Raw genomic sequence first — 61,081 nt, 5'->3', positions numbered from 1 at the left:
CCCCAATTGCTAAATAAATGGCATGGTCATGACAAATAACTTGTGCTAAATGGAATATAAAATAATAAAAATCCATTTATTCAAGACGACATGGCAAAATTACTCCATAATGGTCAAAACAGTCGACTTTACCTTTACTGTCACACCTGCCGAACGATATTTTATGACACCTAAATCGGACATATGTCATTTCCCTTCCCCGGCTTCGGAGAATGTAAACAGACCAGAAGGAGTGACAGCTAGCCGACATGCTAACCCGAACCGAGGGATGTTTCAAAGTCTTCGAAGTGGAAAATCACACATAACTAGCCTGGATTATTTGACATGACGACCCGGTTGTCGAGTTTCTTTGCGGATCGGCAAACCGCCCGGCGGAGAGCAATTTACAGTTCGTTCCCTGGAGGAGGGTGGCTGGAATTGTTGTGTAGCTAACGTGCTAACAGCTAACTGCTAATGAGCGTGAGGATAGCTTTTCACATGCCTATCAATGATCAAACGTAAGTAGTCCTTTATTTAAAGGAATTTTATAGTGTTTACTTTGTAATCACTGTATTCGTATTTGACATAATACAAAACAAGATGTTTACTCACTTCCTTGTAAGTCCAATGGTCCCACAGTAAATATCCACGGTGAATGGGAACCTTTTGAAACTCCACAAAGGCGCATACGCCTCTCCCGCATACAGAATGATTTTTCTGCAGCCGTTTGGCTGGCGTGATGCAAAAAATAAAAGTATTAATCCGCAAAATCAGCTGAATCCTTAGTCCTCATACACAACAGTACACTGTAGCGTGAAGAGGACGTCTTCTACCGTACACGTCACAGCGCCCTCCTCCTCAATGCGAGACCGAAGCCGGAAGTCACTCATTTTCCTGGCGCGGGATTCAAAAAACTAAATAAATATAGCGATCGCTTCCACACACACCCAAGCGGTCCATATCATTCAGGAGCATAAAATACCGCGTGTATTATGAAATAAACATGCTTTTTCGTGTCACAAGCACTTTAAAATGTATTATTACAGGGCATCGTTTCCGGTATCCTCCTGGTGACGACATTACAGTATATCAGTAGCCGTGTCCTTAAGTCTTTCTGATAGTTTTCCCCTGACCTTTTTAACTGCAATAATATAATGAAAACCTGAAATTATGGCTTTTAGTTTTGCCCACCCCAAGATTTTAAGTAGCCGCATCTGGCCACCCCTATGAAAAATTTCTGGAGGCGCCACTGATCAACATGTTTTGCCCCCTTGCTACAAAAGTCAACTCCGCCTATGCTTACAACACAAGATGGTATAACGTCGCTCAACTCTAGGTGGCAGTAATGCGTCAGTATGCGTCCAAATAGGCGGAAATGAGAAAAGAAGAAGATTCGCGCTCCTCATGAATGAAAAGTCATTATTGACGATGGAGGCTTAAGAACAACTTTCGCTCACCTTTGAAGTCGCTTTTGGGTCGATTTCATGCTCTCGGACGCTCTTCGTCGATTAGACTCGTATTCTGTTTAGTTTGTTCGCAACTCGCCAGGCTGAAGGAGCAATAACGTTGCTGTTAGCTTGGGAAGCTACCCGTGACTTCCTTGATTTCACTATCCAAACAAGAACATTTCAGCAAATATGTTCGACAGTTTAAGTCAGATACCGGTGGAAAACCAGATATTTTATGCGGTTTTGGGCTTTTCGTGGACGATGTATCTATGGGAGGCCTACCTTGCATATAGACAGGTAAGTTCCTTGTTATTCACTAAGCAAAATCTTAACGTTCTTTGTTCAAAATTTTTAAAAAACCTATTTAACCTTAAAGTCACCCCAGACATTTAACTTACTGACATTGACAGCTATGGACTTCAAATCAATTGTAAGTGTGATTTCTAGAATTGAAATAAGATTGCCATTGACGGTGATAGACGTCAGATGGCACCTAAAGTATTAGCGTGTCCATTACTAACACTAAATGTTTTAAAGTCGATGATAAAAGTCATTTCCATGACTGTTATTGTCAGTCAAAATGGATTGGACGTCTGTCACCGTCAATGGCAGCTTATGTTCATTACATAACATAAAAGCCTTTACTACAATAAAATGTTGTTTCCTTTGAGTGTGAAGTAACATGCTAAAGTAACTGTGATCAAAGTAAAAACGGCACATTTGGAATGGAAGTTCATGAGTTAAACATCCAAACCAGGTGTCAGTGGTAGGTAGCACCTTAAAGTTACAAATACATTTAATATTAAAAAAAAAAAAAGATCTGTGGAATGAAATGTGTTAAAGCATATGTTAGCAACGAAATCAATTTTTTAACCATCGAAAGAATGAAACAACCTTTCCGTTGGAGCCAAGATCATTTTCAAATGGTAAAAATCTAGTTCTTTGTTTTTCATTGGGGCGAAAAACTGACTCAAACATAAATCCTTTTACCCAATAAAATCCTGTAACATTAATTATACAGATATCCCCATCCATATTTTAAGAAATGACATTCCGATAGTCATTTCTATGATCCGAATCAATTGTTGTCATCCAAGACCTTAGCTTGATTTTGAGAGAAATCATTCAATTATCAGATAAGATCCTTCAAAACCCAGAAGTAGCCTCTTTATAATTTAATAACCCTTAATGCATATATTCCTTATTGAATGTCAACTAATCTCAACAACAGGCTTGAAATGATCAGCGATATAATCACACCTTTATTTGCAATATCAACCACGCCAGTATTTGGAATGCAGCTCACCTTATCTCACCTTGTCAATAAGTCAACAACAAGTTGACAACCATCACTGAGTACGTACCAAATTATGTGATTTTAAAAATTCTATTATTATTTTTCATTTTTTTCCGCTCCATTTGAATACAAACGAATACTTTGTCAAAGTATCTGAAAATTTCCTACCCACTGTCGATGAATTGAGTTTCAAAGAGCAAAAACTTCATAGCTGTCAAGTTGTTTCACCCAAATTGAAATTCAAACCAACCAAAACCGGTTTTACTTTCAGCATATACTGTAAATGAAAGTATTGCTGCAGTTTTATCAAAGTGGTGTTAATTACAGTTACTGTATATGAAATACTACCTGAACCTTTTGGAATTTCTCACATTTTTGCATAAAATCACTAAATTTGATCTGATATTTGTCAAAATCACACAGACGAAAAAACAGTGAAAACAAACCACCCAAACATTTTTAGGTTTTTATATTTTAATGATGATAGTATGCAAACAATGACTGATGGGGGAAAATTAGTAAGTGAACCATCACGTTTAATCTTTTGTGACTCCCTTAGGCAGCAATAACTTCCACCAGACGCTTCCGGTACCCGCAGATTAGTCTGGCACATCAATCAGGACTAGTCTTGGCCCACTTCTCTACAAAACTGCTATAGTTAAGTCAGATTCATGGGATCTCTGGCATGAATTGCTGTTTTTAGGTCATGCCACACATCTCAATGGGGTTCAAGTCTGGACTTTGACTTGGCTACTCAAGAACGTGTATTTTGTTTTTCCAAAACCAATCTAAAGTTGATTTACTTCTGTGTTTTGGATCATTGTCTTGTGGCCGCATCCATCCTCTTTTTAGCTTGAACTGTCTGACAGAAGGCCTCAGGTTTTCCTGTAAAATGTCCTGATAAACTTTTGAATTCATTCTTCCATTATTGATTGCAAGTTGTCCAGGCCCTGAGGCAGTAAAACAGCCCCAAATCGTGATGCTCCATCCACCATGCTTCACGGTGGGGATGAGGTGTGGATGTTGTTGAGCTGTTCCATTTTTCCTCCACACATAACATTGTATTTTAAATATTTTGCCAAAACTTGTGTGGAGTGTCCAAGTGGCTTTTTGCGAACATTAAACAAGCAACAATGTCTATTTTTTTTAGACAGCAGTGGCTTTCTCCGTGGAGTCCTCCCATTAACATCATTCTTGGCCATAGTTTTACATATAGTAGATGTGTGCACAAAGATATTGGACTGTGCTAGTGATTTCTGTAAGTCTTTAGCAGACACTATGGTTTTTTTTTACCTCTCTGAGTATTCTGCGCTGAACTCTTGGCGTCATCTTTGGTGGACGGCCAATCCTAGGGAGAGAAGCAACAGTGCCAAACTCTTTCCATTTGTTGACAACTTCTCTGACTGTCGACTGAGGAACATCCAGGCTTTTAGAGATGGTTTTGTATCCTTTCCCAGCTTTATACAAATCAACAACTTCAGAGAGCCCTTTTGACCGAGCAATGATGCATATCAGACAATGCTTCTCATCAAGACATTTCTTACCAGGTGTGTGTTTTATAGTGGGCAGGGTAGCTTTAAACCACTCGTCAGTGATTGGGCACACACCTGACTTAAATTGTTTGGTAAAAATTGGTTTCAATTGCTCTAAATTGACCTTAGGCAGAGGGTTCACTCACTTATTTTCCCTCTTCTGTCATTGTTAGCATGCCATCCTCATTAAAATATGAAAACCTATAAATTTTTGGTTGTTTAAGTTTAAGCAGACACCGTTTTTACATCTGTGTGATTTTGACAAAGATCACATTTGATGGTAATTTTATGCAGAAATGTGAGAAATTCCAAAAGGTTCAGATTTTTTTTTTCATACCACTGTACAATTACATGTATTCATTGACATTTTAACACACATATATATATTAGGGCTGTCAAACGATTAAAATTTTTAATCGAGTTAATTACGGCTTAAAAATTAATTAATCGTAATTAATCGCAATTAATCGCAATTCAAACCATCTATAAAATATGCCATATTTTTCTGTAAATTATTGTTGGAATGGAAAGATAAGACAAGATGGATATATACATTCAACATACGGTACATAAGGACTGTATTTGTTTATTATAAAAATTAATCAACAAGATGGCATTAACATTATTAACATTCTGTTAAAGTGATCTATGGATAGAAAGACTTGTAGTTCTTAAAAGATGAATATTAGTACAAGTTATAGAAATGTTATATTAAAACGCCTCTTAATGTTTTCGTTTTAATAAAATTTGTAAAATTTTCAATCCAAAAAAAAAACTAGTAGCCCTATTCTGTCCTCAATGTGTGTGAGTACACAAATTGACAGACAGCGAACATAAGTTCCAAAAAGAAATCAGACGGTGGTGGCAAAGTTGCATGGGCTTTACTGAAGTCATCTCTTTTTGACAGGAGCACGTTTCTTGTATTTTTGTAAAACTGAAAATAACAAGGCAATGTGTCAATAACTTGCATAAATCACAAAATAACATAAAATGTACACACACGTGTCCATTTGAGCAGTAGCACTAGCCAATTAGCTCACAGGCATCTAACAATGTAACTGCATTTCACCATATATGTGAACAAATTCAAATACACATCATCAATAACTATCTAATGCTCATGAATATAAACAAAGGAGGAATATAACTCACAAGCGATGCATGTATTAGACACAAACAGTGTGATGGGGCTATGAGAACTGCCACTGAATACTGGATGCGGACGTTAGCTGGTCTGAATAGCACTGTCTATTAGTGTGAGTTCGCGTCGACATATAATCACGTCAGAAAAGCGCGCCGAAACCCAAATAATCAGCTGCACTGAATCGCCAGCAGAGGGCGACATTACGCCAGATAATATATGCAAGTCACACCCAAGCGCCAGCAGAGGGCGGAAAAACTCCATAAAACAATTAACAAGTTGGCCTTTCACTGTACTGACATTTAAATCTGTGTGAGCGGGCCTAGTGCGTTAATTGCGTCAAATATTTTAACGTGATTAATTAAAAAAATTAATTAACGCCCGTTAATGCGATAATTTTGACAGCCCTAATATATATATATATTTTTTTACGGTTTGATTATGTCTGTCATCCCTGCAGCGGAGGATATACAGATCAACGACAAATGTGCCACAAGAGCTCGGAAAGATAATCGATTCAGAAACATTTGAAAAATCCCGACTCTATCAGCTGGATAAAAGTAACTTCAGCTTTTGGTCTGGTCTGTATTCAGAAACGGAAGGAACGGTAAGATGCCGATGAGTCATTGTGTTTATTATTAATAGAGTATTTATTATGAAGTAATTGGTATTTTTGGTGTTCTTCTAAACAAAGCTGGTCTTGCTCCTTGGTGGGATTCCTTATCTGTGGGACATCGCTGGCGAAGAGATAAAGTACTTTGGATTCGGGCCGGAGTACGAGATCACGCAGTCTCTTGTGTTTTTGACTCTCGCCACCCTGTTCACCGCTTTGACTGGCCTTCCCTGGAGTTTGTACAACACGTTTGTCATTGAGGAGAAGCATGGCTTCAACCAGCAGGTAAGCCTTCGAATATTTGGTCAAATTCCGAATCAAACGGTTGTCAGGACTGTATTAATGGTTTGATTCTCTCTTTAGACGCTGGGGTTCTTCATCATAGATGCCTTGAAGAAGTTTGCCGTGACTCAGTGTATCCTGCTGCCCGTAACCTCGCTGCTACTCTACATCATCAAAATTGGAGGGGACTATTTCTTCATCTACGCCTGGCTCTTCACCCTGGCTGTTTCCCTGGTGAGTTGTGGGCTTTTACAACAACACCGTTGGGGCTCACTTTCTATTACTTCTTAAATGCACAGTCGCGTGCATTTTACTTTCTTCAGCATCATACTAAGTTCAGGGAGTCCTCGAGTTGAGAAATGAGTTCAGTTCCTAGGCTGGTGATGTCACCTGAATTTCCGTACCAGTCGGATTTCACTGTTAAAGTCGACATTTACGTCAAAATACTTATTACAGGGTACCCGCGGGCTATTAAAAGTATTAAAAAATCATTGAATTTAGTTTTCCATTATGTTAGGTCTAAACTTACTTGTATCTAGCAAAATAATAAAGACCTAGAGGAGGACGAAGACAAGGATCAGAACGGAGACAGAGATAAGGTTTTACGCTGACGGCCGTCAGGAGGAAGGTTGATGCGGTGCTGGTGGCTCACAACAAGCTTCTCTGCCCTCCCCCTGAGGAGCGCAGCCTTTTATTGCACACACGTGAGTTTCGTTTAGCTGCTAAGGTATTCTTTACTGAGAACAGAAACCAGAATGAAACATTATGGTAACGTTTACTGAAAACAGAAACCTTACTCTTTTCATCGTGTAAACACTAAAGCACAGGCGAATAAACTGTTACATGAGAAAACATAATCATAACACCTAGTTTTAAACACACATAATTGCTTTAATTATTGTAAATACTGTTATTGTGAATACTGTTAATACTGTTATTGTGCAAAAGCATTAAAGCACATCTCACACATTAGTAAAGGTATTAAAAGTATTAAATTAGCTGTCGTAAGTCTGGAATTTTTTCACCGTGGTTTTAATTTTGAAGAACATCTCAGTGCAACCTAAATTATATCCGTGACGAAGTTTTTTTTTTTTAATCCATAACGAAGATGACGCGTAGAATTTTTACGATGCACTGCACTACAAATCATAATGCACCTCGTGCCTGCGCGCTGTTAGCATCATTAGCATCAACATCACAACAGCAGGCAATCGCACAGTACTGTGTGCTAACGTAAGGAACTGCTCAGATACCTTAGTTGTCATGTTCGAGGAAAGCCTCAACAAGACAATCAAGTCCAAACAGTTGGACCAGCATGTGAGGTATTGGATCGGCATCCAGATACTTTGGGTCGCAGTTTATGGGTCATGCAAAGGCAGTGGACCTGCTTAACATTTCAAAGTAAGTTGCCAATTTCTCCAATTAAAATGTGTTAGATGCAATAATGTATTTCTGCACGGTTTGCCTTTCGAATGAATTTGAATTTCGTAGTTTTAACTCAAGAGTTAGCCATGATCAATGGAGTATTGGCAGGTGCACTAGCCTTAGCATGGATAAACCAGAGTCGTAGATTCATATCACCCTCAGATACACAACACAGTTGACACTATTATTGGAACGAGTGCGGGGTAACGTTGAATAACATGGCATGGTGATAGGCAAATCATAAGGTAGGTGATAGTAAAACACCTCCTGGTATATTTAAATGTTTGTCTTGATTGAATAAGAGTATGGATTTTCTCTATCGATTAAAAGAAATGTCTTCAATAGCTAACAAAGGATTAACATGTGTATTGTATACTTCTTGTAATGTGATTAGAAAAAAACAATTACCAAGGGAAATGGTCATGTGTAGCTTTATTTTGTGGTAATTAATGGTAAACTACTGCCATTTAGTTGCTGTTTTTTAAACTTTCACTGCCAATTGCAAGCAAGCACTTTACAGTTAAGGTGGCCAACTTGACAATCATCTACCTACCACCTTCACTAGGTCCTCTTAAAAGGGAAACCTGTTGTATTGCAAATGTAATTTCTGAAGTTGCTTTACCATAATAGTGTAAAATCCATTTTATCCTGGAAAAAACAAATCTGAAAGACCTTATATTTAAATGTTTTAATTGTATCTTCAATAAATGTGCATTCTCTTGTCAAACACACTTAGTAATTGAGGTTAAATTTGATGTTCAGTGCTTTATTTTTTTAATATGATTCAATATTATCTAAATAATGGGTGCGAGAAAAGTATTAATTTTCAGTTGAAATGGCATTAATAAAGGTCTTAAAGGTCTTGAATTTAGATTTATCAATCCTGGGGGGACCCTGTATTATAAAACAGTGTTGTTTTCAGCAGCCCTTCTAATTTTCGTCGTAGTTACTGAAATATATAAAAAAAAAAATTTCCAACAATTTCCAATAAACATTGACATAAGAGCACGTCTTGTAACTGTACAAGAATACTAACTTGGAGATGGTAATCCACATTTAGCGGAAATACTGTTATTTCGTATGTTTAAAAAAGTCCCAAGAGTTTAAGAGAATGCTTGCCAACCATGCTTTATGCTAATGCTAACTTGACTGCTATAAAGTGCTGCAAAGATCAATCCATTAACTCAAGTAATTTGATGAGAAAAAAAGCTTCGAATCCAACTTTGCTGCTTCGAATATTTGTTTCAGTGCTGCAACGATTAATCGATTAACTCGAGTATACGATTAGAAAAAAAAAGATTTGAATTAAATTTTGCTGCTTCGAGTATTCGTTTAATTAAAATGGTGTTGTAATGGTTTATTTTGAAAGTGTTTGCATTTAGTTTATACTTATTGATTTGGGGGGATACACTGCCCTCTTGTCTGCCTCATTTCACATGGCTGAATCCAGCTGCTCCATGTTAAGACCAACATAAGCCAAGTTTTTGTTTGAGCTAATGTTTTTTTTTAATACATTCGTAAATTTCGTAATTTAGATTATTGGTATATTTAGGCTTTTTTTTTTTTTTGAGGGAATATGTGTCTGAACCATTTGTTAAGAGCTTTGTAAAAAAAAAAAAAAAAAAAAAGCGTTAGCATTTTATAGCATTTAAGCTAGCGGACTTTTGCTATATACTAACTAACTAACTAGTTCATCGATTAATCGACTACTAAAATATTCCATAGCTGCAGCCCTAGTTTCAACAATTTACATCGAAAATAAAGACATTGGTTGACTGAAAATGGTTCAACATTAGATGAAATGTCATTTTTTGTCGTGTATATTTATAATTGCTCTCTACCTAAAAAAATGTTTTATCCGATTACTCGACTAATCGATAGAATTTTCAGTCGAATACTAGATTACTAAAATATTCGATATCTGCAGCCCTAATTTGTTTAGTGGTGTTGTAATGGTTTGTTTTGAAAGTGTTTGCATTTAGTTTTTTTATTTGGGTGGATACACTTCCGTCTAGTGGCAACAGTGAATATGATAAGACCTGTTAAGACCAACATAAGGTTAGTTTTTGTTTGAGCTAATGTTTTTTATATGCATTCGGAATTTAGTTTATAGGTATATTTAGCTTTTTTTTGTAAGAATATGTGTTTGAACGATTTGTCAAGATCATTGTAAAAAAAAAAAAAAAAAACGCTAGCCTATTATAGCATTTAAGCTAGCGGAATTATTCTTTTTTTTTATACTTAGATCCTCATTTATTGATTTTTTTTTTTTTAAATACCGTTAGAGGCTCAGCTCAGGTATTTACTAACCGGAAACGGAGAAAGAGGGAGCAAGAAAGATTATTGATCCACCTAAGACGTTGAAAGCAGACATCTGGAGACATTTTGGCTTCTACGAGGTTGTTGGGAAACTTGACCAGAGTTATGCGATGTGTAAAAAATGAAACATGAGAACAATAATACAAATGGGGAAACCAAATCCGGTGCATCACCGGAATTGCGCAGGGAAGATTTTTGAACGTACTTATAAATTAAAAAATGCGCTGAATCGATTCGGCTTGTTGCCCGCATCGAATCAAATCGAATCGTCCATGCCCCCCATCGGGATGCATCGCCGCATCGATTATTGTTGACACCACTAGTACAAAAGGCAAAGGTACAAAACACAGGGACTCACTATGCGCTAGCTCAGTAGAGAGTATGGTGCTGGGGACTAAATGGTGGACGAGGCACAGGTGTCATCAAGTCGAAATGTCATAGGTCGAGGACATCGAACCTTGAAGCCTCCCTGTAGTCATTTATATCAATAAATGTCTTGTAACAGTACTCTTGCTGCCTTCCCATCATTCTCAGATCCTCGTGACCATCTACGCTGACTACATCGCTCCCTTGTTTGATAAATTCACTCCTTTGCCAGACGGAGAGCTGAAAACTGAAATTGAAGCCATGGCCAGCAGTATAAGTTTCCCACTCACAAAAGTTTACGTCGTTGAAGGTATGTGATTGAAAATGAAATCTGTGTGTCTGTCCTGTTTTTCAAAATCTGCTTTGTCGTCAGGTTCCAAACGGTCTTCACACAGCAACGCGTACTTCTACGGCTTTTTCAAGAACAAACGTATCGTGCTGTTTGACACGCTGCTGGAGGACTATTCCCCACTAAACAAGGGGGAAGAGGCAAAGCCCGTCCAACCTGAAAATGACGGCGATCAAGGCGACTCAAAATCCAAGCCAAAGGTGACAACGCTGCTTTAAACTTTTTCCTAAGTTTGAAATGGAAGTCTAGGGTGCTTTCACATGAGAATTTCAGCATCTACAATATGCGGGCAATGAGATTCTGCTTTTTGCTTTGTTCATAGTGTTGGTGTCCTGTTCAAATCGGCTTTCTAGCTAACATCTATAGACGTCCAACCCATTTGAAGTGGGAAGGGGAGGCACTACCCAGCTAACCGTCCCACTTCAAATGGGTTGGACACAGAGGTGGGTTGGAACGCGTTACATTTACGTATGTGAGTAACTTTTGGAGAAAAATGTACTTCTAATAGTAGTTTTACTACGAATCTTTGGGCACCTAACGATTCGATTACGATTCAGAGGCTCCGATTCGATTATAAATCGATTATTGATTTTGCCTATTTAGGAGTATTTTAGATAAAACGTTATTTAGGTTCACTACAACAGAGCCTTCTAGAGAAGTCGACGGCTTTAAAGAGCATACGACAGGAGAAAAAAAGTCTTAAATAGCATTATTATGTGAATTAGAATCATATTTTGAGACGATTCGACTATATACAACAATTTAGTTAAGCACACAATGACGAGAAATTGGTCTTTTAATCTGCCGATTAGCCACTCCTACCATTATAGGGCTCTAGCGTCCCCAACAGGTGGATGACGTCAGTGGGAGACTTGGCTCATCGGTTTTACTATTCTGCCCATTGAGGGGGAATTATTCAGAACAAGGAAAACGCAACGAAGAGAGCCGCAAAATGTTATTGTTTCAGTCTCTCTACTCCAATATTTTTACAGGATATTCTTTTTATCCAAGTATTTTCCCCAATTGCTAAATAAATGGCATGGTCATGACAAATAAGTCTTCTGCTAAATGGAATATGAAATAATAAAAATGCACTTATTCAGGACGACATGGCAAAATTACTCCATAATGGTCAAAACTGTCGACTTCACCTTTACTGTCGCACCTCCCGAACGATATTTTATGACATTTCACCTTTACTGTCGCACCTCCCGAACGATATTTTATGACACCTAAATCGGACATATGTCATTTCCCTTCCACGGCTTCGGAGAATGTAAACAAACCAAGAGGCGTGACAGCTAGCCGACATGCTAACCCGAACCGAGGGATGTTTCAAAGTCTTCGAAGCGGAAAATCACACATAACTAGCCCGGATTATTTGACATGACAACTGGGTTGTCGATTGTCTTCGCGGACCGGCAAACCGCCCGGCGGAGAGCAGTTTATAGCTCGTTCCCTGGAGGAGGGCGGCTGCAGTTGTTGTGCAGCTAACGTGCAGCTAATGTGCATGAGGAGAGCTTTTTACATGCCCATCAATGATCAAACGTAAGTAGTCCTTTATTTCAAGGAAGTTTGTAGTGTTTGCTTTGTAATCGCTGTATTTGACATAATACAAAACAAGATGTTTGCTCATTTTCTCGTAAGTCAAATGGTCCCACAGTAGTAGGGCTTGTTTTGGCCAATATCCACGGTGAATGGGAACTTTTTGAAACTGCAAAAAGGCGCATACGCCTCTCCCTCATACAGAATGATTTTTCTGCAGTCGTTTGGCTGGCGTGATGCGAAAAATAAACGTATTAATCCGCAAAATCAGCTGAATCCTTCGTCCTCATACACAACAGTACGCTGTATAGTGAGGAGGACACCTTCTACCGTACACGTCACAGCGCCCTCCTCCTCAATGCAAGACCGAAGCCGGAAGTCACTCATTTTCATGGCGCGGGATTAAAAAAACTAAATAAATATAGCAATCGCTTCCACACACATCCAAGCGGTCCATATCATTCAGGAGCATTAAATACCGCGTGTATTATGAAATAAACATGCTTTTTTGTGTCACATGCACTTTAAGATGGCAGCTGTTTACTACTAAACGGCAAGTCAGTCATTTCGCATGTTTAATGCCGCCGTCGTCTGTCATTTTGCATCTAGTTCTACATACCGTATTGGCCCGAATATAAGACGGCCTTGATTATCAGACGACCCCCTATTTTTCAAGACTCAAGTTTGAAAAAAAGACTTTTTGAACACCAAATTAATTTTTATACAGAAAATAATTACAGAACATCTGAAACAAATGATTATAACAATATATTTGAGAGAAAAAGCATCTTATTTTGCCTCATTCAAATTTTAATATCTGAACATTTAAATATGTAAACTAAAAAATCACATTGGTAAATGAATGGCTTCTGGTTTTTGAAATGTAAATAAACCATCTATTGTGATAAAACAACAAAATTGCAATAATTGCATTAACCATCAAAGTGAGGTCTAACTGTAACTGTAGTCTTGAAACAAATCTGAATAAGGAAAAACATTGCAATAAAATAATGCAAACTGGTTAAACTTGAGAGTAGCTGAGATCTGTCATGACAGAACATTACTCAAGTTCAGCATTCGCTTAATCTATATCTGGCGCCCTCGTCGTCAATGGGTATAATGTCCAGACCCCGAATATAAGACGACTCCCACTTTTTCAGTCTTATTTCAATGCAAAAAACACGGTCCTATATTTGGGCAAATATGGTATATGTGATATCTATTATAGCCGTATGTGTCCGTATGTTTGTAGCAACTAGCAACTGGGCGTTGTTTGAAGCATCTGTCGGCCACAGTCAGGTATTATTGTTTTTTATCTAGCGGCATGAGTTGTACATGATATTTACTCTCGGTCCGTTCCTCACTGCGTCCTGAAGACCGCGCTGACTGTGTTTTAGTTCTGCTTTACCCAGTATAATTCAATAATCGGAATTTGGATGTTTGTGAATCGTTCTAGAATCTTCCACGGCCGAATCGCGATTGATCTAAGAATCGTAAATTTCGCACGCCTCTACTTTTTACCCTAATTTTCAGACTATAGGTCGCAACTTTTTTCCTTCATTTTGAATCCTGCGGCTTATAGTCCAGTGCGGCTTATTAGTTGATTTGGGTTAATAGGTAACACTTTCATTGACAGCGGCGTCATAAGACTGCCATAAGACCGTCATAATTATGACATGACACTATCATGGGCCTTAATTAATGCTTATGACCGATGTAATTAACTGTCATCTGGCAATTATGTCACTAACTCCATTTATGTCCAGCTCGGATCTTTAACATCCATTCAAAACGGATAATTCGCCAGATGACACATAATACCATCTGTCATAAGCATTCATTAATGCTACTGGCAGTGTCATGTCAAAATTTTGATGGTCGTATGACAGTCCTATGGCGCCACTGTCAAATAAAGTGTTACCAAATACCATTACTAGCAATTCATGAAACAACTGGAACAGTAACTGAAGAAATAATTAGCACAGAACTGGAGTTTGATTGGTATTTACATCTGTAGCGCTGCAATGCATGTTAGGAGGCATGTTGGACAACAACAGTGTTGACAGCAGGTGGCAGCAGAGGTTGACTGTCTCCCCCAATGAAGCAGTGATGGCCAAGTGAAGCTCCTTGAAGCAATGAAGCTTTGCAGCCAGTTGGTTTAAAGCTTGGGAACAAATGCAGTTTTCATGTCAAATTTGGTGGGTCGCGGCTTATAGTCAGGTCCGTCTTATAGTCCAAAAATTACGGTACTTTTACTTGAAGAAATGATACTCTTACTTAGCTACTTTGAGCTACCCTAGTCATTACATTTTTCCTCTTCATTGTACATGTCAGATTTTACCCTTTTTTTTTTTTTTTCAGCAATGGCAACAGTAGCTCTACAAGTTTCCCCAACGAGACGTCGCAACAATAATCACATTATTCCATGATACCAATTAAGCTTCCCGTTTTATGATCATGCTGGCCTGTTCAATCACGAGGCGTCTTTAAAGCACCGTAAAAAATTTGGTATTTTACAAAGAGCGCTGCCTTCAGCATGATTTGAAAGTGCAGTTTTCAACCTCTCTCCCAGTTTTTATTTGGCACCGATTGACCATGGAAAACCGGAGATATGATCATTTTAATTTCAAAAGAGGAACTATGCAAGAACTATTAATTATTCAGCTATTTATTCAAACTAGGACAGGGGTGTCCAAAGTTTTTGCAAAGGGGGCCAGATTTGGTGTGGTAACAATGTGGGGGGCCGACCTTGGCTGACGACCTTTACGGAGAACAATATATTTAAGCAAATTTTAGCAAGCCATTTAGTGTGTCACATTTGCTTCATTATTGTTTTTAATTAATAATTTCAACAATCTTGCAACTAGCCTTGTGGCGTTCTCTTTTGACTCTCGGGCTCTTGCGAAATACTGCTGCTGTGAAATTAAACTAGCTTCAAGTTGCTTCAATTTCTCGCTGCGTATCTTCCCTGTAATCTTGTCGTACATGTCAGAATGTCTTGTTTGGTAATATCGCCTCACATTGAACTCTTTAAAAACAGCGACTGTCTCTTTGCAAATGAGGCAAAGTTGTTGCATATTTTAGTGAAGAAATAGTCCAATTTCCACTTATCCTTGAAGCGTCGGCCATCGCAGTCAACTTTTTTGCTGTTGCTTAGAGTGCTGCTAGCTTTTAGTGGGTAAATGAGGAGCAGCATTTAGTGTGTAAGCTACTTGATATGCTGGTGGCTGTACTGCAGACCAATTTATTAAGTCTGTCTGCGGGCCAGATGTTATTGATTTTATGACAGCGGCTGGGGGCCGGATGAAATTTGACCACGGGCCGCATTTGGCCCCCGGGCCGGACTTCGTACGTATCTGAACTAGGAGCTATTTTCTCCACTAGAGGGCACTCGTGCTCTTTGGATGATTGATGCTTCATTTCTGCAGATTTTTTTTTTTGTCTCGCCGGAATACATTTTTCTTTTGTATTTCTTTGACTTAATGCGGTTCTGTAATAGGTTGTAGTACAGTGTAATAATAAGGGTTAATATTAGAGGTGGGAATCTTTGGGCACCTAACGATTCAATTACGATTACGATTCAGAGACTCTGATTCGATTATAAATTGATTATTGATGCCCCCCATTTTTTTTCTTTTCATGTTTTGTGTATTTGCTCCAAAATTGTTCAAAAATCCTCTCAGGCTAAGTAAACCAAACTACTATTTTAGTTTTAAGTTACCGGTTAAAAACAGTAAATAAAATACTCAAGTCCCCATTCTGTATCAGCAGCTTTAAACTACATTCGATTTATTTAATGTTGTGAATCAACTGTTAAAGTTGTTAAAATTGCGCCCGTTATTCCATAATTTCCCTCATGTCTACTTTCGACATGTGAAAGTTTTAAAACTGTTTCATCATTTAAAGATAGATTCAAGTCAAGATTTTGCCGATTTAGGTGTATTTTAAATAAAAAGTAATTAGGTTCTCTACAACAGAGCCTTCTAGAGAAGTCTACTGCTTTAAGATGGCCCCATTTTACTAGCGCGGGAAAGTCTGTCATTTCACATCTAGTCTCGATATATGTGATATCTACCATAGCCGTATGTTGCCGTATGTTTGTAGCAACTGGGCGCTGTTTGTAGCGGCTGACGGCCGCAGTCAGGTATTATTGTTTTGTTTTTTTTTTAACCTAGCGGCATTAGCTACACATGATATTTACTCTCGGTCCGTTCCTCATTGTGTCCCGAAGACCGCGCTGACTGCGTTTTATTTTCGCTTTACCTGGTATAATTCAATAATCGATTTGGATGTTTGTGAATCGTTCTCGAATCTTCCACGGCCGAATCGCGAATAATCTAAGAATCTGAAATTTTGCACGCCTCTAGTTTAATATAGATAACGTATTCCTTTGTTTAAAAAAAAATCTAACTTCATAAGCAGTTACTTTCAATGTTACTCATTACTAGGGGATTCGGTCTGCATTTTTTACTTGTTCTTGAGTAAATTTTATGGATGACTACTTTTACACCTACTTGGGTAATATTATTTTTGAAATAACGCTACTCTTACTCGAGTACAATTTTTGGCTACTCTACCCACCTCTGATTGGATGTCTACTAGTGATACTCATTTCAATTTTGCACAGAAGGATAAAAAGAGCCACGTGATAGGACGTCGATTGTCGGCAATGGCACTGAAAGCGTTCATTTTATCCCCGATACCTTTTTGAACATGAAATGATGTCATTTATAAGGGAGCACCCTGGTTGTGATGATCATTTATGGCGTAAATATTTTGATGTTCAGCTTTTTAATGTTTTATTTAACTCCGTAAATGTTAGCTGATTTCAGAGCCATTTTAAAGCGTTTTATGGATTTTCCAGGATCATTTACAGACAACAAGTGAAAGATTAGACTCACTTCTTTCACCAAAACAATGATCGTACCTTTTTCTGTTCTTATTAGCAGTAAAATACTACTGTAATAATGATTTGAGAAATGCAGCTTTTTCTAAACTCAACAAACCTATAGCCAGACCAATATTTGCTATATTTTCACATCTTTACAGCACAAGAAACAAGGATGCAACAACCAAGAGATCCTTGCTGTTTTGGGTCACGAGCTGGGTCACTGGAAGCTTGGTCATACTGTCAAAAACATTGTCATCAGTCAGGTTATTTATTTGCTTTTTTGTTTTTTTTTTATTGCTGCCAACCTTGCTAGTCAAAATGAATTGTACATCTATCAACTTCAATGGCAGTGAATATTTTAATCCTGGTGTTAACATCGCTTCTCTCTTTCCCCACAGATGAATTCCTTTCTTTGTTTCTTTCTATTTGCTGCCCTCATCGGACGGAAGGAGTTGTTTGTCGCATTTGGATTCAACGACAGCCAGCCCACCCTAATTGGCTTGATGATTATCTTCCAGTTCATCTTTTCTCCATATAATGAGGTAACCATTGGTTTTTAATTGTAGTGTTTATTTGAAATGCAGACAGATAGAAACATGTTTAAAGGGACATATGTAATAAGCAGATGTTTAAATAGGAAAAAAATTAATATGCATGCTTAGGACTGCAGCTATCGATTATTTAAAGAGTCTATTAATCTATTGAATAACTAGTTCGATTAATTGAGTGATCGAATAACTACAGAGCCCCTAAAGGGACATCGACAGAAATAAAATGAATTTAAGTAATCTAGTTCGCAACAGATAGTTTCTAGCGTGCATCAGAAACAATCTGGTAAACATGAGCCCTATATAGCGTTTTTTAGCATTATATAGCATGCAAGTTGGCCAATTATTGCATTGATGCAATTGGCCAACTTGGATGACAAAAGTCCACTAGCTTAAATACTGTATAATGCTAATTTTTACAAAAATTGGCTAACTTGCATAGCGAAAGTCCGCTAGCTTAAATGCTATATAACGCTAATGTTTACAAAAATTGGCTACCTTGCATAGCGAAAGTACGCTAGCTTAAATGTTTTTTAATGAAAATGTTTACAAAAATTGGCTACCTTGCATAGCGAAAGTACGCTAGCTTAAATGCTATATAATGATAATGTTTACAAAAATTGGCTAACTTGCATAACAAAAGTCTGCTAGTTTAAATTCAACATAATGCTAATGTTTACAACAATTGGCTAACTTGCATAGCAAATGTCCGCTAGCTTAAATGCTATATAATACTCATTTTTACAAAACTTTGCTAACTTGCATAACAAAGGTCCACTAGTTTAAATGCTATTAAATGCCAACGTTTATTTCCAACTCTATAAACTAAATTACAAATGATTGAACAAACATTTTAGCTCAAATAAAAACAGCTGGATTCAGTCGCTAGATGACTTATTGTCATATTCACTATTCCCACTGGATAGCAGTGTCATGAAACTAAACACTTTCAAAACAGCATAATGCCACTCTCATTAAAGGGTATGTCATGCCCTGGGAAAATTTTAATATTCCATCATTTATCCATAAACGCATGCCTTTTGTATTCATATCATGCCACTTTGTGTAATTACACACAAGAAAATGAGAGAAATTTAGCTCGATTGTCAAGCTAAAACGACCGGCGCCCGAGATCTGGCAGATTGTGTGCGTGACGTCACGACAAGTGAAGAGAGTGCCACCGGCCACTAGGGGGGCAGCGCCAGTCTGTATCAATATAATTCCTTCTAGTGAGGGGAGAATTAGGAGTGTTTTGAGCTGTTTATGCTGATGCATTGTGTTCGTCCTGCACATCCAGGTTCCCTCATGAAGAAACACCCCTCGTTGTCAATAAAAGAGAATTCAGAATTGACAGTGAGGGGTGTTTCTTCAACAAAAAAAGTCTCAGTGCTTTAATACTGAATGGCGGCGATGATGACAGATAATTTCGTTTCTAGTTTAAGCGACGAATCCGACGTAGAAGGACGTAACGAATGTTCATCTAATGGTGACGAGGAGAGTTACGAAGCTTTAATCGGTGTTTTAGGTTGCCAATTTGAGCCCAAACGAACGCCAATGCAGCGTAATGAAACGGTCATTGAGGGGAGCAATGACACTGATGAAACATCGGCAGCAGATCGTGTGGGAAACACCAATGATTTGTTTTGCATTTCTTTTTGTGAAGCTGATATACCGTAAGGAGTGGGAACCTCAGGGCACCTCACGATATGATAAGATTCGCGATACAAGGCTCACGATAACGATTATATCACGATACAGCGATTATCGATATATTGGTCAGAAATTGGATACATGACATTCTACGATACAACTGTTGAAACGAAAGAAAAAAAAAGATATTTAAAAATAGAAAAAATATTGTTTAAGTCATTTATTAAACAGTGACACCTTTTCTGTGCAACATTGCTGTAAAATAGAAATCTACTGCAAATTGTGCCCCTGCACATATAGAGGAAACCAACCACGACCACTGATATCGCTTGGAGAGATCATGATGAATGGCACCCTTAATTTCTTTAAAGTTTTAAATCTTTAAAAAAATAAATAAATAAAAAGTGCCGTAGGTGTCAGCAGTTGAGCTTGGAGTGGGGCAATGATAAAATTGGTGGGTCTTTTCTTCGTATATGACCTTTGTTGCTTGGTTTGAGCACTTCCGCTATCTGCTTCAGCATTTAAGATGTCAGACTTGCTCAGTCACAGTCTTCCTCACCTTAAAAACAACAAAATAAAACAAAAAATATTAGCTACTTCATAGCGTTTGAGTTGAGATCCTGATTTTTTTTTGTGTTGGAAGTATTGAATTAAAAAAAAATATATGAATTGAATGTATAGAAATTAAAAATTCAATAATTACCTATTTTTAATATGTAGGCTACATTAATTATCATGCACATCACTTTATATATCTTGGAACCTATTCAAACCATTTTTATAGCTTATTGTATCAAAATGACAGTAATAACAGAAACTAGATGGAAATTGGTTCTCAAATAAATCGGTAAATTCATGTGGGCTTGTTCGATATTCATTTTCATCCAGTTTAGGGTCCTGGTTTATTTTATATCATTCAACACCAAATGTCATCAAAATAATACATGTAAATTAAAAAGTCAATTACATTGCAAAACTTTCTTACCTCAAGTGATGAAAGCGAAGCTCACAAACTCCGGTGTCCACTACGTCACCAGCTCCCAGTGAAACTTATTTTTCTTAGACAATTCTTGCATACAGCAAAGTCCTTGTTCACCTTACTTCCTTTCTTGTTGGTGTAAAATCTAAAGTGTTGTCCCCATGTGTGATTTGTAGCAATATTTTTCTCATTTTTTCCTCCACCGTTCTCACGGAGCTTTTTTATTTTTTCAACCCACTTGGAGCTTCCTCTCTTCTTCTCTAGACAACTTGTGCGCACTTTACCCTCACCGCCACTCCCGAGCGCCCCTAGTGGACCGCCAAGGAATTGCTCAACAAACATTGAGCAGTTTACAGCATCCATACTCCATTGTATGGCCAATATACGTTAAATAAGAGTATCGATTCTTGGCGGGAGCATATCGATAACCCATCGGGTTGCAAAATATCCCGATATATCGCTGTATCGAGATATTATCACACTCTTATATACCGTGACTGCAAAATAAAGGAATGCATAGAATAATTATCATTTATTGCGCTATCATAGCTTTTCGCTCTGCCAACAGACACAAATATGAATGGGATCAGAGGATTTGTTCTATATATTTTACGAACGATAATTTATACATGTGTCCAGTCCTGTATCCAATGCGTGACATTTTTTTTATTATAAAAGAGTACTCACTCTGGCCATTTCGAGCTTGGCTGCTCCCCTCCTTTGCTTAGCTTTAGCCTGCTTTACCAGTCATCGTCCTCTTTCTTGATATCTCGGGACATTTAGGTGGCTGCGCGTGTATGGTCGGCGTCTCCTTTGAGCAGCAATCTTTTAGCAAAACCCGATTTCACTTGTCCATAGTTCGAGAAGCTTTCAGGTGGAAAATGCGCACCACAGAAAAGCGTGCCGGAGGCTGTGTCTAGAAAATTAGCCCTCTTTCCACGGACGAACTTTACCCATTGTCTGCGTAGTCCAGCTTTTTTTTTCGCGTTCAGGAACTCATGGATACTATATTCCGATAAATAACTATTTGTACACCACATAGCACAGCAGTTTTGAACCATTTTTGTGATGTTTTCGTCAAACAAACCCCAACGCTACTCTCTCGTCGTTAAAAAACAATGGCACCTGGCTCCGCCTCGACTGTCAATCACTTGTCGTGACGTCTCCGCCCCATTCGGCTATTTCCGGAACACTTTTGGAAATGTTCGTCATTTTCGATCTATTTTCGATAATTGTTCATTAATGTGATTGATTTTTTTGTTAACTTTATCAATATTTGTTATCTTGGCACATAACAGTTCTATTGATGTCTCACACCCCCTTTGCCGCTACATACCCTTTAAGAAGCAGTAAAATTGACTTTGAAGCTTTTTTCTAATCGAATTACTCTATTAAATCGATTAATCGTTACAACAGTACACATGCTACATGACTAAAAGTACAGTTACACCGAAGGAGTTGACATGTTTGTTTTGTCGTTGCAGCTTCTATCCTTCTGCCTGACTGTCCTCAGCCGCAGGTTCGAGTTTCAAGCGGACGCTTTTGCACGCAACATGGGCAAAGCCTCTGAGCTCTACTCCTCTCTCATCAAGTTGAACAAGGACAACCTGGGCTTCCCCGTGGCCGACTGGTTGTACTCCATGTGGCACTACTCGCACCCGCCCCTGCTAGAGCGTCTCAGAGCACTCGGCAGTGTCAAGCAGGACTGACTGGTTAGGAAGCAGGAGCGGCAGGCGCCGCCTCCTCCTAAAGGCCACCGGAGATCCGTCCTGGCCCTCTGACGCTTCCCCTCATCTTATTTTATCTTGTTTTAGAAAATTCATTTAATGGTTTGGTTTTTTGTTTCTTTTATAATGGTAAAACATATCAGCACAAGGCAGCCTAAAGGGTACTGAGGTGTCAAGAGCGAACATACCGAGAACCCAAGTGGGCAATGTGTGTTAGATTGAATGTTTTGTTTACATGTCTCCTATTTCTAATGAAAACCCAACCCACATCAACTGAGAAAGTGTAGATGGTAATACAAAATGAAATTCAATGTGGCAAATGACGCGGAATCCAGCTTCATTGACGCACAGGCCAGGTTATTCATGTTCTCGCATTTGTTGCTACTTTTTGAGTCAGTCAAGAATGTTGGTTATACAAACCACTTCAGTTGCCAGTTTCTAATGAGGGGCCGTGCTGTATGTTATAAAAAATGTGCCTCCCAATTGTCTTTGTTCTGATACTTGACCCTGTTGGAGACACAGCAACGCATTTTTATTTGCAAGTGAATTTGGCTTGTGGTTTTTTAAATTTTCTTTGGGGGAGTGTACTCGTGCACCTGTTTGCTGACTGGGGTCCAATGTACCTAGCACATATGTAATTGAGGAATAGTGTATAGAAATGAATTCTGGGATGAACAAAAAAACTGAATATTCTGTGGATTTTTTTAAGTTTGAGATTTATCTTGATTTTGGGCAGTCTGGGATGAGCCCAGAGTTGCCTGGTGATGTGCTAATAAGGGACTTTGTGCTCTGTGAGGATCCTTGTTAAGACAAATACTTTCTTTGCTGAATAAAATTATTCCAAGCCTTGTATGTTTTTCACTTAATTGAAAACAATGTTCAATACATTAGCACAAGAGTCCATCTAGTATTTCTCTTTGTTGACTCATATGTATCATCAGAAAACTAAAACGTGATATACTTGAAATACTGATACAATGACAGCTATTTTTTGTGCGTGCAAAAAGATAATTTCACCTTTTGAGACTAGATATAGCTACACCGTAACATAATTTACTAAGTATTTTGTATTACATTTTGCATCACTTATGATCACTTCAGGTTCGCTGTGCAAGAGCTAACCAGAGAAATCCACTGCTTTAAGATGGCCGCCAGTTACTAATGCCGTGGACTCCCAACTTTTAGCACCGAGCGCTCTATAGTCCCATATGTACGAGGCCTTTTTATAAAATAGAAGATAATCAATATGAATACATACAACTAAATATTTTTAAATCTGAAAAATATTTTGTACTTTTTTTCCGTAAAATTTGGTTCATATCCCTATCAACATCAGGTCAAAATGTACATGAGTGTATGTTCACGGCTGTTGTTTATTTTTAACGTAAAAAACGGGGGTGTTTATATTTTGCGTTAATATCTTACAACGTGTATATACATTTTATTACACAAGGGTATCATAATTTCAATCAAATTCGTTCCAAATTAAAACTAACGTTAGTTGTATTTGCTAAGTCTTCGATATGGAGGTCTTCTGGTGAAAAAAAAAACGTGCTCTCCACCCCCTCTGTCGAGGTACTAATGGTACCGTCCGCTGACTGTATGTATTTACAGACAAGGGCAAAGCCAGGCGTTGCTTCTGTCATTGTCATTTGCCACACCGGCTTGCTAGCATGGCGAGGTTTTTGAGGCCTAACATCCGCAATTTGTTCTCTTTGCAGCTGAGAATGTCATCCGACCAGGTAAAACTATGTCCTTCGGCCTAGCTCCTCAACAAACAATAATTTCTGGGGCTAAAAAGCAAATTTTGGGAAGTCAATTCACATTCATTAACATTAGCTGCAAAGTTTGCCTAGCCAAGTATGACAGCTTGATAAACAAGTGTCACCTGCATGAATACAGGATGAAGAAAATGGTAATACGCCATTTAAAGGACGTTTTCCCCCCAAAATGTATTGAATTGATCTCATGTCAAATCAAAATACTGTATGCTCAGTGAAATATTTACTATATATTTATAACAAATCCCTTTGCCCTTGTGACCTGGGTATGGCTATACAATTGTTTAATTGAAACCTAATCTGTTTACATCGCACAACTAGTACATTTTCCCTAGTTCTGACGATGTGTTTCTTGAACTTTTGTACAGTGATCTAAATCTTTTTGAGCCAGACATGGAAAAATCTCAAGTGCACCACAAAATTACATTTAGTAGATTGCTTGAGATTACTTAAATATATTTTCCCCCGTTTTATTCACACAGATACTTTTGCTGATACTTTCTCTTGGGCCTGTTTAGTCAAATGTTTTTACTCTGATCAGTGGCAACAAGTGAATACACAGAGTCTACTGTCTGTCGTCTGGTGGAAGAGCATTGAATTAGCAGTTATCGATTATTTTAGTAGTCGATTAATCCATCATCTAGTTAGTTCCAATAATCAAATATTCGTGTTAAGAACATTTATTGCGTTGCAGAATCAATTTTAGGAGATGAAAAACAAAGGCTTGCTAAGATTGCACTTTCAAAAGATCATTAAATGCAAATACAATATAAAATGCCTGAGTGTTTCTTCAAATGATTCAGAATTTCGCTTTCAGGTAAAAATAAACTAAAATACTTGATCTTTGCCTCAAACAGTATAAAAAAAAATAATGAATGAGGATCTAAGTACAACAAAAAAACAATTGGCTAACTTGGATTGCAAAAGTCAGCTAGCTTAAATGCTATAAAATGGTTCAAACACATATTTCCACACAAAAAAATCAGCCAAATATACCTCTAAACTCAATTACGAATGCATTAAAAAACATTACCTTATGTTGGTCTTATAAGGGAGCAGCTGGATCCATGTTAAATGAGTTATGTCATATTCGCTGTTGCCAATAGAGGGCAATATATCCACCCACATCAATAAAACTAAATGCAAACACTTTCAAAACAAACCACTACAGCGCCACTCTAGTTAAATGAATACTCAAGGCAGCAAAATTTGAGTCGAAGCTTTTTTCTAACCGGACTACTCGAGTTGATTGATTAATCGTTGCAGCGCTACATTGAATTTTTCCGCCTGGCACGATAAGTCAACAGCATAGAGAGATAAACAAAAATATATTAGCTGTCATGAAGTAATATTTTTCCTAGCATCGAAATACTGGTAACTGTATTCCCTTAATTCTATTAAAGGAAAATTATATATGTACCGTATGTATTAGAGGCGTGCAAAATTTCCGATTCTTAGATTATTCGTGATCCGGCCGTGGAAGATTTGAGGACAATTCACAAATATCCGAATTCCGATTATTGAATTATACCATGTAAAGCGGAAGTAAAACACAGTCAGCGCAGTCTTTGGGACGCAATGAGGAACGGACCGAGAGTAAATATCATGTTCAACTCATGGCGCTAGATTAAAAAAAACCAATCATACCTGACTGCGGCTGACAGCCGCTACAAACAACGCCCAGTTGCTAGTTGCTACAAACATACGGCTAAAGTAGATATCACATATATGTAGAACTAGATGCAAAATGACAGACGGCGTCAGTGTTAGAACATGTGTTATTGAACAGAGATGCGAAATGACAGACTTTCCGGCGTAAGTAAACAGCCGCCATCTTATGTAGCGAACCTAATTAACTTTTTATCTAAAATACTCTTAAATCGGCAGAATCTTGTCTTGAATGTATCTTTAAATGATGAAATAGTTTTAAAACTTTGACAAAAGTAGACAGAAGGGAAATTATGTAATAACGGTAGCAATTTTAACAACTGTAACAGTTGATTCACAACATTAAATTAATTGCTGATACAGAATGGGGACTAGTGTTTTTTATTTACTGTTATTTTTGTATATTTGTTTACTGTTATATGTTAACTTGATACTGAAATAGTAGTTTGGTTTAGCCTGAGAGGATTTTTGAACAATTTTTTTGGAAATAATGTACAAAACATTTAAAAAAAAAAAAAAAAAAAAAAGGAGGTGGGTGCATCAATAATCGTTTTATAATCGAATCGGAGCTTCTGAATCGTAATCGAATCGTTAGGTGCCCAAAGATTCCCAGCTCTAGTATGTATTATGTATAATATTTTAGATAATTTTGCTGAACTTAAGTAACATTTTATCACATTACTATTATTTAAGATGAGTGTTTGCAATCCAGGCTGTCTTGACATGTGTTTACCTTTGCTATGAGTTAAGTTAGTTGAAGAAAAAAACACTTTCTAAAAGTCTTTGTTACTTTCTTGCTATTCAACATTTTTCCACTGGGCTGGTTGTCTCCATTAGGGATGTCCAATGTACAGCCCGCGGGCTGGTGTTCTGCCAAAATGTCCTACCCTGCGAAATTACACCCTTAGTAATACCGTGCGCTTTCAGCTTGTAACTTTATATGGATACAGGAAGAACATACTAAACAATCCCTTAAGAATATATTTAAACGTAGTACAGTGACCCCTCGTTTTTCGCGGTTAATGGGCACCAGAACCTGCCATGATAAGTGAAAAACTGCGAAGTAGCGGCCCAACAACCCTCCCCCCCATTTTTTTTTTTTTTTTTGTGTGTGTGTGTGTGTTTAATATAATTATTTAAGATTTCGCATTGGAAAGAGATACATACGGGACATGTTTTTCACTTTTTTCCCAAAGTATAATAATATTTTTTTTTAAAAAAAGTAAATATATATATTTTAAAACATGTTTTTTAAGCACTTCAAATGTTGTAATTATGGTAAGTTTAAAGATGTTACTTTCCCACCAAATTATTTTTAAACAAGAATAAAGTAGTTGGAAAATGCTTGGCTTTATGAAATGCTTCATAGTGAGTCTACTCAAATCCTCTAAAGCGCCTCACTTACACGCAATAAGTTGCCACAGCAACTGTTTAACAATTAAACGATGATTGATGCATGCGGCGCTTTTGAAGTGCGCGACTGGCAAGATCAAAATGCAAACATCTGTCAACATCGTTAACTTTAATAAGCAACTCCAGTGACGTGCCTGACGAACAAAGAGCAGGGAGCGGGAGGGAGCGAGAGTAAGACTATGCGATCGGGACAGCTCATTTGTTGTTTTTTAATTGAAAAAAAATCTACAATGGATTGAGAGCGCAAAGTTTGAAGCACGATGTAGCGAGGGATGACTGTATCACAATATCAAATATGGTTGGTTTAAATACAATACGTGACCAATGTGGTTAACGGATCAATACATTGCTTTAGTGTAGGGCTGTCAAAATTAACGCGTTAACGGGCGGTAATTAACTTTTTTAATTAATCACGTTAAAATATTTAACGCAATTAATGCATGCGCGGAACGACTCATTCAAGTATTGCCGCGAACAGACTACAATGGCGCCGTTTGAAGTATATTGAGAGCTAAGGGCAGAGATAAGCAAGTGGAGTGGATGCAGGTGTTACCGGCACCCTCCAAGGGGGCTGCTATTATTTTCAATGTGACCGGCATTGTCAGAGCAGTGAGGAAGAAAGTGGTTGAGCGAGAGAGGGAGCGAGAGAGTAGAGAAAGTGCGCAGTTAGCGCAGGCTCAAGTGCTGCGTCCCCCACATGCTTTTGTTTTGTTAATAAAAGTACCCACAAAAAGCCATCCAACGCCTCTCGGTGTTTATATGTACGCCGCCGTCTTCCTCAGGAGGAAATCAAACAAACCGACAACAACGAGCCAACATGAATCGCCGGTCCATAGCACCGCCAATTGCCAAGAAAGGCGAAATGGTAACGCAGGCGTTTATTTGAGCCGCGCTATTTAATGGAATAAGCGGTGGCAACTCTTCCACAACTGTTATAACGATTGTGGCAAGCAACATGAGGAAGAATAACTGGAGATTGTCTTTTTCTTAACACCATGTATTGTACTCAACGCAGAGAAGATATACCATTTGCAGCAACCACTATGACTCATGGTTGCTCAAATTCCCATCATGCATTTGGGCAGTTAAGAACATTTAAGTTGCTACAGTATCATTTAATGAAAGCACAACAAAAATAATATTCATATCTCTCAAAAATAAAATAATGTTCACAAAAAGAAAAGCGCTCAATGCAAAGAGATCTGGCATTCCCAATCAAAATAGCTATGCAAAATAATACTCTATTCAAACATTAAGTTTAGCTCAACAAATACACTACATGGCAATATTTAGTCACAATAAGTTTAGCTCAACAAATACACTACATGGCAATATTTAGTCACAATATACAAAATATCAAAATTACTATAACTTGTACTCACATTTATCTTTTAAGAATTACAAGTCTTTCTATCCGTGGATCCCTTTCACAGAAAGAATGTTAATGTTAATGCCATCTTGTGGATTTATTGTTATAATAAACAAATACAGTACTTACAGTGGGGAGAACAAGTATTTGATACACTGCCAATGGGAAAACCCATTGGCTGTGTATCAAATACTTGTTCTCCCCACTGTATGTACAGTATGTTGAATGTATATATCCGTCTTGTCTTATCTTTCCATTCCAACAATAATTTACAGAAAAATATGGCATATTTTAGAGATGGTTTGAATTGCGATTAATTGCGATGAATTACGATTAATTAATTTTTAAGCTGTGATTAACTCAATTAAAAATTTTAATCGTTTGACAACCCTACTTAAAAGATAACACAAGAAAATACAATTCTTAAAAGCACGACAAGAAAACACGCCAAAAGTATTTCGAGGCAATAAAAAGGTAAAAAAAAAAAAAAAGACCTAAAACAAAAAATGAAAATACTAAGTACTCGCCGCTCCTAACCGATAGGAATGAATTCCAGAACGCCTGAAGCGGCACACCACGGAGGTCAATCTGGCCCTCGGGGTTTGTTCTGCCTGCCAGGCACGTTGTAGTTCATTCATACTGTTCATATAAAATCATATGCTTTTATTTTGACAATAGATCCGTAAAACTGTAGATTTGCGGTTTGTATAGTCCTGCGCATGGCTTACTTTTGTGTCCGCAGTTACACTACTGTTCAAAAAATTGAGGTCTAGGCGAACGCAAACTTTTGAAACGTAGTGTACATAATGAAAAATCCCACGATACACTACAGTTCAAAATTTTGTAGTCGCTTAGACCTCAAACTTTTGAACGGTAGTGTACATTCGTACATTTGCCCCCCTCCCAGTGGAAATGGATTGAATGTCTAGCACCGTCAATGGCAGCCAATGAGTTAACAAGGAAGTGACCCAAAAATCAACAGGCAGTGATGCCAAATCAACAGAAGCAGCCTGGAAATGCCCCAAAATCAACACAAAATAAGACAAAATTTACATGAACGCACCCGTAATTATCTTAAAATTACAAGGAATTGAAGCAAAATTAACTCATTACCTGCCATTGACAACAACAGAAGGCCAGTTCATTTAAACTGGAAGGACTGACTGTGAATGCTCATCCTTCATTCTCCCCTCCCAGTCAAAATGGATTGGACGTCTAGCTCCATCAAGGGCAGCGAGAGTTAACTTATTTCACCAAAATAACCAATTAGTAGTCCCCGAGTTAGGAATGACTTCCGTTCCTACGCTGGCGACTAGGGTTGTTCCGATCATGTTTTTTTGCTCCCGATCCGATCCCGATCGTTTTCGTTTGAGTATCTGCCTATACAGATATTTCCCGATCCGATTGCTTTTTTTTTGCTCCCGATTCAATTCCAATCATTCCCGATAATTTTTCCCGATCATATACATTTTGGCAATGCATTAAGAAAAAAATGAATAAAACTCGGATGAATATATACATTCAACATACAGTACATAAGTACTGTATTTGTTTATTATGACAATAAATCCTCAAGATGGCATTTACATTATTAATATTCTTTCTGTGGGAGGGATCCACGGATAGAAAGACTTGAGACTTTGTATATTGTGACTAAATATTGCCATCTAGTGTATTGGTTGAGCTTTCAGTAAATGATACTGTAGCCATGCCCAAATGCATGATGGGAAGTGGAACCATGACTGTGCGTAAGGGCACCAATTGATATATGTTCTCTGCGTTGGGAAATAACATAGGGTGTTAAGAATAAGATCAACTACTACCTTTCTTCCCCACATTGGTTCCCACAATATTTCTAATCGTTGAGAGAGGAATTGTAAGGCTTTAGCCAATTAAAAAAAAGGCTCCAAAGGCTGCCAAAATTCACTCTACTCATTTTACGCTGCCTTTTATCTCTCTATATAGGTAAAACGGTGCCATTACAGATTGAGCGCGACAATGCGTGAGTGGGTCGTGCAGTGCATGCATTAATTGCGTTAAATATTTTAACGTGATACATTTTTTAAAAAAATTAATTACCGCCGTTATCGGGATAAATTTGATAACCCTACCTTAAGCCTAAACTAAAGACTCTGGATGAGTGTAACATATTATGTCTGTAATGTTAAATACAATTAGAAAACTATTTAATTTAAAAAATATATATATTAAAAAAAGGCATGGCCGATATTTTTTTGCCGATTCCGATACTTTGAAAATGACGTGATTGGACCCGATCGATCGGGACATCTCTTCTGGCGACGTAACCCGGATTTCTGCATAAGTCGGAATGAACCCTCTAAGTACCCCTAAATACCGCCTAAATCTCAAAATAACTATTTAAAAATATGTATTACCGTAATTTCCTGAATATAACGCGCACTTTTTTCCCCCCAAAATCAACTTGTAAAATTATGGTGCGCATTATAAACGGGTACAGGGATGGAGACAAAAATATAAATATCTTATATATATATATATATAAAGACCGATTTTATTTTTTATTGACACGCCCATGTTGTGTTGAAGTAACGTATGCGGCGATCCGTTGCCGACCATTACGGTACGTGACGTCCCCATTTTGTTTCGGTCGTGGCGAGTTAGGGAAGGAGGCGGAGTATCAACCAACGGAGCTAATCCACGTTGCTTTGTTGACATTTAGGCTGCAACAAAATACGGTTGCAATGTCTGTCTCACATGCAACCCGCGGATTATAACTATCTTTCCAGCTGTTCCCTCAACAAATTACCTCCCCCCAGGAACTATACAACATAAGTTCCGCCGGTGAATTCTGTTATAATTCGTTACACGGTAATACTTCACTCTGATTGGTCGAATGATTTCGTCTGTGTTAAATTCTGCTTTTTTCACTCTTCATAAAGCACAGAATTTAGTTTCTTGAACTCATTTGAGTCAACGTTTATTGCTATTTGTGTTTATTATTATTTGTGTGTCCGTCAACTATATCTGTCCCTCGGGAAACTCAAACCCAAATAACAATAGTTCCTCTTGTCAGTCAAAAGCGCTTTCAGTTTTCCGACTTCTAGCCTCACTTTTATTTTACCGTATCTATCCATGGAAGAAACATTTATTCATCATGATAAAACGAGCAAGTTATACAGCAGCCTTTAAAAGAAAATCCACATCTGTTTTGTTTTCTTCTGGATTCTAGTAAGTTGGAGAAGTTGTCAAGTCAAATTATTATTGTCAGTTTACGGTAATGTTTTGAACCACCAATGTGCTATGCTTGTGCTGTGTTTCACCAGTCAGTAAAATGACATTTCTGTATCTGTACACGAGCTCTGTTTTCTTGTATTCTTCTATTTATTGATGCTAAAATTAGGGTGCGCGTTGTACACGGGTACAATCATTTTCCCTAGATTTTACAAGTAAATTTGGGGTGCGCGTTTTACACGGGTGCGCCTTATATTCGGGAAATTACGGTATACTTCATTTTACCGTTGCCGCCAAGGCGTTTAAGCTAAGTCCTAGCTCGACAGCGAGCTAAACTCTGAAATGACGATGTCAGACGTCCGTATGGATTGCTGACTTTAGTCAGCAGCTCATAACATCAACACTTGCGGAATCAAACTAAAATAAAGATAAAATTAAATCAGTTTCGTCTTCAATAACAGCAATTCGAATTTGCATTTATAACTAGCTGCTGATACAGCAATAACAATCCACACAAACAATCATCTAGCATCTTTCAGATAGCGTCCGCACATCATCAAAAACAATCACATAAACCTGCCCCAAGTATTCGACCACAATTAAAAATGCACAGTGAGAACTACAAAAACTTTTTTATGCGGAAAACACTGAGGTGACTTGAAGTTCTGCTCTGTGACCCCCAGTTTGGCCAGATTTCAAAATTGTCCTGTATGCATGTGTGATACATCACATCAATTTTCTGGGGGAAGAAAAATTACGAACAGGAGGGCATTTAAAAAAAAAAAAAAAATGTAAACAGCAAAACCCTAACTGGAGGTGAGAGCACGCGAGAGCAGAATTAAAGACGCCATGATTTTAATGAGATATTATCACGTACTTACCTCATTTCGATCCAAAAACTCCATGTAGCACATATCACCGAGTGTCAAGACACAGCTGTGAATTGCCACAGCCGGATTTTTAGGGCATTTCATCGGTGAAACGTAATATAACAAGGGTCGCAATGCAGAAATCGCAGACATCAAGGAGTGGTCGAGATGTTCTTTTTCATATATTTGCTCTTTTAAAAGTTTTTTTTTTTTTTTCAATTTTTCTTTGTTTGGATCGACTATTTATCATCTAACATATCGGAGAAAATGCGACGGTAACAAAAAAAATACAGTTAAGCGATAGTTATGAGGTACATATGCGTGACTTTTTTACAGACACCATTTTTTTTCATTGTGACATAATTTGTTTAAAAGTTTAAAATATGCGAGTGAAAATTTTTTTAAAGTCGTTTTTTTTTAAAAAACAAAATATTAGACATCAATTAATGATTCTATGCTTAAAATAACAGACATTCTGAATAATAAATATAATTAATTACCTTCATTTTATGGCTTGGTTGAAACAAAAGCGGTTGCGCGACATCTGTAAACGGGGGTTTCCAGTTTAAAACAGACAAATTAAAAATAGTTTGGGGTCTTAATGCTCCATGAATCTGCTATGGCAGTATATAGACATATTGTTCTATCATACACAACAGTTCATTTGGCTTAAAATACAGCAGTTTCTTTTAAAGAGGAATGCAAGAACAGAAACGGCTTTTTCAGTCTTGTCTGTGTTTGCCGCCTTATACTTGTGTTACCTCTGTGAATGCTTCACAAGCAACAAATGTGCGCACAGGCTTGCAGGCTTTCCCCTCTCTCTCACTCGGCTGCGCGACGTCTTCGTGGGAACAAAACAAATGTGCTCTTCCTCATGTGTGCGCGGGCCCGTGTACTCTTCTTCGTGTGCGCAAATACGTTCTTCCTCATGTGTATATGCGCTAGAGCTTAAACGAATACTCAAGGAACTCTGGTAACTCGAGTTTAAAAACTGATCCGAGTAATTTCATTCACCTCGAGGAATCGTTTAATTTTGCCAGCTCTAAGCATCATGTTTTGCCTGGACTACTTTTAATGAGGGACAACGCGCTGATTTCACGTGCGTAGAGGATGAAGCAATAAAAATATAAAAAAAAAACTTTCTGCAGCCGACAGCCGCTACAAACTACGCCGACGTTGCTAAACACTAGCCCGCATGATGCTACCGTGGTAGCAGGTAGGTAGCATCTGATGCGTCTCATAGATATTGCATGTATGTTGAACTAGATGCGAAATGACAGAGTCAGCTGTGTTGGTAAACAGCCGCCATCTTAAAGCAGTACAATTCTCAGCGCTAATAAATATAACGTTACTGTCTCTTGCACACGTAACATTAGCCCTTCGGAGGGCTAGGTTTCTATTAAGACCACTGTCGATGCGTGGCTAACGTGTCTTACATACAGGCTTTAACATAACATAGCGATGTGGAGTGATGAGGGTGTAAAATAAAAACTCAATAATGCTAACTATCAATTTTAGCTCAGTAGTCATTGCTGGATAAAACACCAAGTAGCACTGGTCCCTAATGTGCTCCAATACAGCAGGTATCATACTGTAACGTTGACAAAGAGTCACTCTCTTCGTTAGGTTGCAATTATTGCTTTTTTGGGAACTTGTGGAACAACAACAACAACAACAGGAAGGCACGTCTCTCGCTCTCCCGCACCTCCCTCACCCCCGCACGTCACGCGGTGCATTCAGGAACGCATGCAAATATCCCCGCCATATTATAACCTGATATGTTACAATAAATTGATTTTGAACACTGCAAAAACTCAACATCCTATTTAGACTGACTTAAAACTTAAAACTAGAATTTAAAAATGGCTTGACACAAATGGAAATTCAATTGAAACACGTGGGTAAAACACCTAACTATTAAGTGATGTATGTTATCAAGCGTAATGGCATTTTTAGGTAAGGGGAAAAAAATAAATAAATAAATAAATAAATAAATTTAATATATATATATATATATATATCTTTGGGCTGTCAAAATTATCGCGTTAACGGGCGTTAATTAATTTTTAAAATTAATCACGTTAAAATATTTGACGCAATTAACGCACATGTCGCGCTCAGACAGTATTCTGCCTTTTGGTAAGTTTTACAGCAAGGTTTTTTGTGCTGTCTAACAGCGAACTCTTGTGGTCGCTTTGCGACATGGTTTATTGCTTTCTTGCCAGTTCAATATGGCTGCATGACGTCTCGGGCTGACGCCTACGTTGTAATGTTGTGCTTATATCATCCTTGGACAAGATTTGTCCGTAAGTATGGTGGTTGTAAAGAATGTACATATTATGTTAGTAAGCGAAATGTTATATTTTTGTATTTGAGGCCATTTTGTTAATAAATCAGATGAAAAAGGAAGAAGTCTGATTATTAAGGCGTCGTTCACTAAATGTCTAGCTTTGTAAAAAGTAGACGCTTCGGAGTGAGGACGGCATAGACAGATTTAAATGACAGTAGAGTGAAATGCCCACTACAGTCCTTATGTACCATATGTTGAATGTATATATTCATCTTGTGTCTTATCTTTCCATTCCAACAATTTATTTTACAGAATATATATATAATTTACAGAAAAATATGGCATATTTTATAGATGGTTTGAATTGCGATTAATTGCGATTAATTACGATTAATTAATTTTTAAGCTGTAATTGACTTAATCGTTTGACAGCTCTAATATATATATATATATATATATATATATATATATTTATATATTAAGATCTAAAAGTTTCTGGAGTGAAAGCAGTGAATTGGTCTTTTTTTTTTATTCTCGTCACATCTGAGAGGCAATTGTTGGCTGTTTTCAACAATGTACATCGAAAATAAAGACATTGATTGACTGAAAATGGTTCAATATTAGATGAAATGTCTTGTTTTCTCATGTATATAAATAATGACTCTTTACCTAAAAAATGTTTTATCCGATTACTCTATTAATCGATAGGATTTTCAGTCGATTACTCAATTACTAAAATATTCGATAGCTGCAGCCCTAATATGCGCTCTTACTCGCATGCCGTTACCTACCTACCTGCTCTACGTTTCCTGTGCCAAATTAAAAGCATGCATCACAAAACAAAAGTCAACATTATAAAACTCTGGCTTCGTAAAGTCACGCAAGTCGAGTATGTCGTAACCCTAACCCCACATAAGATCTAATTGTCATAAATGTTGCCCTTGGACCAAAATGAGTTTGACACCCCTGGTCTACATTGCAGCTAGGGGAGCTGGGTAAAGGTGCAGGAAAAGGCGGCGGAGCCGGCGGGTCCATCCGAGAGGCAGGAGGAGCCATGGGAAAGAAACAGGCAGCTGAGGAGGAAATGTACTTTAAGTAAGTGTTCATGGAACAAATCGAAGTGATAAACCAAGATTCCACCGTAATCTGTGTTATTACCCATCTGCACAAAAGGCGCAAGGAGCAAGAGCAGCTGGCTGCACTGAAGCAACACCACCAGGAGGAAATCGACCACCATAAAAAGGAGATCGAGCGTCTGCAGCGGGAGATCGACCGTCACAAGGGGAAGATCAGGAAGCTGAAGCACGACGACTAAACGAAACGAGCTTCTGCCAGACATCTTTAATCACTGCTGTGTTGCATCTGAAAAAATATATATATTCACCGGTACAAAAATCACGTGTTCTTCGCCACAAGGCATGAACGTTTTGTAAATTGTTATTTAAAAGCAATTGCAACGGTTCTCAAAATAAATGTTGTGTGACAGCATTTGCATGAATTGTATGTTTCATGCAGGAATTAAACTATGATTTTGTGTGATAAATACATGCAAAAAAGTTTTTTTCTGTGTTTCTAGTGCACTTGTCCTCAGTAAGGTGGACAATATTGTAGGCAGAGGTGGGTAGTAATGCGTTACATGTACGCCGTTTTATTTACTTGAGTGACTTTTTGAGAAAAATGTACTTGTAAGAGTAGTTTTACCAAGCTATACTTGAGTAGATTTGTAAAGAAAAAACACTACTCTTACTCCGCTACTTTGGGCTACACAACAGTTGTTACATTTTTCCTCTTTATTCTATATTTCAGATTTTTTTCTTTTTTTCCTGCGATGCCAAAAGTAGCTCTGCTAATTTCGGCAATGAGACCTCACAACAGTAATCACATTGACTACAATCAGGGCTGTCAACAGGCTTGCTGGGGCCCGGGGACAAGAAACCATTATAGGGCCCCCCCCCCAACCCACCCCAGCCACCGGCTTGTCACGACAACATACGCAGTACTTTTAACGCTTTGCAAGCAATGACAGTGTAAGTTTTCAAATTATTTAATTTGAGATGGACAATTAAGTTTAACAGACCGTATTAGAGGCCTAGCGCTAGAGTTGTTCAGTAGCTATCTATCTGGAAGACATCAGTATGTCAAGATTAACAATTCAAAATCATCATACAAACTCCTCAATCATGGAGTCCCCCAGGGCTCCATCTTAGGGCCACTCCTCTTCATCCTTTACATTAATGACTTTGTTAATTCCTCATCTGTTTTTTTATAAAGTACTATTTGCTGATCATACAAATTTATTCTTTTCCCATAAACATCCCTCTGCACTTGAGCAAATCATAAATAGTGAACTAAAGAAAATAGACACATGGTTCAAATGTAATAAACTCTCTCTAAATATCAATAAAACAAATTACATTGTGTTTCGCTCCAATAAAAAACAGCCCATCAAACAAATCTGCTTAAACATAAATGGAGAAACCATTGAAAGAGTCTGCTCTACAAAATTCCTGGGAGTCCATATTGATGAGTACCTTAATTTTAAAAAACATATTGATGAGCTCACAAATAAACTGTCGAAATAAATGCTGCTCTGTTTTTTAAACTGCGACATTATATCCCACTATCTGCACTTCTCACCCTGTATAAATCTTTATTTGAGCCGCATTTACAATATTGTATTATCATATGGTGCAACACATTTCCAACCTATCTAAAAAAGCTTGAAACCCTACAAAAAAAAAGTCATACGTGCCATAACATGGTCTGGGTTCAATGCTCCTACTAAATTAATATTTCACCACCACCACCTTCTGAGGCTAAAAGAACACAACTACTTTCAAAATGCTTGCATAATGTATCAGGTCATCCATAAACTAAACCGTAAATTAAGTGATCTCATCCCAATCAGTACTCCTCAGCACACATATACTACTAGAAGATAAAATCACATCACTGGAAAAAGCAGAAGTCTAAAGTCTACAAGCTTTGGCATTGTATGCAGAGGACCACAGATCTGGAATGAACTGGACGAAACACTTAAAATGTCACACTCCATCTCTATTTTTAAGAAAAAACTGAAAACTCATCTCCTTGCTATGTATGTTTAATATGCTGTCTTTGAATAACATTCCTAAGGTATCACTTGTCAAATAGAATTTTGAAATTTCCCATAGTTAATTGCATGTATGTGTATGAATGTATGTATGTGTGTGTTGTGTGACTGGGCCCCTACTAAAAGCTTTAAATAGCTTATTCGGAGTGTCCCATTCATACATCTTGTCAGATGAACTGCTTGTATATATGACCATGTTCATGTGTGTACCATGATACGATGTGTGACTAAACTAATGTGATGTGACACAATATAAAGAAACAATTTCCATCATCCCATGTAGGCTACAGTACAATACAACTGAGAGTGCTATGCCTGCCTGCTAAGCAACAAAACAGTATAACTAAACATCCTGTGCTTGCCCCCTCCACATGCCTGGGGTTATCAAGCCCTCAGTGATACGCCTAGATTTTTTGACAGTGAAGTCATTTATAACATCACTGAAATCCAGTTTTTGAGCAAGCTTACGCTCAACGGAGTGCATGGCTAGCTTGTTAACAGGTTCGTTTGTGCTGTTTCGGTGATGGATTCGTATTAGCGTTTGCTATAATCACAGTGGGTTGTAAACTCAAGATAAATCCAGCCACCGGACCAGAGTCTCTTCAGCCTCGCGCACCTGCTCCACACAGACTAATATATATCCCGGATCTCCCACCACCTTCTCTCTCCTCGGCTCAACGCGAGCAGCATGTCTTGTCATACCGCAGCTCAACAGGCTACAAGCGGCCGTTGACGGACTCGAATCGGGCTTTGGTCACGGTGATCGCGAATGTGAACTGTTCAGTGTTAGCGGCTGTTGTTCACTTACCAACATCACCATCCACAGCCAACTCTCGCCTTAATTCTCTGGCTTCTTGTCCCCCTTTTAAAAACTTGATCATTTTTTTCTCGTTCACCTCTATGATCTTCATCTCTTTTTCTTTTCTTTTCTGCGCACCCGATTCATGACGACTCGCCATGTTTAGAGTTTGACAGATTTCAATTTCCTTCTTCAGGGTACGTGTTGCCTTGAGTGCATCAGAGCAGGGTCAAACCATTCTCTGCTAAGACTGGGGGGAGGTGGGCGGGCACATTGTGCAAAAAAAGGGAAAAATATATATTTGAAATATTTGTTATTTTAAAGTTTTTAAGTATATATCGAGTAGACCATAATATTTAATCAGGCAATGATTTAAATAAAAATAAATACGTGAATGTAAAGCAAAATAAGTTAAGGTCATTCAGGGGCCCCTATGGTCCTGAGGCCCAGGAAAACATACCCAGTTGCCCCTCCCCCCCGTCGACGGGCTTGACTACAATATTCCAATCAGACGTAAGCTTACTGTTCTATGATCACTCTAGCCTGTTGAATCACATGGCGTCTTTAAAGCACCGTAAAAGTTTGACATAAAGCGCTGCCCTCAACATGACTCAAAAGCGCTCCCCCCAGTCTTTATTTGGCTCTGACTGACCATGATTGGATCCTTTTGAGTTCATAATCGTAAAGCTGAAGGAGCTACACTATTCACTATTCAAACTGGGAACTATTTTCTCCACTAGAGGGCACACATGCTCTTTGGACGAATAATGCTTCCTTTCTGTCATTTTCTGTCATTATTGTGCAGTATTATTGTAACAACAGTTCATATAGATAAATGTGCTGAGAAAAACTACTATTGGTTGAAAAAAAAAAAATCTAATGTATAAGCAGTTACAATGTTACTCATTACTTGAGTATTTTTTTCACCAAATACTTTTTTACTTGAACTTGAGTACATTTTGGGGATGTTTACTTTTACTTGAGTTAAATTAATTTGAAGTCACGCTATCTTGAGTACAATTTTTGGCTACTCTACCCATCTCTGATTGTAGGTCACAATAGCAAACAAGCATAATAGGCAATATGGCTTCAGTGAGAGACAGATGTACATTGTTAACCACTGTGCTCATTGTATTCTATTTGATTTGTTTTCTTCAAATTTAAATGTTTATTTTTTAATCGCTGCTCTACACTTTTGCTTTATAAAACAGTTTTTTTTTTAGACATTTATATGACTGAAATATGAATTTTCCCTTAATAACATCTATAAACATATTAACACCTAAAAACGTTAGCTTTATTTAGTTATAAAAGTTTATTTATTAATTTTGCTAGAGAACATCTTGTTTTCTAAGATAATTATTAATCATATTAATGATTATTTACATTATGAAGTTGTCGAGAGGGTAAAATTTGATGGATTTACTAAATAGCTTGGTTGAAATGTATTAATTTATTGTTAAAATATATATGCAACTCATGCTAATAGTGAAAGACATTATCGTAACAATAGTAACAAAATGCATTAATTAATTGACGTGAAATGAATGATAAATTGTATACACCTTTTTTTTTTGGGGGGGGGGGGGGGGCAAAATATCCCACGTTTTAAAAAATCAAATTTGGTATTCATATTTGCCGTTTTTTAAGTTGTTCCACTGTGTTTTATCCATCCATAGATGGCGCTAAAACTTTTTAAAGACAATCTAACAAGCCATAAATCTGACGTCACGTCCTCCCGCCCGTGTCTTTTACCACGGGCATCCCCGTTTGTCTTTCTTTTCGCACGTCATGGCGGACCGCTTCAATAAGGTGGTAACGTTTGAGAGAGTATTATGTTGTTTTATTTGGATTAATGTGGTTATTTTGGCTACGTGTTAATGTGAACATGTTTTCAAACGGCTTATCATGTAAAAAACGTGTCAACTGGGGTAAAATGTCTAAAAATATTATCGTTAACTGCGTTTTTCTGTCGGTTTAGCCTCCGAAAGTACATGCTTTCCATCATGGCTGCTATGCTAGCTGTCGGGGTTAGCCTGCTGCTAGCTCTTTTTTTCCCCCTCCACAGTCTAAGCTTAATTAAATGTGGTAGAATGACGACATTCTTATTTCTAACTTAAATAATTAACAGTAACAAACAAAGCTGTTTAATGAAGATTCTACTCGTTAATGTTGTCATAGCTGTTAACGGCACGTAACCGGCCATGTAAGCCATGTGCTCATTTTAGATAGTATTAAGTAAAGCATTGGATGTTCCTTCCTAAATGTATCACGTCTTTATCATTTAATAATTATTTGTAATTTTGCAGGTTCTGCTACTAGATGGCAGGGGCCATCTGCTTGGTCGCCTGGCTGCCATCGTTGCCAAGCAGACCTTGCTGGGTATGTATCTTTTTAATCACTAACACTTTTGAATTTGTTAGTTAAGCGTGAACATTATCTTGGTTAATGTCCTTGATGATTACATATGAACTTTGTTGAGTTTAACGACCATGAGAAAACTCACATGCACTACCATCTGAGACAAAATAATGTCAATTACAAGTTTAGTTATATATTTAATAGATATATAATGTCTTTATCTACGTTTTAAATAGTGTCTTTATTTACATTTTAAAGGACACAAAGTCGTGGTGGTGAGGTGTGAAGGCATCAACATCTCTGGCAATTTCTACCGAAACAAACGTATGTACCTCAATATTAACCCACCTAATTTAAGTCCCGAATGTTGTCGCTGATGTTATATGGAGGAAAACCCTTCGAGTTTTTACTGACCATGAGAATACTTTACATGCACTACCATCTGAGACGATACATTCCGCTGAAATGAAGTCCTGCAATTTGCTTTGAAAGTCGAGTAATATGATTGTGGATGTCGCAGTGAAGTACCTGGCCTTCCTGCGCAAGAGGATGAACACCAATCCCTCTCGTGGACCATACCACTTCAGAGCTCCCAGCAGGATCTTCTGGAGAACGGTTAGAGGTGAGAGAAGCACCCAAAATGACTCTGTAAAGTAGGACTGCAGCAATCGATTTTTTAGCTAATCGATTAATCGAGCGATTAGTTAGTTCGAGTAATCAGATTACGAACATTTAATGTTTTGCAAAATACATTTTAGGAGATGTGAAACAAAGAAGTGTTTGTTTGCAATATTTGGTTAAGATTTTACTTTCATAATACCATTAAATGTGAATACAAAATCTTGAGGTTTTCTTCAAACAATGCATAATTGCACTTTCAGTTGACAAGAGCAATAAATGTACTTAAAACCAGATTAAAATACCCGAGTTTGGCTTCAAACGTTTTTGAAAATAAATGAGAAACTAAGTACAACAACAACAAAAACAATTGGCAAACTTGCATAGCAAAAGTTCTCTAGCTTAAATGCTATAAACGATTTAATGTTTTTATTTATTTATTTATTTTTTTTTTTTTATACAAAGCTCTTAACAAATCGTTCACATTTCCACAAAAAAGCTAAAGATACTTGTAAATTAAATGGCAAATGCATAAACAAACATTAGCTCAAACAAAAAGATACCTTAATCCCTTCAGACCTGCATTTATTCTGCTGGGCAAAAAAAAAAAAAAAATCTGCGGTTATTTTTACTCAAACACCAGACCAAAGTGCAATTGTTTTGGTCGGGGATATTTCATGCTTTTATTGGTTATTTTTTATGTTAATGTATTTTATTGAGAAATAAGCACTAACGTAACTAACGTTATCCTTTTTGTGTCCTTTTGGTCAGCCATTTTCAAAGTGCCAAAAATGGCAAAGAGGGCGTGCCAAACCTCATGATTTGATTTCGATGGGGCAAGTTTCATCCAAAAATCTCCCAGAAGTTGCAATAGCAACTAAGGGGCAGTTAACATGGCGACACCAACACGCAGTGACTGTGCTGCGGATTGGCCTCGCCTAAATATGGTGTCGGCGAAAACGGAAGACACAAACCATTGAATCCGGGCTCCAAAGTTGAAGGATTCAATGGGGGGGGGGGGGGGGGGGGGGGGGGGCTTGCTCCGCATCCATATCAATGGAAAGCTCTCGCGCCGATAACGTCAGCACACGCACACGTCACATTGGGCGTGCGCAGTGGTGCTACCAAACATTAAAAATGGCAAATATGGCGGAGCACAGCTTTAATTTACTGTTTTTATCATTTTAATTTAAATATGTTGAATGTTTCTTTTTGTGCTCTTTGGAGCAAAAGAAAATGTCTTCTGGGCTGAGGAGGTTGTTTGGGTCAAAGTGCATTCATGGCTGTCGCCTTGTAAATCTGCACCGCCCCGTAGGGTCTGGCATGAATACATCGTTTCACGCGGAATTGCGACATAGTTCGAATGGAACCATATAAATGCAAATTTGAAATTTTTCATATTCTTGTACAGTCGCCATGTAAACGGCCCCTAAATTGAGTGTTTTTACTGGTTTAGAGATGAGAATGCATGTCCTTCAGTGGCTTGCTTAGGTCTTAAGGGGTTAAGTTGGGATAAACAGGGAGCAGCTGGAATCAGCTATGTTGGCCGAGTTAATGAATATTCACTGTTGCCACCAGAGGGCAGTGTATCCACCCAAATCAATAAAACCTAATGCATGTTCCAAGATAAACCATTACGTCAGGAATTAAATGAATCTTTAAAGAAGCTTTTTTCTAATCGAATTATTTGAGTTAATTAATTGTTGCAGCAGCACTGTAAATGAACATGAAATGTGTTCAAGTGACAGTTCAGTTTTAATCCATTACCCGCCACTGATAACAATAGACGGATTAGACGCCCAGTTCATGGTGCGCTTGCGAATAGTCACAATTTATTGCCATTGATGGCACTAAACGTCCAATCCATGTTGACAGGGAGAACGTTCATTTGCCCCTCCTAGTCCAGTCAACATGGATTGGACATATAGCGTCGAAATTAGCAGTTTTCTAGACAAATATGACCCATGTCTTTCATGAGTTGCTAATTTTGAACAATTTTGTGCGACCTAGGCATGCTGCCGCACAAGACCAAGAGAGGCCAGGCCGCTCTGGAGAGGCTGAAGGTGTTTGACGGGATCCCCCCGCCCTACGACAAGGTGGGCTCCGTGCACAACACTGTGGCCGCATGTTAAACTGTCAATGATGCTTCATTTTACCTTACCTTGCCTTGTTTGACTGAGGTTTGAAAAGAACACACTTAATCTGAGACAGTCCACCTACAAAATATTAGAACATTCTGCTGTTCTTTGGTTAGTTTTGACTTATCCTTCTTCCATTTATTCAGAGGAAGCGCATGGTGGTCCCAGCTGCTCTTAAGATTGTGCGCCTGAAGCCCACTCGTAAGGTTGGTCACGTTCACTATCAGTACCATGTGTTAAACAAAAAAAAAAACGGCCAATGTCTCAACAGTGATGATTTGAAATCTGATAATGCATTGATGAAACCACACTTAACGGATCTGACTTCTGAGTTGAACTAGAACTTTAGAATTAAATCCAAAGCCACACGCTCGTAGCAGTGTTTTCTCCCCACTTACCCATCATGTCTTTGGCAGTTTGCCCTCCTGGGACGTTTGGCTCATGAGGTGGGCTGGAAGTATCAGGCCATTACAGCCACGCTGGAGGAGAAGAGGAAACAGAAGGCCAAGCTGCGCTACAATAAGAAAAAGGTCACCATCAAGCTGACCAAATTGGCAACAAAGAACGTCGAGAGCAAAATTGCAAAGTACACAGATGTTCTCAAACAATACGGAGTTCTTGTCTGAACGTATTGTCTGGCCAATAAACAAATACAATGTTTATAATAAAAGTTTTTGTTTATGAATCACCGGAAAGTTAACAAAATACAGATTGTTGGTATTCATTCTATTTAGGTTGACATTTGAAATTGTCACCCGTTTCAAATAATTTCGCTGCAATAAAGGTGGTTTCAGCCTCCTGCGGTGTAGTTTTTGCCCAAAAGAGGGCAGCATTGCACTGGATTTGGCTAGACCTAGTATCAAGATTTAATGAAATATGCTTGACGCATTTTTAAAAGTCAACTTTATGTAAATGCACTAACTGCGGGGAGTTTAAATTGCTACATTTAAGCTACTTTCTACCGACAGAAATCTTGCAAAAGGGCAGCATTCATTTGTGGCTTAAATGAGGATTTTTACCACTTGAAATGGAAATGAGTGACATTTGTCATCGACTAAAGCCAACATAAAAGGCACTAGAGCTACTTTCCATGCGACGTGATTGAAAACCTCAAACTTTTGCGATTTGACCAAAGGCAATTAGCTTTGAAAGGCATGCAGTACCTAAATTTTGCAGAGGGGGCGCTGGTCAACCAAGGTTTTAAGTTTTTTTTTTTTTAATAGGACCAAGTTAATTGAAATGCCCCAAACCCTGTCATATTGAGTGCAAAAGACGACAGTTATTTTAGATATTTTTTTTAGACTAATTTGCAAGTAAAGCTAAGATTGCACAGCAGTCACATCTTGGTAATGAGTAGAAAACGTGATAGGTGAATTTGGAAATGTCTGTTACTCTCATTAGCAAAGGAGCAAACTGTGATAACGTTACCTGTGCTTATGTAAGATAACCAACCAAAATCCAGTCGTGTGCAAGTTGATCGCTTGCTGACAAACCCTAATTGAAAATAAACATTTTCTAATAATGAGTGCTGCCTTCAAACATGTTTATTTTATGAGGGCTGTTAATTTGTGCTATCATGCCAATTTTACATTGCCCTTAAAGAACAAAAGTTGACCCAAGGGGAATCGTTTTAAACAAGAACAGTCTTTAAACAATTACTCTTTATGATAACGCAGAAAATATTTGTGCAGTACCTTGTAATGTGACCTTTGTTGGCAATGACAGGTCAAGTGTTTTCTGTAGTTTTTGACAGGGTTTGTTGATACCATGGCAAGTATTTTGCACTATTCATGAGCAAATGTTTGAATTGTGTGCACTCCAGATGCCATGTTCAGATTTTGTCCCAGATGTTCAATAGGATTTAGATCTGGGCAACTTCAAAATAGTTTTTTTGTGCTATGCAGTGCAGAAAATAAGTATTTGAACACCCTGTGATTTTGTAAGTTCTCCCACTCATAAATGATGGGCGGGTTTGAGATATTCATGGTAGTTGCTCGTCCACAGTGCGAGACAATCTAAACTAAAAAAATCCAGAAATCTCAGTGTATGATTATTTAAAAACTATTTGTAGTATACTGCTGCAAATATGTATTTCAACACCGTTAGCTAGAATTGTGAGCCTCAAAGACCTTTTAGTCGCCTTTAAAAAGTCCCAACAAATAAGTGGAGTGGAGGTGGACTTTTTGAGTGTGACTTTTTGACCTGTTTGAGGTGGTTCCACCCCATACAATCAAGAAGACTCCAATTCATAACATAGCCAAGACCAAAGAGCTGTCCAAAGACGCCAGAGACAGAATCGTAGACCTCTACAGGGCTGGACAGGCTTATGGGGAAATTGCCAAGCAGCTTGGTGATTTAAGGTCCACCGTTGGAGCAATTTGTAGAAAATGGAAGAAGCTGAACATGACTGTCAATCTCCCTCGGACTGGGGCTCCATGCAAGATCTACCTCGTAGGGGGTCTTCATGATCCGAAGAATGGTCAGGAATCAGCCACACAGGAGGAGCTGATCAAGGACCTGAAAGGGCTTGGGACCACCATTTCCGAGGTTACTGTTGGTAATACACTAAGATGTCATGGTTTAAAATCATGCATAACAGTAGAATAAATTATAAATAGTATAAGTAAAAAAAGAAATACCATATAATAATAATTCCTGCAATACTGTAACGAATCGGATTCTAATGTGGCGCATGTGTTTTGCGAGCTGTACCCGAATGCAACACGTGGCTGACATGACAGTAAGAGAGGTGCGGCAGAGATTTTACCATATCTTTTAATGTTCTCTTATGGTTGGCGTCATCTGCGGCGGACAGTGGGCGTGTTGTGTTGCACAAGTTCTGAAATAAATGATTAAAAACCTGACAATACTAGTGAAAATGCGATGTTACCGCAATTATAACTCTCACCTTCACTTATAAAGGACTAGTGAATGGAGGTCGGAGGAGGACTGTCTAGATCGCAGACATTCTACGGCCATTTTGTCGAGCCAGTTCACGGAGGCGCACTCTACGCTTATATTTTTCTATGATTTCCATCTTCATTTCAATGGTGAGAGTCACCTTTTCCTTTTTACACCACCTGCACTAACGTTTTTGGAACCCATGTTGAGTTCTCTCACAAGAAAATCCGCCACGCGTCCGCCTTCCGGGAGGACAAAGAAACTGCGGCACTGTCATAAAATGTATTTCGAGCATGTCATCGGACGTAGAAACAAACGGCGAGTCAAATTTTAGGTCAGATTGCGAAAAGATTGTGTATTGAAGCGATTGTATGTCATGGTACCACTGTACTTTTTTCCTCACTGTATGTGTGTGTGTATATATATATATACAGTGCCTTGCAAAAGTATTCGGCCCCCTTGAACCTTGCAACCTTTCGCCACATTTCAGGCTTCAAACATAAAGATATAAAATTTTAATTTTTTGTCAAGAATCAACAACAAGTGGGACACAATCGTTAAGTGGAACAAAATTTATTGGATAACTTAAACTTTTTTAACAAATAAAAAACTGAAAAGTGGGGCGTGCAATATTATTCGGCCCCCTTGCGTTAATACTTTGCAGCGCCACCTTTTGCTCCAATTACAGCTGCAAGTCGCTTGGGGTATGTTTCTATCAGTTTTGCACATCGAGAGACTGACATTCTTGCCCATTCTTCCTTGCAAAACAGCTCGAGATCTGGAGACTGGCTAGGCCACTCCAGCACCTTGAAATGCTTCTTACGAAGCCACTCCTTTGTTGCTCTGGCTGTGTGTTTGGGATCATTCATTGTCATGTTGAAAGATCCAGCCAAGTCTTAGCTTCAAAGCCCTTGCTGATGGAAGGAGATTTTCACTCAAAATCTCTCGATACATGGCCCCATTCATTCTTTCATTTACACAGATCAGTCGTCCTGGTCCCTTTGCAGAAAAACAGCCCCAAAGCATGATGTTTCCACCCCCATGCTTCACAGTGGGTATGGTGTTCTTCGGATGCAATTCAGTATTCTTTCTCCTCCAAACACGAGAACCTGTGTTTCTACCCAAAAAGTTTTATTTTGGTTTCATCTGACCATAACACATTCTCGCAGTCCTGTTCTGGATCATCTAAATGCTCTCTAGCGAACCGCAGACCGGCCTGGACGTGTACTGGCTTCAGCAGGGGGACACGTCTGGCAATGCAGGATTTGAGTCCCTGGCGGCGCATTGTGTTACTGATAGTAGCCTTTGTTTCTGTGGTCCCAGCTCTCTGTAGGTCATTCGCTAGGCCCCCCCGTGTTGTTCTGGGATTTTTGCTCACCATTCTTGTTATCATTTTGACGCCACGGGTTGAGATCTTGCATGGAGCCCCAGATCGAGGGAGATTATCAGTGGTCTTGTATGTCTTCCATTTTCTAATAATTGCTCCCACAGTTGATTTCTTTACACCAAGCGTTTTACCTATTGCAGATTCAGTCTTCCCAGTCTGGTGCAGGTCAACAATTATGTCTCTGGTGTCCTTCAACAGCTTGGCCATAGTGGAGTTTGGAGTGTGACTGACTGAGATTGTGGACAGATGTCTGTTATACTGATAATGAGTTAAAACAGGTGCCATTAATACAGGTAACGAGTGGAGCCTCGTTAGAAATACTTATTTGCCCCACTGTATATATATTTATACAGTATATGTGTTAAAATAGTGTTTTACTCTTGACTAATCTGTGTTTTTATTTTATTGTAGCAAGCAACGATTTAAGACACCATGTGCAAGATGCTGCAAACCAGCGTGAAAACAACAGTTCCACATCTTTGTTTTACAGTAGGTACAGTTTACAATGATGTCAGCAGCGTGTTTTAAAATGGATGGGTAAACATTTTAAGCTTGTGTGTGAATCATATAGCAAGACTGTAATTTGGCAAATTGTAAGTCAAAAAAGCTTCCCGGGAGATTTTGTCATTATTTTTTTCAGTCACGCCTTTACCGACGTCACTGAACAGATGGTCTGTGAGTGTGCCGGTTTTCTGTATATTGAGCTTTCCAACCGTCCATTCAATTTTACCAGTTATGTTTGATTATTTGTACTTTATTCAACACGCTCGGGGCCGAAATGTCTTCCGAGCAAGTTTGATTAGTTTTGTTAGATTATGTGCACTTCGACATTCATGCTTGAGGCATAATGTTGAGAATCAAGTCATATTTTGTCACGGTCCTTTAAATACCACAAGACCCAATACGGAAACTAGCATTTGCATTTTTCTCCCTGAAATAAGCGTGGCTTTCATCTCACCAACCATGAGTTGAATAATGATGTTCCAAGACATTCCAAAAGCTATAGGTGTAGGCTACCTATAGTTTCTTTAAAGAGAACAAAACTGTCAGGCCTAGTCTTCTTAGCATGTCGAGCATTTTAATCATGATGCATCTTCATAATCATGACTTGAAGCGAGCTATACCTACCTACCGTTTATTTGTTCATTGTCATTGACCTCTAAGCGTAATTTAAATGATGTACAATGACAGGTCTCTCATTCACGTAGAGGTCAATCTCCAATTTGAAGACATGAATATGTAAAATCCAGCAATTTATACCACGCTACGAGAGCCAGAAAACTGGCGGAAGCCGAGCGGAGAGAGCAACTTAATCAAACCATTATCGGCTCCGTTTTGACGGAAGCTGTGAAATGTCACGTAGCTGCGGACAGCGACGCTTGTCATGCTCGTCCTTGAGAGCATACTAGTGAGAAAGCGTGAGCTCGGCCACATGTGGCTCAAGGGACAGCACGGGGAGTACCAATCTTGTGTGATAAATAACTCGACGACGATGAAAGAGGCACCGTGACAAATGAGAGTCAAGCCTTGGATGTTACGCTTTGTTGCAACATCACCGGCTTTCACTGCACTGTAATCTGACTCACTCCACCAGCCAGCATGGTGCTTGCAATGGTTTACATTGTACTTAAATTATTTAGCGATTTCTGCAGGGTCTCGTGGAAAGCGCATACGTCAGCGTTGCTGAGCAAATCTACTGTATTCCTTTGACTTTCTGTGTAAGTATACATGTTATGCTCATGTCATTCTGCAGCTAAATACCAAGTCATAAAAAGAAAAACACTGAACTCCATTATTTTTTAGGTTATAAACTTGGCTGAAAGTGGAGCCAGAATTTATGATTTTATTTATTCATTTATTTTTTAATTATTGGGTGGGGGTTAAGCCACCTAAAACCATTGGAAATGCAGATAAAACTGGTTTTGGCACAGTTATTCATACAGTGGGGCAAATAAGTATTTAGTCAACCACAAATTGTGCAAGTTATCCTACTTGAAAAGATTACAGAGGCCTATAATTGTCAACATGGGTAAACCTCAACCATGAGAGACAGAATGTGGGACAAAAAAAAAGAAAATCACATTGTTTGATTTTTAAAGAATTTATTTCCACATTAGAGTGGAAAATAAGTATTTGGTCACCGACAAACAAACAAGATTTCTGGCTGTCAAAGAGGTCTAACTTCTTCTAATGAGGCACCACTCGTTACCTGTATTAATGGCACCTGTTTTAACTCATTATCGGTATAAAAGACACCTGTCCACAACTTCAGTCAGTCACACTCCAAACTACACTATGGCCAAGACCAAAGAGCTGTCCAAGGATACCAGAGACAAAATTGTAGACCTGCACCAGGCTGGGAAGACTGAATCTGCAATAGGTAAAACGCTTGGTGTAAAGAAATCAACTGTGGGAGCAATTATTAGAAAATGGAAGACATACAAGACCACTGATAATCTCCCTCGATCTGGGGCTCCATGCAAGATCTCAACCTGTGGCGTTAAAATGATAACAAGAACGGTGAGCAAAAATCCCAGAACCACACGGGGGGACCTAGTGAATGACCTACAGAGAGCTGGGACCACAGCAACGAAGGCTACTATCAGTAACACAATGCACCGCCAGGGACTCAAATTCTGCACTGCCAGTCCCCCTGCTAAAGAAAGTACATGTCCAGGCCCGTCTGCGGTTCGCTAGGGAGCATTTGGATGATCTAGAAGAGAACTGGGAGAATGTGTTATGGTCAGATGAAACCAAAATAGAACATTTTGGTAGAAACACAAGTTCTCGTGTTTGGAGGAGAAAGAATACTGAATTACATCCGAAGAACACCACACCCACTGTGAAGCATGGGCGTGGAAACATCATGCTTTGGGGCTGTTTTTCTGCAAAGGGACTAGGACGACTGATCTGTGTAAAGCAGGGGTGTCCAAACATTTTGCAAAGGGGGCCAGTTTTGGTTTGGTAAAATTGTGGGGGGCCGACCTTGGCTGACGTCCTGTACGTAGAACAGGATATTGAAGCAAATTTTAGCAAGTGATTCTGTGCATCACATTTGCTTTATTATTTTTTAAAATCAATAATTTAAGCAATCTCGCAACTAGCGTTTGTGGCATTCTCTTTCGACTCTCGGGTTCTTGCGAAATCCTACTGTGAAATTAAACTAGCTTCAAGTTGCTTCAATTTCTCGCAACGTATCTTCCCTGTAATCTGGTCGTACATGTCAGCGTGTTTTGTTTGGTAATATCGCCTCATATTGAACTCTTTAAAAACAGTGACTGTCTCTTTGCAAATGAGGCAGACACAGTTGTGTATTTTAGCGAAGAAATAGTCCAATTTCCACCTATCCTTGAAGCGTTGGCCAACGCAGTCAACTTTCTTTTTTATGTTGATTATCGCCATTTTAGAAAATTGTAAGGGTCACACAGGGTAATGTTGCTTAGAGTGCTGCTGCCTTTTAGCGGGTAAATGGGGAGCAGCATTTAGTGTGCAAGCTACTTCATATGCTGGTAGCAGTACTTCTGACCAATTTAATAAGTCTGTGTGCGGGTCAGATGTTATTGATTTTATGACAGAGGCGGGGGGCCGGATGAAATTTAACCACGGGCCGCATTTGGCCCCCGGGCCGGACTTTGGACATGTCTGGTGTAAAGGAAAGAATGAATTGGGCCATGTATCAAGAGGTTTTGAGTGAAAATCTCCTTCCGTCAGCAAGGGCATTGAAGATGAGACGTGGTTAGGTCTTTCAGCATGACAATGATCCCAACCACACAGCCAGGGCAACAAAGGACTGGCTTCGTAAGAAGCATTTCAAGGTCCTGGAGTGGCCTAGCCAGTCTCCAGATCTCAACCCCATAGAAAATCTGTGGGGGGAGTTGAAAGTCCGTGTTGCCCAACGACAGCCCTAAAACATCACTGCTCTAGAGGAGATCTGCATGGAGGAACGGGCCAAAACACCAGCAACAGTGTGTGAAAAGCTTGTGAAGAGTTACAGAAAACGTTTGGCCTCTGTTATTGCCAACAAAGGGTACATAACAAAGTATTGAGATGAACTTTTGGTATTGACCAAATAGTTATTTTCCACCATGATTTGCAAATAAATTCTTTAAAAATCAAACAATGTGATTTTCTGTTTTTTTTCCCCACATTCTGTCTCTCATGGTTGAGGTATACATATGTTGACAAAATTGCCTGTAATTTTACAGGCTTCTCTAATATTTTCAAGTGGGAGAAATTGCACAATTAGTGGTTGACTAAATACCGTAATTTTTGCACTATAAGGCGCACCTGACTATAAGCCGCAACCCACCAAATGTGACACAAAAACGGCATTTGTTCATAGATAAGCCGCACTGGACTATAGGCCGCAGCTGTCGTCACTGTATTTTGGGATATTTACACCATAAGATATTAACCGGTAACACTTCATTAGACTGGGGCGTCATACGACGGTCATAAGACCAAATGAACCACCATGAAGCTTTGAACCAATTGGCTGCTAAGCTTCATTGCTTCAAGAAGCTTCATTTGGCCATCACTGCTCCCTTGGGGGAGACAGTCAATCTCTTCTGCAACCTGCTGTCAACACTGTTGTTGTCCAACATGCCTCCTAGCATGCATTGCAGCGCAACAGATGTAAATAACAATCAAAATTCATGTTCTTTGCTAATTATTTATTCAGTTATTGTTCCAGTTGTTTCATTATTGCTAGTTATGTTATTTGGTAACACTTTGACAGTGGCGCCATGAGACTGTCATTATGACATGACACTGTCATGGATATTAATGAATGCTTATAACAGATGTCATTTAGAGTTATTCGGCAAATTATCTCACTTTTGAATGGATGTAAAAGATCCGAGCTGGACATAAATGGAGTTAGTAACATAATTTGCCAGATGACACGTAATGACATCTGTCATAAGCATTCAGTAATGCCCTTGATAGTGTCATGTCATAATTATGACGGGCTTATGACAGTCTTATGATGCTGCTGTCAAATAAAGTGTTACCAAATACCATAACAAGCAATTAATGAAACAACTCGAACAGTGACTGAATAAATAATTAGCACAGAACATGAATTTATGCATGCTAGGAGGCATATGTTGCCTAATACACACAAAAAAATCAACAAATAAGCCGCACTGGACTATAAGCCGCAGGAGTCAAAATGAAGGAAAAAAGTAGCGGCTTATAGTCCGAAAATTACGGTAGTTATTTGCCCCACTATATGTTGTCATTACATTAGTGGTTGAAATGGTTTAAAAAAATGACAATAATAATATCTGCAATAATATATGAGACAATAAATTGCCTTCTAAAATTTGTTATCGCGACAGGCCCAATGCATTCTGACAATTTTTCTGTGAAAAGAAGTCCCGTGAGTACTCTGGCTCATTTTGCAAGCCGGAAAGTTCAACTTTCAGTGATCAAAAAAACACTTAAGTGCCAAATACTGATGTGTGCTTTTGTGTAAGGCCTTTTGTACGTAAGTAGTACTTGCGTCTGAAAGGCAAAAACAAACAGCACCGCTGTGTGTGACCTTGACGAGGTGGTTGGGAGCGCTTTTCTGTTAGCAAATATTTTGTCGTATTGTCTGACTTAGAGTCAATCACAGTGGGTCAAGCAGGAGCTACTGTATGACAAGTCTTTTCAACTCCCGTGCTTTTCAATCGCGCTTTAAAAGTATGTGAAATATCGTGTCTTTGTAGAGTATTCTCACGTAATAGTCTCTTGTGTTTAAAGAGCGCAAGCATCACGCTAAATGATCCATGACAAAGTCGTTCTGCTTTACTTGATTAGATTGATTTTTTCCCCTCACTACTTTAAAGCTAGGTGGTGGATTCTTCCCAGATGAATAGCTTTTACACCTTTCACTATTGTTGTCAGGGGGATTTCTAATCTGTCTGTCAATGACATTCCACTTGTAATTTCATTAAATGCAGTTTTATAGCTTGTTGAACGGACCATTAAACATTATTCCTGGCCTCTGTTGACTGTTAAACAATTACTTGACGGAGGAATACAGTAATTCTTAAAAGGACTGACAGTCAAACAAATTCTTAGTACCGTAATTTTCGTACTATCAGCCGCTAATTTTTCCCCCTCACTTTGAATCCTGCGGTTTATAGTCCAGTGCAGCTTATTTGTGTATTTATTTAGGTTAATAGTTACCACTTTAATTGACAGCAGCGTTATAAGACTGTCACAAGACTATCATAATTATGACATGACACTGCAATGAGAGCATTTATGAATGCTTGTGACAGACATCATTTTGTGTCATCAGGCAAGTTATGTCACTAAGTCCATTTATGTCCAGCTTGGATCGTTTAAATCCATTCAAAAGTGAGATAATTTACCTGTTGATGAAAAATGATGTCTGTCATAAGCATTCATTAATGCTAATGGCAGTGTCATGTCATAATTATGATGGTCTTATGACAGTCTTATGGTGCCACTGTCAAATAAAGTCTTACCAAATACTATAACTAGCCATTAATAAAACGACTGGAACAGTAACTGAAGAAATAATTATCACAGAAAATGAATTTTGATTGTTATTTACATCTGTAGTGTTGCAATGCGTGCTAGGAGGCATGTTGGACGACAGGTGGCAGCAGAGGTTGATTGACTCGCCCAAGAGAACATTGATGACCACATGAAGCTTGTTGAAGCGATGAAGCTTTGCAGCTAATTTGTTCATGGTGGTTCATTTGGTCTTATGACCCTCTTATGGCGCCACTGTCAAATAAAGTGTTACCAAATACCATAACTATCAATTCATGAATCAACTGGAACAGTAACTGAAGAAATAATTAGTACAGAACATGAATTTTTATTGTTATTTATAACTGTAGTGCTGCAATGCATTCTAGGAGGCATGTTGGACGACAGGTGGCAGCAGAGGTTGATTGACTCGCCCAAGAGAACATTGATGCCCACATGAAGCTTCTTGAAGCGATGAAGCTTTGCAGCTAATTTGTTCATGGTGGTTCAATTGGTCTTATGACACTCTTATGGCGCCACTGTCAAATAAAGTGTTACCAAATACCATAACTATCAATTCGTGAATCAACTGGAACAGTAACTGAAGAAATAATTAGTCCAGAACATGAATTTTTATTGTTATTTATATCTGTAGTTCTGCAATGCATTCTAGGAGGCATGTTGGACGACAGGTGGCAGCAGAGGTTGATTGACTCGTCCAAGAGAACATTGATGGCCAAATGAAGCTTCTTGAAGCAATGAAGCTTTGCAGCGAATTGGTTCATGGTCGTTCATTTGATCTTATGACACTCTTATGGCACCACGGTCAAATAAAGTGTTACAAAATACCATAACAAGCAATTAGTGCAACAACTGGAACAGTAACTGAAGAAATGATAAGCACAGAACATGAATTTTGATTGTTATTTACATCTGTAGTGCTGCAGTGCATTCTAGGAGGCATGTTGGATGACAGCTGGCAGCAGAGGTTGATTGATTAGCCCCAGGCCGCCCCAGGAAATTTGGGGGCCCTAAGCAAAATAATGCAAAGGGCCCCATATTTTTGGCCCACCATTTCGTCACAGTGTACTGTGAAACTCTTACATGCAATCCAAGCCATACGTCCATATTTTGTATATTAATCAGATTTTGTTGCACTGCATACTTCAAACTTCTCACCCCAGTTCTTACAGTATAGCGCCAAACCTTTTTCTAAAAGAGGAATGAAAGAAGTTAAGGAAGAACGTTTATTTTTTTAGGCTTGTAATCAAGTATCAAAACTCACAAAAGTCAAATAAAGATAACTGTAGTAAACAAAATAGAATATAAATTAAACAATTGCCAGATTGGGGGCCCCCTAGTTGTCAGGGGCCCTAAGCAGCTGCATAGTCTGCATATATGCTGGGCCGGCCCTGACTAGCCCAAGAGAACAGTGATGGCCAAAGAAGCTTCTTGAAGTAATGAAGCTTTGCAGACAATTGGTTCATTGTGGTTCACTTGGTCTTATGACACTCTTATGGTGCCACTGTCAAATAAAGTCTTACCAAATGCCATAACTATCAATTCATGAAACAACCGGAACAGTAACTGAAGAAATAATTAGCACAGAACAAGAATTTTGATTGTTATTTACATCTGTACTGCTGCAATGCGTGCTAGGAGGCATCTTGGAAGACAGGTGGCAGCAGAGGTTGACTGACTCGCCCAAGAGAGCAGTGATGGCCAAATAAAGCTTCTTGAAGCAATGAAGCTTTGTAGCCAACTGGTTCAAAGCTTCATTGCGGTTGATTTGGTCTTATGATAGTTTTATGGTGCCACTGTCAAATAAAGTGTTACCAAATACCATAACTGGCAATTAATGAAACAACTGGAGCAGTAACTGAGGAAATAACTATCACAGAACATTAATTTTGATCGTTATTTACATCTGTAGTGCTGCAATGCGTGCTAGGTGGCATGTTGGACGTCAGGTGGCAGCAGAGGTTGATTGACTCGTCCATGAGAACAGTGATGGCCTAATGAAGCTTTGCAGCCAATTTGTTCAAAGCTTCATGGTGGGTGATTTGGTCTTATGGCAGTCTTATGGCGCCACTGTCAAAAAAGTGTTACCAAATACAATAACTGGCAATTAATGAAACAATTGGTAAAGTAACTGAAGAAATAATTATCACAAAACATGAATTTTGATTGTTATTTACATCTGTAGTGCTGTTGAAATTCACCTCCCCAGACAAGCCGCACGGAAACAGCAACAGCTGAACAAAGTGCCGCTCTGCCGATGCTGCCCCCGCGCGCGCCAACCGGGAAGGCGGAACTTCGCACGTTTATCTTTGATATTAACCCTTTGTACTGACTCCATGTTCCAAAAGTTTGAAAAAGACTCGCCGAAAGCAGGTTGACCATTTATTCTTCGACAATGGTCAAAAACAAGGCAAAAACAGACGACGGAGGGACAATTCTGGATCCAAAACAAGGCTACATGTTTCCGAGCAGCAAAATCTGTCTTATCTCAGTGTCCAGTGTTTTTTAAGTCCGTGGGCCGGCCGAAGGTGTGTCCAGGCGTTGCTTTGGGATCATCCCTCTCTGGCCGGTTTCGGGCTGTTTAGGTTTGTGCGTGGATGGGATGTGGTTGCCACTGCGACTGACGCTGGTCTTGACGTCACAAGCGCCTGCTATCAACTTTGTTATCCGGGCTGGCACTACTTGTTTTAGGACAAAGCGCGCTGGTCTTTGTCCTTCTTCGTTTGTCGGGAGGACTGATTGCCAGAGTTGGTGCGTCAATCTTGCTCGTGGCGCACATGTTTTGGGCTTCTCTGCTGTGTGTGTCTACTCTGTTTCTTTAAACTATGGTGTGCTATTTATTTTACATTCGGTGTGTTAAGAGTAGTGCAGTCCTACAGTGAATATGAGAAATTATACTATTCCCTGGTTGATTATATTACGTGTGTTCGAGTAATGCAAACAGTTAGATGGTGCCTACGAGAAACGGTACCATTTTTCCTTTTCCCCCTCATGAGCGCTGATAAGGTGATTCACTTTACTGTGTTCAAGGCCACTGAGTGGAGTCTGCCTAAACTATAGTAAAATGAATGTGTTATACTAATGCAAACAATTATATGGTGTGTGCGAGAACAGTACCTTTTCCCTTCAAGTACTGCAATGCGTGCGAGGAGGCATGTTGGATGACAGGTGGCAGCAGAGGTTGATTGACTCGTCCATGAGAACAGTGATGGCTTAATGAAGCTTTGCAGCCAATTGGTTCAAAGCTTCATGGTGGTTCATTTGGTCTTATGACAATCTTATGATGTCGCTGTCAAATAAAGTGATACCGGTTAATATAGTTTGGTGTAAATATCCCATAATACACTGAGGACAGCTGCGGGTTATAGTCCAGTGCGACTGATCTATGAACGAATGCTGTTTTCATGTCAAATTTGGCCTTAGAGTGCAAAAATTACGGTAATCACCTAAAACACGAAAAGGGAACTGAACCTTAGCGGGTAACATTCAGGAAAATTAATTCTACTTCACATGAGAAAACTAAGTTTTTGGATGCCATATTTTAGAGAGCTGCCAATACAGACGGATCAAATCAGAGGAAAAAAACAGGTCGCGCTCCATTTCCCTCCCACGTGATGGCTGACCATCACGCCCACAAAAAAAAAAGCAAAGGGACAGGGAAAGGCTAAAGAATTTATCAAGAGAATAAATTAAACGCATTGCTTTCCTTTGTCCTTATTTGAGGCCAAAGAGGTCCACGGACTTCTCTCGTCATTGATTTTTTTGTGCTTACGAGTTGCCTTGCAGCTCCATTGATTGGGTGGTCTGACTCTGCACAACATGGTAAAGAGCAGTAACTGTGCGGGGCTATCCAAATGGATGGCGGGGGGCTAGTTTTAATAATGCTCTCCCAGGAACAAGAAACAATTCCTGCATATTGATCCTGCTGGCGTGTTTGCAGAGCATGTATTATCATCTAAAACATACTCTAGTGACTGTATGAGGTTAGGGCGAAAAGATGTGTCACTTTGGTTGGCCTCGCTTACATATAGCGGTTGGTATTTAAATGCGTTGGCCCCTAAGCCAATACATGAAGCTAATGCATTTCACATGGAGTTAACCCTTCCACAAGAGTGATTTCCCAGGCTTTCATGACTTGTTTTCACCCTCATTAGTAGGGATGGGAATCGAAATCCGATTCCAATTCGGAACCGGTTCCGAGTGTTTCGAGGCCTCGACATCACAATGAAAAAGCCTTAACGATCCCTTTAACGATCCCTAAAGACGCATATTGCGTCGTGACGTGTCTTGTTGTCCAGACGCATCAAACAAGCATGGCGCCAAGAACCACTCGCTCCAAAGTTTGGCTACACTTCACCAGGAAAAAGGGTGAAAATGAAAGGTTACGATAGTTTAGCAGGAGCATTGCCGCCGTAAACATAACAATGACAGCACGTAGGTTCGAACGCTCGAAAGTGTGTCTTCACTTCGCGTCCTCACCGAGACGCTAAGGCTCAGTCCTGGCTATACAGCTAGCTAAACTCCCAAATGACAATGCAGAAGACGTTGGTATATTTTGCTGACTTTATTCAACCACCACTTGAATCTAAAAATAGAAATGAAACAAATCAATTTCGTCCCCAATAACAAACAGGTTTGCATCAACGTAAATCAGCGATGATTAGTTGCTAACAGTAATAACAAAGAGTTAGCATGCGTTCGCTAGCATTAGCACATCGTTTAAACCACTACACAACTGGATTTAAGTGTCTAATCGCGAGTGGAAACACACAACAACAACACAGAAGATGTTACATACAGGCGTTGGCTCTGTAGATATTTTACAAACATTAACAAAGAACCCAGGCTCGTGCCAGTGTTTCCCTTTCTCACTAACTCGCTCACTCGCTTGGATGCGCATTTCTTCTTCTTCGGTGTAAGCGCGCACTTCTTCACGTGAGCGCGTTCTTCTTCGCGTGAGGAAGCGCAAGGGCGCCACCACTTGAACGTGAAAGCACCATAAAAACTAAAAGGCATGCATTTCAATATACTGGTAAATAAAAACAGGGGCCCCCAAACTGCGGCCCATATTTGGTCCGGCCCCCTGAACAATTCCAGAAAGCATTTTGAATTTTTTGGGGTTTTTTTCTCCCTCAGTAGTGTTATTTATTTCTTGGCCTTTTTCAGTGAATAACTCAGAGAGGGTTATTTGGTTATTATCTATTTAATTAATAGTGCTATTATTATTTATTATTATTATATTATATTATTATTTTTATTTTATTTACTTTTGCTCCGTGTAGAATCCACAGAGGGTTATTTGATTGTGACTTTCTGAAAAACAATAGTTTTTTTTTACATTTACGCACTCTTGCAATCATCACACTTTTTCTGTTACAAACTGACCCCGGCCCCTCATCAGAGAAGGGAAAAGTTATGTGGCCCCTAACAGGAAAAAGTTTGGGGACATTGCCAAAGGCAGAACAACGACCTATCTGCCAAAATATACCAATATTTTTTGTTTCTATTAGAAACATGTTTCAGTAAAACTTATTGCCACAGTTAACATTGAGGCTTTTTGCCTCTTTTGACCTCGTTGTGAGTTTGTAAGGTTTTGACTTCTTATTAAACAAACTTGATGCCAATCAAAATGTTTGTTCTTCTTTTTCCCGAAATTAGAATCAATAAGAGAATCGATAAAGAATCGAATCGTTAAGCAATATCTAGAATGGAATCGGAATCGTAAAAATCCTATCAATTCCCATCCCTACTCATTAGCATAACAGACCTGTTTAAATCGGTGTTCTTTCGATTTGAGCTCACCGTCAATTCGTGCTCCGAAGCGCTCCTGAGCATGCTCATGGCAATCAGTCCGCCCCAAAGCGTTATGACAGGCCAAATGTCCATTAGGGCTGCAGCTATCAATTATTTTAGTAGTCGATCAACTATTTAGTTCAAATAATCGAGTAATAGGATTAGGTACATTTAAAGAGCATACTACAGGAGAAAAAAAGTCTTAAATAGCATTATTATGTGAATTAGAATCATATTTTGAGACGATTCGACTATATACAACAATTTAGCAAAGCGCACAATGACGAGAAATTAGTCTTTTAATCTTCCAGTTAGCCACGCCAACCATTATAGGGTTCTAGCGTCCCCAACAGGTGGATGACGTCAGCGGGTGACTGGGCTCATCGGTTTTACTATTCAGCCCATTGAGGGGGAATTATTCAGAACGAGGAAAACGTGACGAAGAGAGCCGCAAAATGTCATTGTTTCAGTCTCTCTACTCCAATATTTTTACAGGATATTCTTTTTATCCAAGTATTTTTCCCCAATAGCTAAATAAATGGCTTGAGAAGGACCAGTCAGCCCTTCGAGTGAGGATAGAATGTAAACAATGACAGAAGGGGGAAAAATAAGTAAAAAAAATAAGTAAGTGAACCATCACATTTGATATTTTGTGCCCCCACCCCCTCAACCAGACACTTCCTGTAGCTGCAGATCAGTCTGGCACATCGATCAGGACTAATGTTGGCTTATTCTTCTCTACAAAACTGCTGAAGTTCTGTCAGA

General features: G+C 38.7%; 3 protein-coding genes and 2 non-coding genes across 5 annotated transcripts; all 5 read left to right on the top strand.

Moving 5' to 3' along the window:
- Positions 1-1,334: 1,334 nt before the first annotated feature.
- zmpste24 (zinc metallopeptidase, STE24 homolog) lies at positions 1,335-22,941 on the top strand. Its single transcript, XM_057860392.1, has 9 exons — positions 1,335-1,724; positions 5,858-6,004; positions 6,092-6,295; positions 6,374-6,526; positions 10,571-10,712; positions 10,776-10,951; positions 17,346-17,450; positions 17,586-17,729; positions 21,849-22,941. The coding sequence occupies exons 1-9, from the start codon at positions 1,617-1,619 to the stop codon at positions 22,071-22,073; spliced, it is 1,404 nt and encodes a 467-aa protein (XP_057716375.1). The 5' UTR covers positions 1,335-1,616; the 3' UTR covers positions 22,074-22,941.
- Positions 22,942-23,685: 744 nt separating this feature from the next.
- atp5if1b (ATP synthase inhibitory factor subunit 1b) lies at positions 23,686-36,182 on the top strand. Its single transcript, XM_057860484.1, has 3 exons — positions 23,686-23,833; positions 35,677-35,789; positions 35,868-36,182. The coding sequence occupies exons 1-3, from the start codon at positions 23,765-23,767 to the stop codon at positions 36,007-36,009; spliced, it is 324 nt and encodes a 107-aa protein (XP_057716467.1). The 5' UTR covers positions 23,686-23,764; the 3' UTR covers positions 36,010-36,182.
- Positions 36,183-40,328: 4,146 nt separating this feature from the next.
- Positions 40,329-44,520, top strand: rpl13a (ribosomal protein L13a). Its single transcript, XM_057859443.1, has 7 exons — positions 40,329-40,417; positions 40,915-40,987; positions 41,225-41,290; positions 41,487-41,588; positions 43,595-43,680; positions 43,869-43,928; positions 44,139-44,520. Exons 1-7 carry the CDS (start codon positions 40,397-40,399, stop codon positions 44,346-44,348), a joined length of 618 nt encoding a protein of 205 aa, XP_057715426.1. The 5' UTR covers positions 40,329-40,396; the 3' UTR covers positions 44,349-44,520.
- LOC130931577 (small nucleolar RNA Z195/SNORD33/SNORD32 family) lies at positions 41,053-41,133 on the top strand. The gene has a single exon (XR_009067251.1). It is a non-coding gene; the product is annotated as a small nucleolar RNA Z195/SNORD33/SNORD32 family (small nucleolar RNA).
- LOC130931578 (small nucleolar RNA Z195/SNORD33/SNORD32 family) lies at positions 41,333-41,418 on the top strand. Its single transcript, XR_009067252.1, has one exon. It is a non-coding gene; the product is annotated as a small nucleolar RNA Z195/SNORD33/SNORD32 family (small nucleolar RNA).
- Positions 44,521-61,081: the final 16,561 nt, after the last annotated feature.

Source organism: Corythoichthys intestinalis, chromosome 15 (genome assembly GCF_030265065.1).
Source record: "Corythoichthys intestinalis isolate RoL2023-P3 chromosome 15, ASM3026506v1, whole genome shotgun sequence".
Classification (NCBI taxonomy): Eukaryota; Metazoa; Chordata; class Actinopteri; order Syngnathiformes; family Syngnathidae; genus Corythoichthys; species Corythoichthys intestinalis.
The sequence above is the reverse complement of the archived record's forward strand: the minus strand, read 5'-3'. Positions and strand labels throughout refer to the sequence as shown.

Coding starts and splice junctions, on each gene's coding strand:
- zmpste24 (XM_057860392.1), top strand. CDS start 1,617: ATGTTCGACAGTTTAAGTCAGATACCGGTGGAAAACCAGATATTTTAT. Junction 1,725..5,857: donor CCTACCTTGCATATAGACAG/GTAAGTTCCTTG, acceptor TCATCCCTGCAG/CGGAGGATATACAGATCAAC. Junction 17,451..17,585: donor AAAACATTGTCATCAGTCAG/GTTATTTATTTG, acceptor CTTTCCCCACAG/ATGAATTCCTTTCTTTGTTT.
- atp5if1b (XM_057860484.1), top strand. CDS start 23,765: ATGGCGAGGTTTTTGAGGCCTAACATCCGCAATTTGTTCTCTTTGCAG. Junction 23,834..35,676: donor TGAGAATGTCATCCGACCAG/GTAAAACTATGT, acceptor TCTACATTGCAG/CTAGGGGAGCTGGGTAAAGG. Junction 35,790..35,867: donor GAGGAGGAAATGTACTTTAA/GTAAGTGTTCAT, acceptor TCTGCACAAAAG/GCGCAAGGAGCAAGAGCAGC.
- rpl13a (XM_057859443.1), top strand. CDS start 40,397: ATGGCGGACCGCTTCAATAAG. Junction 40,418..40,914: donor TGGCGGACCGCTTCAATAAG/GTGGTAACGTTT, acceptor GTAATTTTGCAG/GTTCTGCTACTAGATGGCAG. Junction 43,681..43,868: donor TCCCCCCGCCCTACGACAAG/GTGGGCTCCGTG, acceptor CCATTTATTCAG/AGGAAGCGCATGGTGGTCCC.